This window comes from Dryobates pubescens, chromosome 3, assembly GCF_014839835.1.
Source record: "Dryobates pubescens isolate bDryPub1 chromosome 3, bDryPub1.pri, whole genome shotgun sequence".
Taxonomy (NCBI): Eukaryota; Metazoa; Chordata; class Aves; order Piciformes; family Picidae; genus Dryobates; species Dryobates pubescens.
In genome coordinates this window covers 34,732,126-34,793,073 of record NC_071614.1, presented here as the reverse complement: position 1 = coordinate 34,793,073, position 60,948 = coordinate 34,732,126, and the positions used below count along the sequence as shown (strand labels likewise).

At 38.5% G+C, this 60,948-nt stretch overlaps 1 protein-coding gene across 1 annotated transcript; it reads left to right on the top strand.

Annotated features, from left to right (window-relative positions):
• Window positions 1–326: 326 nt before the first annotated feature.
• TINAG (tubulointerstitial nephritis antigen) lies at window positions 327–34,296 on the top strand. Its single transcript, XM_054178627.1, has 11 exons — window positions 327–702; window positions 4,984–5,047; window positions 6,154–6,243; window positions 7,581–7,695; window positions 13,550–13,673; window positions 15,788–15,938; window positions 23,183–23,363; window positions 23,802–23,847; window positions 27,674–27,779; window positions 32,521–32,566; window positions 33,645–34,296. Exons 1-11 carry the CDS (start codon window positions 333–335, stop codon window positions 33,753–33,755), a joined length of 1,404 nt encoding a protein of 467 aa, XP_054034602.1. The 5' UTR covers window positions 327–332; the 3' UTR covers window positions 33,756–34,296.
• The last annotated feature ends 26,652 nt before the right edge of the window (window positions 34,297–60,948 follow it).

The following is a 60,948-nucleotide window of genomic DNA, read 5'->3' as shown; positions in this document are numbered from 1 at the left end:
ATTTAAAGAACTAAAATATTAAACCATGTATATTCTGAAGCCTTTACAATGAACTTCCTTACTTGTAAAAGAATGTACCCAGTGTTTCATAATGATAAATGAATAGTTGTGGCTCTGTCTCCAGTATCCCTGTATCTTGGCCAAACAAATCAGTTTACAACATGTCTGACTAATAATTAACACATAGAGTTTTCCTATAACACTGTAGTCTGCAACTTCTGTACAGATTTCATTCTGAATACTGACTGAAGGTATTGCATACAAAGTAAATGAACATTTACGGATAAAGTGAAACACAGAGAGCTTCAAAAAACGCTGCTAGAGGCAGAAGAATGTGGCTCAAAAGTCAGATACTGCTCTTATATTGCATTGCAGCTGAAGTTTGGATGGCAAAGCAGCTTGACTCTAGAAGAAACATCCCCCGAGGACTTTACTCTGTTGAAGATGGCAGTTCTGCAAAGGGGAGCAGGCTAAAAAGGAATCTCTATCAGGGGAGGTCCTGCAGGATAAGAGGCTGCTGCACAGGAAGAGATGATGACTGCAGCTTTAACATTGTCTCCAAAGCAGCTATATGTTACTGTGACCAGTTCTGTGCCTCAGGCTCTCCTGGCCCTGTAGACTGTTGTGGTGATTACTGGGAAGTTTGTGACCACCCTGTTGAGCCCACCAGGTCAGATGAGCCTTGGCCACCCCCAGCATCGGGTAGGTGTAGAGAAAATGCTCATTTGGCATTAATGAATCATGATAAAAACATAGTTGGAAGTAAAATTACTGATTAAACTTTAGCGTGTATACATCTTAAAAATGTGATTAAAGACATACTGGACAAAGACACTAAGTATGAAACTAGAGTATGATGTATGCTTTCTGTTATTTCTTTCTCTCTGGGCGCATGTTTTTAGTGGTGGTTAGATTATATTCCTGTGGGAGAGAATGTCTGTTTTACCTGAAATTTCTCAGAGATAACCTTGTGAGTCAAAACTAGTGTAATCTCAACAATTTAAATAGAGCTTCACAGATTAATATGAGATGAATAACATGATCTAAGTTTTTTTATCCAATCACTACAAACAAATCATCAAGAAAACTGAGGACTGTCCTGAATGATACTGCTCTGATGTGTCTTGTGATGGTTTTGATCCAGCAGAACTTTCCTGTGAGACGCTATTTTTCCTGCAACAGCTCAGGTGCATTGGTATGTGAAGGGATGCTGCTGGAACGAGGATTTCTGGCATATTTTAGTTTCTTACCAGTTATTTTGTAGTGGAAGTTCCTCCGGGACTACTCTATACACAGTCTATATGTTTTACAGCTAGAGATCGAATAAATAAAATTAATACATATTTACAAGCAGTTGGTGCTCCCTTAGTTCCCCCACATAGGCCAAGTCTCTGCTGGTGGGAAAAGTTTGGAATTGTGGCTTTTAAGACTATGTACCTTCATATTATTGGTAGACCAAATCTACCTGAAAATGTGCAGACTGTACCAAACTTTCAAAAACCTAAGAGAAGGAAAAATACTACCAAGGCATTTAAAATTGACCATTTCTTTTCAATACCCCTACTGTTGACATTCCAGCACTCCGACCACAAGCTGTTCGGGAGGCAGTGCTCTTAAAACAGGCATGCAGCCAAAATCTGATAAATGAGTGACAGAAATGCTGATTAACAGTTTTGATTTTCCAAAGTGTTTCTAATCAACTAAAGGAATGTTTTATGATTTCTGTAAGCAAAGACTTTTGTTTCCTGTTTATTTAGTGCAGTGATGTGTATTATTCCAACAGATCAGGGGGAGGTTGTTACAAGCTCTGCATAAACATTTAGCAGTGTTTCTGCTCCAGAGCTGACAGCCTGTGGGTCTAGTTTGGCGAATTGTTTCGTGGAAATGAATCACTAGATGCGTGTGTGTGTGTGTGTTCACTGTTTCGTACACCAAGCTGCCCTGGTGGCCAAGAAGGCCAAAGGGATCCTAGGGTGTATTAAGAAGAATGTGTCCAGCAGATCGAGGGAGGTTCTCCTCCCCCTCTACTCTCCCCTGGTGAGACTTCATCTTGAGTACTGCATTCAGTTTTGAGCTCCCCCATTTAGGAGGGAGAGGGATCTGCTGGAGAGGGTCCAGCAGAGGGCAATGAGGATGATTAGGGGACTGGAGCACTCCCTTATGAGGTGAGGGACCTGGGGCTTTTTAGTCTGGAGAAGAGAAGACTTAGAGGGGATTTAATAAATGTTTATACATATCTGAGGGCTGTGTGTCAGGAGGGAGGGGACAGGCTCTTCTCACTTGCTCCCTGTGATAGGACAAGGAGCGATGGATGTAAGCTGCAGCACAGGAGGTTCCACCTCAACACAAGGGGGAACTTTACTGTGGGGGTCACAGACCACTGGAACAGGCTCCCCGGAGAGGTTGTGGAGATTCCTTCTCTGGAGACTTTCAAGGCCCATCTGGATGCATTCCTCTGTGACCTGAGCTAGATTGTATGGTCCTGCTCTGGCAGGTGGAGTTGCACTTGATGATCTCTTTGGGTCCCTTCCAACCCCTGCTATCCTGTGATCCTGCAATTAGCTGACTTCTGGTAACTGAGACTATGCTCCTGTCTTTGACAAAGAATTACTTAAGCACTAGAAGACTGTATATGACAAAGTACTTTTCACTTGGAAGATTTTGACCTTTTGATTGCCTGTGGTTTTGCTCTCAGTGCTTCCTGAGTCATATTTCTTCAAATAAACTGAGAAGCTGAGGTGCTTTACATGAGCTGGAATGAGTAGCAATAAAACTGCTCAATGCTTTATTCCTGGATCCCCATTTATTGACTTAGTCTACTGCAGCAGTAAGCTATGCTGTGATTTATTCTATGAGAGTGCTCCTTGCTGAGGGCCAGTCTTCATTTAACTGTGTGGAACTGATTTGACTTTGCCTTTATGAACCCAGGCTTTTTTGTATAGTTTCAGAAGAAATTGTGCACATCACTGCCTTAGATATTGAATAGAAATGCTGGAATTTTCAAGTTATTTATTTTATAATTTGTTATTATAAAAACTGTTTGAGTTTTAGTTATTGGTTGCATTTATTTTTGATATTATCCTTTTGTTTCAGTTATTCAGATGGTACAAAAATCTCTGTCATCATGCTTGTGGTTTGCTCATTGCTCTTACACTACACATTCAGGATCTGGCCTGCAAGTCAGTAAGCCTGGAGACATTTCACTGACAGAATTGCTTGCATCACTACTAGAGGCAAATGAAGTATGATTTATAAGGGTGTAAGAACACTTCGACTTAGAGGGAAATTTTTATTTATCAAATGCTATTCCAGCTATGATTATCAAATCATATAATCTCATTCATAAGAAAACCAGCAGGCTACATCTTCAGATTAATTAATTTCCCACTTAATACACTAATATTTCAACCTAATATATTCAGAACCAGACAATCTCATGCAAACAGTGTCTTTTAGGTCTGTTCTCTGCACTGACACCTCAGGTTGCCCTTCTAGCCCTCTACATTTTAATTTGGCTGACAGAAGAAACTATATGGATTTAATCTTTGATTCCATAAGTATACATTATTAGAAAGCTGCTTCTGTCTTTATCCAGGTTGGTTTGTTTTTAGGCATGCCAGCAGGGCTCTTGTGAGGCTCTGTCCTCTCACTCGGGTACTGCATCAATACTTTCTTCCCTTGATATATTTGAAATATCTTCCTTGTTGCCTCATTGCTGCTACCATCTGATGCTGGCTTTGTGGCTGACTGTGACACTGAAGTGATTTGCTTTGGGTATTCACTGAAAAATATCTCAGCTTTTAGCAGAAACTGAATTAGAACAGACACTTTGGGCCTCAGCTTAGGCTGACGTATCTCACCTAAGTCTGTGCAAGCTAACATAGCCTGCTTTATGGCTAATGGGAAATGATAGACACTTGTAATTAATTCATCAGCTCTAGTCTACCTCTGCACTTTAGTATGAAATTAACTATGGCTTAGATGTGCATATTTCTGTTCTGTCAATAAAGGAGGTCAGGGAAATGGCATTCTTCACACTTGTGGTAGGAGAAAAAGAGTGTTATAATGCTAATGCAAAACAACACTGTATTAATATGAAGGATGGTTTAAGCTTTTTTAAAAATAGAGGAGAACTTGGGGATTCTGTGCCCAAAACCTTTCCATGGGGATCCAACATGGTCTCTAGCTGTAGGCTTACCTGTGAAAACAGGCTGGAAAAGAGAGACCATTGATAAATGTACAATGCCTTGATCCAAAGCTCTGCTTTTTGCATATTTCTTTTACTGAAGGTTTGACGTTCAAGAGCACTGAAAAAAACAGTTTATGTGGAAGATCCTAAAACACACATGAAGTCCATTATGTGCATATTAAGATCACAAAACAAAGTGAAGTGTGTCAAAGGAAAAAATAAGTGTGCAAGTATTTGTTTGCAAAAACAATCACTTAGGCTTTATACTGCGTTTTGGAGAGTGTGTGAAACATGCATTTGTAATGAAGCATGGTTGTCTGGTTTACAAAGAGGAATTAAACTTGTGGAGAAGAAGAATATATTCCAAAAGGTTTAGAATAGTTTTTAGTGTTTTTTTTAAAATTCTTTAAGTGGGAAAACTAATTTCTATTTTAATTGTAATTAGAAAATTGGTTTTATTAGAAGTGTAGTACTTTAAAGTTTATTATTAGAAAGTAAGCTTATTTGAAGAATTAATTTTATTTGCTGGTAAGATTATTTTTTTTTTAGTGCTTTGAATCTGTCACTGATTTTATTTACTGTGAATAATAAGGTACTTGGAAAAAAATAAAAATACATCAAACTGCCTTCATTACTCCTAAAAAACCAGAAATAGATGTTGCTGACTTTCAACTACCTTTTTACGCATACTGCACACAATCAGTTAATTCAATAATAGGAAGAGTTTTGAGCTCATTCACTTCAAAAATGTTGGTTGCTTTTTTTCCCCACTTATCTGTATGTTATGTTGACAGGTTGTTATAAAGATGGTCGATATTATGGAGAAGGAACAATAATTACAGACAACTGCAATTCATGGTAATGTTTCAGAAGAACAGCAAATTGAATTTTATTTAGCATATACCATAAAAGAGGAATTAAGAGAGTGAGCATTCTTAAATTCATATTAATCCTGTAATTAAATCAAAATGTTTGGAAGAGTAGTGCTGTGTTAAGGTATTGTAGAACTAGATTAGGGCCAATTTAGAACCTGAACCATAGAATGATAGAATAAACCAGGTTGGAAGATACCCTCAAGATCATCATGTCCAACCTATCATCCAACACCAGTGGCAAGAGGTCAGTGTGCTTTCTAATTGAGATATGAAAATGAAACTTCTAAAAACTCTTCCTCGCTAGTCTAATTCTATTCCTGCTCAGCCAATCTGCTGGCTCTGGCCTGAGTCAAAATGGTTTCAGCCTAGATCAGGTCATTGATCTGAATGCAGACAAAGCAAATATAATTGAACTTTAGGGGATTATGTTGGGCTGCCTTCCTCTGTTTCTTTGGCACTGGTGATGAGACCTTACATTTTTTCACAAAGGAAGAAGATATGTTCTTCTTATATATATATATTTATTTAGGAGAGGGGTGAATTCTTTGAGCATCCCTTTCTCTCCATTGGTACAGCCACAGACAGTGCAGGCAGAGGAGAGCTGCTGCCTGCTTTGGAATCCAACTCCCTGCTTTGCCTATCCAAAAACCAGCTCTACACCTCCAGTCCCAGGGCATCCTGGGGACCTCAAGCAACATCTGGGGATGGGGCTTGCACTGCTGTGACTTTAGCTCAGTGACCTTGGAACAAGGTGTCTACAGTGACAGTGACTCCTTTCTGGGTTTCCAGAGTGATACTCAAAATATCTCATTTTCAGGACATTCACTTTTCCCCCTAGTTTGGTCTCATAAAGATGGAAGCAAAAGTTTTCAAATCTAACTTTTCCTACAAGCTGTAAATCTTTCCACCTTGTTTTAGTTAGGATTCACTAAGTACTGAAGTAGCAAGAAGTAGAATTGTGTTTTCTTAAATACTATGTGATATTCACATTGTTTACATATTTTTTTCTCCCTCTCCCTCCTACTGTTAGAGTGGATATTTTCTCTTTCACAATTAATTTTCTGCTCAGTGATTTTCTTGCCCTTTCAGCAAATGCTTCCACAGTCTCTGGAAGTGTTCAAAAGAAGTATGCCTTGTTCGCCAAGACTTAATTCAACACATCAATTCTGGAGATTTTGGGTGAGAATACCTTTATTTTAAGGATTTGTTGTGAATCACTGCATTGGTCATTGTGTGTATGTGCAAATTACGAGTTAGGCACTCCTCTCTACCCCTTTCTTCCCCATAACACTATAGCAATTTGACGGTAAATGTACATCTGTGAAACTTTCCTAAATTTCTGGGAGGTTAAAGAGTTTTAAGTGGTGAGATGATGAAAATTTCATGTTATTAGGAGTTGACATTATAAACTGCTATCTACAACATTCTCCAAATTTAGATCATCTTCCTTTATTCTTGACTTTATTTCTTACTTGGAACAGTTATTTTTTCTCTTCTCTCAAAAACATTGTTCCACATAACAGGACTGTAGGTAGTATGGGAAGAGGATAGGATAAATGAGGACCAGGATATCAGAACTTGTGGGGTCAGTGCTTCCCTTGCTACCAGTTCTCACTCCTCCCACCCAGGTACTGCAGATTAGTTAGGGACACCCCAGCACTGAAGCTGTGTTTGAGGAGCCTGATGGCCCTTTATTGAGACAGATACAAGAGTTGCCTACCTAGGAGCTGAAATGCTACATTCACCAGTGAAACCTATCCAGTTTGTGACTCAGTACTGAAACATTTTGTATCTCATGGGTGACATTCCAACCAAGTAAGTTAGGATAAAGAGCTAGGCACCTGGGACCCTTCATCTCTCATCAGAGGTAAGGTTTGTCACAGGGTGAGGCTGGTCTGTAGCACCTCTCCCATTCCCTATGATCCTTCAAAGATGATGGAGAGTGGTAGGGCAAACACATCAGACAGCTTTCTCAGCACTCATGGGCACAACCCATGGGGGCTTCATGGGGACCCCTTTCTCTCAGTATGGCTATTGGTTTAAAACTCAGGCAGAGGGTATCATCTGGGATTTCTGCTGGATTCAACAGTGTCTGGTAGCGCACCAGAACTGTAAAGCAATGTAACTCACCACATGAAGCCATTAGTTCTCCATGGGCATCTGGTCTGAACTTTAATTTGAGCCTAACAACAAGATAACGATAATTGTTATGACTGAGCATCTTGTTTTCTGGTAGTTCTTTGAAACATTGCATGCTTGTCTTCTGCAGGCTGACAAAATACTTTCTTTAAATCACCACTTTTCATATACTGCTGTGTTGCTTCATCCTACACTCATTTGAGTTAAGATTCCATGCTAAATATTTTCTCATGCATATTGAATACAAGACTTTGAAATATAACTGGCAAAATTTATTTTTGCATGTTATTGTAAGTGCTGCTCTGACAAAGGAGCAAAGTATTAACATCAGTGGTATCTCTAACCTGGGTTTTGTTTGTTTTCCAACTGTGAGGAAGATGGAAAGCTGACAACTACAGTCAGTTCTGGGGAATGACATTGGAAGAAGGTTTCAAAAAGCGCCTGGGCACATTTCCTCCATCTCAGTCTTTGCTGAATATGAAAGAAGCTCCAGTAAGTATCATGCACAGTGATTAGTTTTAAAACGATCTTTTTTTAAATTGAAAAAATAAATGTGGACATTTATTATATTATGATTCAAGGATTTAACACAAAATGCTTCATGTTGAATATGAAGCTCCCAGAATAGTTAAAAGCTATCTCATATGAGATTCAAGGTCAAATGCCAGGTCCAGTACCTGGGTAACAACAACCCCATGCAATACTACAGGCTTGGGAAAGAGTGGCTGGAAAGCTGCCTGGCAGAGAAAGACCTAGAGGTGGTAAACAGCCAGGTGAAAATGAGACAGCAGCATGCTCAGGTGGTCAAGAAGCCAAGAGCATTCTGGCCTGTGTTAGGAAAAGCATGACAAGCAGGGCCAGGGAAGTGATCATGGTCCTGTACTCAGCACTGGTGAGGCCACACCTTGAGTCTTGTGTTTGATTCTGGGGCCCTCACTGTAAGAAAGACATTAAGGTTCTGGAGTAGGACCAGAGAAGGGCAGCAAAGCTGGTGAAGGCTCTGGAGAACAGGTCTTACGAGGAGCAGCTGAGGGAAACACGGTTGTTTAATTTGGAAAAAAGGAGGCTCAAGAGAGACCTTTTCATTCTCTACAACTCTCTGAAAGGAGGTTGAAGTGAGGTGAGTGTTTGTCTCTTCTTCCTAGTAAGAAGTGATAGGATGAGAGAAAATGGTTTCAAGATGTACCAAGGGTGGTTTAGATTGGATATTGGAAGAATTATTTTCACTGAAAACATTGTCAAACACTGGAATAGGCTCCCTAGAGAGGGGCTTGAATCCCCAACCCCCCTTGGAGGATGTGGTGCTAAGGAGTGTGGTTTGGCACCAGATTTTTAAGTTTGATAACGGTTGATGAATACCTTGATGATCCTAAAGGTCTTTTTCAAACGAAAGAATTCTGTGATTCCCCTCAATGTAGTCTATTTCTTTGTCCCATGCTAATCAGCTACCTACACCAGCATGGTGTTGGGATATGGCCTAAACTGGTCAGTTTGCTCAAAGTAACATTGTGGAGACTCGTTAGACCAAGAATTTGACAGAAATTAAGCTTTGGCAGTATATGCCAAAAATTTTCCTGTGAACTGCACTGAGACTTAGGAGAGCTGACGTTTACTTTTCACTGTTGGGTTTTCTTTGGGGAATAATACAGTATGATGCCAATTCAGCAGAAGTAAAAAGTGAATATCATGCACCTAGATCAAAGACTGACATCTACACTACTAAGTATCTAGCTAGGTGAAGAAAACACCTTCCAGAAAAACAAGAAAGGGAAGCTTACAAAAATGTGTTTGTGTTTCCTTTTTTCCATTCAGTTTGGGGTATCTGGTCACTCAGTGGTCCTGCATTGTGTCCAGCCTATTGAATAATTGCCATTAAATTTCCTGTATCTTCTTTAACTGGTACAGTTCTTACAGACTTTGTTTCACTGATCCATTTCTCACTTATATTTTCTCTTTCAATTCTCTTTTGCCAAAATCTGTGGGCCACTACCCAACTACATTTAGCCTTGTCAGACACCTAAGGACGTTCAACACATTCTTCTCCAGGAATCCAGCTTTGCTCAGTCATTCATTTAGCTCTCAGGGAGTCCTACATATTGCTGTAAGGAAAAGCTTTGCACAGGATTCTCAGAAATCTTGCTCTCTATTTACAAAATACAAAAATATAAAATAATGATCTCTGCATGACTTTCCCAGCTTCAGGAGAATTCTTTGAGCTTGCAGAAAATTGCTCTGCTTTACATATGAGCCCATCTTTTACCTATGGTTTCTCTTCAGAATTATTAATACTCTCTCCCTCTTACCCCAGTGGTTTCTGTCTTAGCTAGTGTTGATATAAAAATATTTTTTATCAAACTTCCCACAAAGCTCTACATGTGCCTGATTCTGTCCCCTTCTACAGTTTTCTAGAAGACCACAACTTCTTAGTGTTTTTTTTCCTGCCTTTGGAAACTTCGTATCTGCCACGTTTTACTACTTCACAAAAACATACCAAAAAACCTCAAAATTTCTTCACTCATAGTCAGCTCCATATCTACCATCACTGCATGATCCATGGATTGGTCTCACTGTGGGTAAACAGACAGATCTTTCCAACTGGCAAACCAAGAGGATCCATGGAATTAGCATCCAGGCATCTTACCAGATTTTCAGAGACACTTGCCCCTACTTCACCTCCCATGAATAATTTCCTGTCACTGATATTTTGGGAAACATGAAAGCACATTTAGAAAGTACTAAGGGGATAAAAAATCAAAAACAAACAAGAGAATTTTCATGACAGTGTTTCCATTATGCTTCACCTGTAACTAGGTGACAGCTCAGAAAAGAATAAAAACATCTGAATGATGAAATTCAGAAATAATGAGTTTTTACTGTTTTTCAGAGACATTCTCCAAACCTTAATGGCTTGGCCTGTAAGTGCCTTTGTTGAGAACTAATTCACCTGCAGGCTAAGGTACTAGTTACTTACTATGGATAAATTGGCACTAATTAAATATTAATTCATTCTTTGGGATTGCTATTGTCTTTGAATTTTGCAAGTGAGAAAACTATGAGTCATTTGCCCCAGAATAAAAATGCTACAGTTACTGTTCAGGACAGTTTGGCTCTATCTTGTGCCGACCTGATTAATACCTAGTAGCTCTGCTAATGTAGAAAGAAAAAAACAAAGCTACTCATTCATCAAATAAAACTGTAAATAAAAAGCATTTATTCAGCATGCTACTGGTCCACTATTTATGCAATAAATGAGAGTTTCTGATACCTAAAGGCCTACACTTCTGATTATTTTCTACTGCCTTTTGGGAATGCTTGGGAAAAGAACTTTTGTGTGGAAGGGTCTTCCTACCCAACTGCATGAAACAAAAGAAATTCAAGAATCTAAAACCCTTCTGTGTTAACCACTTTACATCTACAGCAGAGTCCTAGTTCTCAGTACTGTTTACAAAGCTTGGTTATGGACTATAGACTATATCTGATCAATAAGATAATGCTTATGTCTAGTTTAATAGAACATGTAAAAGACAACATTATGAAACCAAGAACTAAATCTGAACTGAGTATCTTCTCTGCAGAGTATAGTTAGATCTGAGCATAGACTAACAGCTAAATATACAATTAAAACTGTTGTGAGTCCTGAAAAAGATGAAGCTTCTAATAGTGTCATGTGTGCTGTGTGAGAAGGCACTTTGAAATACTCACTGCAGGAAATATTGTAATCATTCTTGAAGTTCTATGTAGCAAAAAAATAGCAACCTTCAAACAAAGAAACAAACCTCATTGTGATACGTGTTTGGTGGAATTCTGTCAGTACGTGTTCTGGCAAGAGGTACAGCACAGTGGTGGGGTCTGCACCTGCTGGCAACAAGATGTTCACCTAAGTTCCATCTTACAAGGAAATTGAATGCGTAGTTTAGTAATAAGGCACCAATTTGGATGAAATATCTCATTAAGTAGCTCATAAAGAAAATGTGAAGGTACACAATGGATAATGCTGTTCCTGTGACATACAGCTTTTCACAGCAAAAAAAATCTCAGCAGTTGCACATCTTCCTCTTACAAACTGGAGGCCATGAATCCCCGTTTTGTCTACACAGAGCAAATGATGTTCTTTTTCTTACAGTAAAAAAACCAAAACCTAAACCACCACCAACAAAACACAGACAGACAGACAAACAAACAAACAAAAAACCTCCAAACTTAAATTGTGTTGTTTTCCCTCAGAAACTCTGGTTCCACATTTGTAAATTCAGTAATCTTCAGCTTTTTTACTGATATGGACCATCTAGCTTTTTTGAAGAAGTCAGCTGAAATACAAGTGTTCTTTTATGTTCACTTACTTTTCTGCTTTGATCAGACTGCTAGCTGCACTGCAGAGAATACATATGAAGATTTAAAAATAGTTTCATTTTGCTGATTGTGTTGTGCTGTTTGACGCTGGTCCATGGTGCATACTTCAAAAAATAATTGTCTAGACTTACTATTTGTCACAGAACAGCAGTACTTCTTGGTATAAGATTAGCAATTACTCAGACAAAAGCTAATGTTCTGCCTACAGATCAGTCTTGCATCTCTAAATGGCAAGACTGAGAGTTAAGAAAGAATTTGTTCTGGGATTTACAACACAAGGCTATTAAATACATTGGCAATAGTTTAGGAATATGTAAAGTAACATGTTGTCTCAGACCACAGATTTGTTTAGAATGTGGCTTTTCTTAACTGCCTCATTTGTAGCATTGTAAATGGTCATTGCCTGCATAAGTGTGCTAAACAACTTTTGCCAAATGTTGGTTCTTTGCTGGTTGACAGTGAGTTGTCTTATGCTGAAGAAACACTGTTTGTCTGGGATTTCACCTGCATGATCTATCTTCATATTAAACCTTGTGGTTGTGCTTCCTTATAAATAATCATTAGTTAGCAAGTGTGATTTTCTGGGGGGAAAAAAAATCAGACTTTTGAAAGTGATTTGATCAAACTATTGAAATCAGTATTTTAGCAAGATTTGAAAGGTTACTGGCTTGTTGTGGATGGAGGTAAAACTTTCAAAAATGCTTAAGTGACAATGTTTGCAGTATAATTTAATGGTGTTTAGGACTCACTGCCTGCATCTAATGTAGGGAACATAGAAGTAGTCAAGAATTACTGGGTCTGGGCATATGAACAGAGTGGATCAATTTGTTTTTTGGGACTGTAACCCAAGCTTCTTTCCCCCCCCTCCGCTTACCCAGATACTAGCTCTGGGACATTTGGGTGTACAAGCTGGGCAGAGGCAACACTGTTTCCTAGTGTGTGCAACCCAGTGTGTGCAACCAAGTGATCTAGACACAACCAGACACCCAGAATTACAAGACTTATTAAATTCAAGTAAAATAAAGGAATTTGACCAGGATAGAAGCCATTGTGCTTAGGAGTATAAGACCACTTATAAGAGGGAAGCATCAGGGAATGTTTTGCTTAGGAGCAGATCATTGTGTTTTGCATACTGTCTTTTCCTCTGGAACAGATGCTGTTACTAATTGTTTGAGAAAAATTGATAGGATGGATGGACTAACACTGAATTTCTGTGCAATCATTTCTGTTTCCTTGTACAGCATTCCATAAAGTTCAACACTAACAAAGAAATGGGTCAATGGTTTTGATGTGTAGAACATAGAGCCGAGTGTCAGCAGTTGTACTGAGAATGTACTGTGCATATGTAGATATGCACAAAGCTTGGCAGACATAAATCAAGGCTGAGAGATGAAGATGCCAAAAATGGCTGTCCAAATAGCTTCAGTGAGCAGATCATGAATTCTCATCAGCTCAACCTCAGACTTCAAAGCAGAATGAAAATCATTCATTCTGGAATAAGTCCTGGAAATGGAAAAACCTCAGTGTAAAAGACAAATCAACGATACACTGCACTGATCCTCTTTCATGGTTGCTAAAATTTCCTACCTACAGCCATATGTCAAGGAGAATAGGGTAAACAGGGGCATAATTTCACTGCTATTTGTATCTGAAGGCTCCTTCTAAAAATGCCAAGTAGGTCATAAGTAACATGTTTCACAGGAAAATGTTGTTTGAGATAAAAATCGGAGACAAACTGGATAGATTATTCAGGCTGACAGTCATGGAACTCAACTTTCCATCTCAGCTAGTGGGGTGTCAAAACCTCCCTGCTCTCAGAGGGTCCACAGCTCCCAGCCACAAGGTAACCACCACAGGCATACTCAGGGAGCCACAAAGGCAAATGAATTAGGTTTTCTCAATTTAAAAATGAAGAAATTTTAAACCAAAATTAAGGTAAACTTTACAATAAAATTAGGAACTGAAGTATATACAGATCTCCTACATTTTGTTTTAGGGAATCTCACTTCCAGAAGAAAAGTTTCCTGCATTTTTTCTAGCCACTTATGCATGGCCTGAGTGGATTCATGATCCTCTGGATCAGCGAAACTGTGGAGCATCCTGGGCTTTTTCAACCGCAAGTAATAAATTTTTCTCCTTTAAAAAATATCACTGGTATTAGATGTCTGAGAAAACTTGTACTGATTTGTGAAGAAGTAATTGCAGCTTGTGGTGCACTTTTTATCAGCAAATAAGAACACTGAAATTGATACAGATTCCCTTTAATCTGTCCCCAAGTCTTGAAAAGTCAGTCTAAGCTGTAGAGTTTTGTTTGCTTTACAAACATAAGGAGATATTTTTGGTGACAGGAAGCAGAAAATTAATTGACTAATGCACTTTATGGTAGAGTGACATTTAAGAAATCTGTGTCCCTTGCTTGCACCACATTTAACCTTAAAGCTTAAAACATATAAGCTTTATATTTTTTTATACCTATTTGTACATTCGTGCATTTTGCCATTGTTCAACTCTTGCCTTTCAAGTAAACAAAGTATAATCTTTTCAATAATTATATGAGAAGAAAACCCTGAAACTGCTTAGATATATATAGAAGAAACTATTTTCAAATTCTCCAAAACAAGAAATGTCAGTAATGCAGTTCAACATCATGTACTACAACATCTGGTTTCATGAAAAATGGGCAGAAGTGTTGGTGTCACATTTTCCAAAGAAGCTACAGTTATGTACAGTTTTTCTTATGCTGCAATAAATCTCAGTAAATATTTGGATATCTGAAGACAGGGGGGAAAATAATGCAATCAATGCTTATGATTTGATCTGGCCAGTGGGTCCTTGTGGCTGCTGGTTTCTGCAATGGTTTCTTTAAATCACAGCAGTAAGTAAAGGAAAGGAGCATTCAGGTCAGCTAATCCTAGCTCCCTGCCGAAGCCAGACTGAACATACTCTGTTACCAGTGTTCTGTCCAGGGTAGTTTTAAAAGAGAAAACCAAGAGTGCCTCTAACAGCTCTCCTGACAGATTACTCCAGAGCTGAACAGAGTTCACTGAGGGGAAGACTTTCTAGATATTCAGTCTAAGTTTTCCCTTTCATAAATCTGTCTTTTGGTTTTAATTCACATAATTATTTCTGATGCTAGCTGTTATGAATTGCCTTATTGTTTATTCCCATAGAACATTTTCAATCTGAATTTTCAATCCTTCTGTGTAAGACTATTGCTCAATGAATAGATAGAAACTATTGTATAATTTTTGTTTAATGATGAATGCCTATAAGTATTCTAAAACTCTTCAGTAAAAAGCTTTTACACATGTGAAAATAAATGAATTATCACATGACACTTTACAAGTACATAAAGCACAATTGTTGTCAACTGCTGTCAGCATTTTCACTCTTCTGAAGTCTTCTCTAAAGTTCACTGAAGTTAGTGATGATTTTGATGGGGCTTTAGGTTTCAAAGGATGTTTAAAATTTTTTTCAGGTTCAAAAATGAAAGGCTAACAATAGTAAAAATATACTTTAAGCTCACATAATGACTAGAATTAGCGCTTAGTAATTATTTTGTTGTTGAAGAAAGGAGAAGTAGCTTAATTTAACCTACATTTTAGTTAACCTTGTCTGCCTTTAAATCACTGCTTCATATATTAGAACTTAGAATTACAACTGTCTTTGTGTGGTAAGGGGAAGAAGGCCAATGAATCCCATGCTTATGCATAATGATTAGCATTCCAAATACGTCTTTTCCAGCAAAATTAATGCTTACTTTCAGTCCTGAATTTTCTTGTCATGAGGCTGTTATTTTTTTTTCCTTGTCCCCCCGCCCCCAATAAAGGAAAGAAAAATGGGAAAGAAAGGAAATTTGGAAATTCAGCTGCAGAGAAGCAGGGCAGTATTTACACCTTCTACTGAAGTCAATCAGAGGTGAAGATGAGTTTACAAACATGGTAGAGACTATCAGACTAAATTCTGTAAATACTTTGTCTGATTTTTAGATATGGGGGACTTTATGATAACCGGTAAATCTATGGATTTATAGTATTACATCCAAGTTGCTCATGATTCCTTGCAGTTTCACAATACTCTTTTTAAAGTCTGTACAGATTGCATCTGTATTGTTTGGTAAAGATATCTGCACAGACAGAAAATATTGAGGCTGCATTTCAGTCCCTGTTTCACAATAACCAGCATGAAGTTGTAATTACTTGTTTCTGATAACAGAAAATTTATTTAAAAACAGGTGTTGCAGCAGATAGAATAACAATTCATTCCAAGGGTGAGATCACAGACAACCTTTCTGCTCAGAATTTGATCTCTTGTGATACCAGGAATCAACACGGATGTAATGGTGGAAGTATTGATGGTGCCTGGAGATACCTAAAAACACATGGGTAAATATTACATCTGTTTAGATTATTTTAACTTGAACCAGATACTTAAGTTACAATGTTGCTTCTCTTAAAATGACTATTTCTGACCTTTCATAAAAGAGGCATTTAGCTCTGTCCTAGGTCAGATTAACTTGATTTCTTCATCAAGACTATCACTCTCATTTACACCCTCTTTAAATCAACTTTGTAAAGGTCAGTCTTTCCCAAAGAACTAAGTGAAGACAAACAAGAAAGGATTTATGTGTATGTGTCAAAGGCAATACCACAAGCAGGTTCTTGGAATACAGGATCTTCATGTTAAGCAACCTTGAGTAAGCAACCAGTTGTATGAGACAATAATTTGAATATTCAAAAGAATCAAACCTTGTCTTTCTACAAAGCAAACTGTAATCATCCAAGCTTGTGCAAGAACACAATGCTGTAGCCAGGTCTGTATCAAGATCCTTCTCCCTTCAGACTGGACTAAAAAAGTTAACAGCTCTCAAACTCCACATGAACAGCTAGAAGTTTTTTTGAATGGCACACAATAATTTATAGATACACAGAATGGTCTAAATCGGAATAGACTTTTTGAGGTTGTCTAATCCAAAGTTCCATTCAAAACCTAACTGAAGTGCGGTCAGACTGCTCAGGCCATGTCTCCAGTTGCATTTTGAGTATCTCCAAGGATGGAGATTCCACAAACCTTCTTGCAGCAGGTCATTTGGTTTGATCAGTCTCATGGTCAAACATTCTATTCTTATACCTAATGAACACTTTCCTTGGTACAATTTGTGCCTGGTACCTTTCAGCTTTTCACTGTGTGTCTCTAAGAAAAGTCTTGTTCTGTCTCTTCCTTGACCTTTCCTTATGTAGTTGAAGACAGCAGCGAGATCAAATAGAATCCCTCTTAGCCTTTTCTTTTGGTTGAACAAATCCAGCTGCCTCTGTCCCTCCTTGCATATAGTTTATCCATCCTTCTTAGTGCCTTCTACTAGGCTTGCTCAGTTTGTCAGTGTCTTTACTGGCAATCCCATAACTGAACACATTACTCCAGATGTAGCCTCACAAGTGACAATTTGAAAGGAATAAGCTCTTTGCACAATGTCTTCTCTATGTTCTTGCTAACACAGCCTGGTACTGATAGTTCATGTTTGCTGAGAGAGCCCATGGCTGAGCCATGTTCAACATTCACCAGGCTCTCGAGTCCTTTTCTGTGAAACTGCTTTCTACATTATCATTGCCCTGCCAGTGTTGCTGCTTGGGCAGTTCTAGCTCAGAGCAGAATTTGGCATCTGCCTCTGTTGAACTCTATGAGGTTTCTCTCAACACTGCTCTGAATTGCAGCCCTGCATCCTAACTGCTCCCCACCAATATCACATCCCCACAGATTTACTGAGGTTGCCTTTTGTCCCACTGTCCAGATTGTTAATAGAGATGAAAAACAGGGTAGCTGCTGTGTTAACTCCAGCGGAATGGCACTAGTAAACAGACGCCAGTCACTTTGATCTGTTGACCTTTCAGCATGCCAATCCAGTTCAGTTATTGACCTTATGAGCAATTTAGCTAGTCCAATAAACTGGAAGAACACCACAGGAGACCATGCTGAAAACATTGCTAAAGTCAAGGTGAATGTTACCCACTGCTTTTCTTACTCTTCTTGGAGACAGCAATTTCATCATGGTTAGATCATCTCATCTTGTCATCTCATCACGGAGAAGCATAATTTGCCATAGTAAAACTGTGATGCCTGTTCCTGATCAAATCCTTGAACTTGATGTACCTGGAAAAGGCTTCCAGGAGAAATAGCAATAACCAGTTTTATATACTGCATGACTATGTTCTGCTGTTCCTCACATTATCAGAATTTATTTTGGATATCTTGTTCTTTAACAAAATCTATTTCCTCTTCATTTTCATGTACTCTCATAGGTTACTCTATCTTTGATATACCTGATATTGACAGAGACCTCAGGTGTGCTGTTTGTCAACTTTTAATTTTAGTTAAAAAACAACCAACCAAAGAAACCATGGAAAGAGCAAAAGAATGTCAGATGTAATGCATCAAACATCATAGTTGACATGGCAACCTGGGGATGTGAATACCCACTGTTATTTGTGTGAACACAGTGCACAAAGTGGTCATTCTGCTTACTTCGAACTTATCAAACCACTTCTGATCTGACCAGGGGTTTGTATTGTGATGGGAAGAATTTATATTGAGTGTTTCTCAGTCTTTGTGTCTCAGGGTTTAAACACTAAACTACTTTTGATCTAAGTTTTGGGTGGGAGACCTTTTGGGTAAACAATTGCAGTGTGCAGTAAAGGATTCCGCTCAGGCAATGTCCCACGACCACCTCATGGTGGTAAAAGCAAAAGTTTCATTCATGAAGACATGAATGTTATAGCTTATTATTTTAAGCAACATTTTACTGTAACTAGAAGTACAGGCCCTTTTAAATCAGTAGCTCATATTCTTAAGAGAGTAAACACAAATCTTTCTCACTGTGCTCTTTTATTGCCTACCATGCAAGGACAGAAGCACAAGAACTTGCAGTGTTGATAAGAGATCCATTTTAATGATACATTTTAATATTTAGTGGAAAATCCCTAAAGAGTGCAGCAACAGGGTAACCTCCTAGTCTTCTTCCCTTTGACTGTTATCTATATATGGGTATAGCCACCCCGAACCCATAGCAATAAGATTCTTCCTATACCAGAAAATTGTTCCTGTTCTTGGTTTGTTGTTGTTGCTGTTTGTTTGTTTGTTTGTTTTTAATTTTGCTGTTGTTTTGGTATTTTTACCTGAAGCAATGCAGTTAGTGGCATAGCATGCTTTGCAGAGGCAGTTGAACTGTATAAGAGTTAGCTTCTTTCTCTAAGGAAAGCAAAGCAGACTGGATCTGTAGGAGCACTTCATTGTCAGTCTAGCTGTATCCACACTGGCGCTCGTGTTGATGTGAATGCAATTGTGAGAAGATTGCTCCCTGACTGTACAGTACCAGTGTGAATGGGTGTGCAAAGCAGGATTTCAAACTGATGTAAGCCTAGAAGCATACAGACAGGACACCTCAGCTCACCAGAGTACACCTATGAATTGTCTTTTCACCTCCAGCGTCCCAAATACTTACATTATTGCTCAGTCACCTGAGACACCTCACAGTATCCCCCAGCCTCTTGCAGATGACTAAGTAAAGAATCATCAGGGCAGTTGTGAGAAAGTGCAGAGTTGTGGAGACAATCTAGCACTTCAACAAATCTCCACAGTCTAAGATTATTGTCCTAGTCATTGACTCAAGTTTATTGTTTCCATGGAGCCAGATACAACATGTACAACATGAGCTCTTACAGACTTTTGTTTTCTGCCCATCCTTACTCTTGATCATTGACTCATCACCAAAGTACCACGTGCAAACCCATTGTTATTTACCTATATTTCAAAACAACATTTCTAAATCCTGATTTTCTTTTTTCAAGTTCAAATAGTATTTCAGATTGTCTTCCAAAAGTTCCAGGCACAAATAAATGTCTTAAGGAAAATATCCAAATATCCATGAGGACACATGCTGGAAGAATAAAAAGCAATGATGCTGGGTCTGTGCAAGGGTCCATTTAGCCTAACATTTTCTCTCTGACTGTGGTCAAGAGGAAACAGTATTTAAAAAAAATAAGATAGTTAATATTTTTGATTCACAGGACTGATAATTGAATATTTTTTGTATCTGAAACCCATAATGCATAACTCTTTACCTCTGACAATGAAAAAAAGAAAAAAGAAGAACATTTATGGCATAAAAGCCTGAAACATCTTTTGAATGAGCCCTGTTAAATAATGCTTACTTCCATGTGCTCTCAGATGACTTTTATTTGATGAGCCAGTATATTGCAATCATTTTTTTTCATTATCTCCATACCCAGCAACAGGGAGAAAGCACATTGATTTTCTTTGTGGGCTTGTACATTTTCACAGCAGATGTTCAATGCTGTTTCAAAGCTTCTGGTTTTCTGATTTCTGAAGTGTGCTTATCACAGGTGTTTGATAGATTTTCAGGAAAATCAGGTGCTGGGCTAAAGTATCCCCAGTGAAGTTAATGGAAGACTTCCATAAAGCTCGATGAGGTTAGTCCATTGCTGAGATATGACTTTTCAGAATCACTGAGCACTCAATTAACAGTGAAATCTGCTACAAGTGGAGCTGAATTGCTATTTAACTCTTTCTCTTCCTGTCTTCCTCTTAAAGAAAAAGAAAAATCTGAAGGATTGATATAGTTTGAAAACATCTATTTTATGTGCTGAGGGAATAAAAAAATTTATAGTCTTTAAGAATGAGGAAAAAAATATTTTATTTTCAGGAAGCAGAAAGATTACACACAAGAATGCAAATACTGCTTCTAATCATGGCTTGCTCTGATTTGTATGTTGGGCTCTTAGCACTTGCAGGGTATAAGAATATTACTGCTATTAGTTTTAGCCAATTTACTAATAACATAATCTAATGTCTCAGATTATGTTCTCATCTCACAATTCAGACATATAAATAGAACAAGCCCACAAAAAATTTCAGTAAATTGAACACATAGACATGACTGCAGATGAATTCTGCCAAGACTTTATGAACACACTGCAGACTTTCTCTGCTTCTCCCTGGATGCTGCTTGCTTTTTTGTCTACGTATGTATGTATGTGCACATGAACACATTCACTATTATTTTTCTTTTTCCTTCTGTGACTCTTTTGGCAAGGTCATCTTCTTGATATGTTTTTCACATTTACTATTGTTCTGATGCTTCATCATGTACAAACTCATGTTTCAGCAAGAAGCTGTTGAATTATGTTAATCTTGACTGCAGAAACTCTAGATAGTGAAAAAAAATTGAAGTGACTCAATTCAGAATGAGTCATCAGGTCTGGATTACCACACAGCTCCAATATGTCAGTACATCATTTGGTGGCTCACTTCTAAGGCAACAGATATAAGACTCATCTGTGCAGAAGCTGTGACAATTCCACGTAGGATAATACAACTAAAAGCAGCAGGGGAAAAAAAAATAACCCCAGTAATTAATTTCTCCTCTCTTGTCTCCCTCTCAGGTGTTTCTAAGTACATGGGAGGAATAGGTGCCACACAATTGCAATTCCCTCTGGGTTGCAATGACCTACTCCTGCCTTGCCTATGGTACATTGTGCTCTATGGACTGAATTTGCTCACCTTAGCTGCCTTGCAGGCTTGACTATACTCAGCAGTAATCCTGTATTTCTTCTGGAAGTATGTGAGCAGTGGTGACTAGAATGATTATGAATATATAGACATTTTATAAGCATTATACATGCACATATATATAAAACAAAGGTCTCCCCTACTCAGCTATAGAACAAAAGCATTATAACCTTTGAAATTATTAACAACCCTTGCATGTTTGGCTGAACACTTAACATTCCCTATTAGAAATCTGAGAATCCAGAATACCTTCAGATATTCAGACAGGATTAAAAAAGATTGCCAGAGAATAGGTCAAAGACCTAAGCAATAATAACTTAACAGGCTAACAACCTTAGACAGACAATCCCTACTCATGTAGGCAGAATTATTGCTTTATGCAGCTTCTGGTTGTGTTGGTCTAGTTTGGGCAGAAAGAAGTAACCAAAAAAAGACATTCTTAGGGTCAATTTTTTGATCACCAAATACTAATGGGAAAATGCTATGTCTTATTCAGAGTAGCTGAAGCATATATGTGCTCATCTTGTAATGATCCTCACAGCTAAGTGTATGCAGGTAAACATAACTTTCCTCCATACTGCATGGAACTAATTTTCAGTTCTTAAGATTCAGAAGGTTCAATAGTGTTGATGGGCTACTTAACTACATATACTTTTTAGAGGACTGCTTATTTTAAAATATTCTGGTTTGGCAAACTTATTATGGCCTTTAAAAGAAACCTTCTCAGAGGCCTCCATGGCATTATCACTGAAATGTGTCTATTGTTTTAGAAACATCCAGCAATATAATGTAGAAAACTAGTGAAGTGGTTTAGCTAGTGAAATGGTAAGGACTAAACTACCACACTACCCTGTCACTCCCTTTCCCATCTCCTCTCTCCTCTCTGCTTATCAGGACATAAGAAAAGGAGGGGCAAAAAAGGCAGAGGAATAGTTTTGAGCTGATTTACACAGAATATTTTACTCCCCTGCTACAAAGGTATTGGGTTACACCAGTATATACAGCGAACAGGATTCAGGCAAAAACACAGCTGCCTGCTGAAGGACTGGAAAAGCCAAAGGGTGATCAGTACACCCTTCCCAAGGACATAATGCTGCACAGTCATAAATGCAGCAGTCATAAATTAATGATTTTGATAGTGGGAAATATATACATATACATATACATATACATGTACACACACATTATATGGTTTAAAACACTACATCTGGAAGGTCCCAATATTTCATACAAATGATAAAACAATAAGTGGAAGATTCTGTGTGCTTTTATTTGAGTAACTCAGACTGTTAGCAAGTGCATTTTAAGGATATGCTGTGTTCCTTTCACTTTATTGAAGTACAATGGATGTTTGGTTAGTCAAATGGTCAAAATGGCTGAACAATTCAGGATGAGCTATTGACAGGACATAAAATTCATTGCTTCTCTCTGTTCTTGGGTGGAATGAGGGCTCTTAACCTGTGCTTCGAAGCATTTTATTTACTCATATGCCAACAGGACACCAATTATTTGTCCCTAAGCCTTCAAAAAATAAACACAGAACTTTGTATCTAAACAAATGTTCCAAAAATTGTGAACAAATGTCATAAAACTAGAAAATCAGAGACTTTTTAGCTGACAGAAATAAAAATACATGTATATTTTCACAAGCATTCAATGGATCATGCTAACAATATTGATAATTTACTGAACTTATTCAGTGATCATCACCAATGAGATGAATGTACTAGGTGACGAGTGCTGAAACATTTTCTTGTGTTTGAAGAAGTGCAGTAAGAGGACTGCTGCAGGTGAAATATAATGATCATGCATATGAATGGAAATTCCTTCTAGTTGATAATATGAGACTTTCACATTTTTGAAGAATGAAGGTTTTGTAAATTTACTCAAAATATAACAGTTGTAAAATAACTAAAAGCTAGAAATAAAGCTGCAAAAATGTTTAAGCAAACTTCTTAAGTTTTTTTTTTGTTTCATTTTTGTTTGCTTTTTTGTGTGTGTCTGTTTGGTTTGTTTGATTTTTTTTTTCCCCCCACTATCTAAACAGAGTTGTATCCTATGCTTGTTATCCATCGTTTTGGAACAGTCACCTGGAGACTTCAGGCGAAAATCGTTGTTATGTGTCAAGTGAATATGGAAAAAACTATACAAATGGACCATGTCCTAATCCTCTAGAAGAATCTAATCGGTTATATCGGTGTGCCTTTCCCTACAGGGTCTCCTCAAAAGTAAGTTCATGATATTCATCCATTGTCTCATCCATTTTTCTCCTGTGGGTTTTGTAAATGATCTGGCATATGGAAATATGTTCACTTGAAGACTAGAGCTGTGAATTTTCCATTTTGCCCCCTAACATTTTTAGAAGAATTCAAATTTTTTATGGTTTCTCAGTTTTACATTATCTCTTTAAAGCTGCTGCTCTACGATTCTATAGACATTAGCAGTGGAAAAGAAAGTAGGTAGCCATAAATGTGCATTAGTGCTTCTTAAACGTGTCTGAAGGTCATGTCCATTTGATAAACCAAATATTCTCTAGAAATACAAGCACAATGATACATTTATACTATATATATATGGAATGATAAATTAGTATCAGTTTTAATTTTATTTAATGGAATGCATTATCTTCCCTTGCTTTCTCTGCTGCTCCTTTCACCTCCCCTCAGGAGACCAATATAATGAAAGAAATTATGGACAATGGACCAGTGCAAGGTATGGTAAGTTTGGAAGATTACAACATTATTATTGAAATAATTAAAATATACAGTTTTCATGTATCAAAAGAATAGAAAAATGTACAGTTCTCTTGTGTCAAAATAATAGAAAACATAAATGCATTCCACAGTGAAAAAATTTAAAAAAGAAATGCACTGCAGCTTATTCAAGAGATGCTTGGTGAGCCATTAGTGCCCCTAAAGGCAGCTATACCGTGTCAGATTCCATAATGAGTAAAATGACCTTGAGCTGGATTTGCTGAACAATTTTCACAAAACCTATGCAATGGAAACGTGCCTTTTCTTCATAGTTGTTTGCTCATTGATGAAATGACAATTTAAGGCTGTGCAGGAGGAGTTAAATGCCAACGAAGTTCTACACTCCAGGGCTGGGATCAATTTCCTCAGTGGCTGAAGAAAACTCTCAAAGCCTGCTATCCTCTGGAGGCAGCACTGCAGTAGAAGTGACATTTTCCCTCTGACGTATGTCATTGTTTTATACGGTACAGGAATTGATCAATTAGCACTTTCAAATGCTAAACATTAGTTTCTTAATTAATTTTCAAATAAACAGAAGGAAGTTTTATCAATGCTTTGAAAACATTCAAATGGACAATCCAATTGCCTTTTTTTTTTTTTTAATGGACTTGAGGAAATACTCTGATGGTTATAGAGCCAGTGTAGGAAAATAATCCTTTCTGTCATATTAGTCAGTCTCAGTCAAAAGAAAAGTTAATGTATTTTTGACAATGCATCAGCGTTTTGACCCTATAAAGCTTATGATTTCAGCTATCATGCTCTTGGAAAAAGACTTACTATTTACTTTGCTGACACACTGAAAAAATCAGAAGGAACTAGGTTGCATTAATCATACAACTATTGAATTGTTTTGGCCAGACAAGACCTCTCAGATCATCAAATCCAACCATTACCTAACTCTACCAAGTGTGATTCTAAACCATATCCCTTAAGCACCACATCTAAATGTCTTTTAAACACCCCCAGGGATGGGGATTCAAGCACCTCCCTGCAATGTACAGTTCTTTTGGTAGCAACTACATTTAGAGTTTTTGCATCTTTATATGTCTTAGAGACACAAATTCTTATTTAAGAATTTTATGCAGAAGAATCCATATTGGAATGAATCACAATCCTCTGAATTTATATGCATAGATCTTACAGCTCAGCATGACTGATGTAACTCATGCATGAGCTACAGTCAAACTTATGAAAATTGTTACCTCTTCTGATTCATTAACAATTATTAAATTAATTTTGGAAAATGCAAAGTTTCTTCTATGTGGGAGGTAACAAAGTTTTCTGGTGGACTGTGATCATCTCATCCTGTCCGAGTCCCAGTCCATATCAGGACAAAGTCACTGAATATGTACAAATATCTCACTGCTTCATTTTGAGTTAGCGTCTCTCTGTCCACTCTACACTTCATGTACCTAGCCCACTTAACTACAAAGACTGTACCATTGCTTAGCTCCTGGTTGCAGACTGTGTACATACAGATACACATCTATCTAAGTATATGCTTTGCATATGTACACAAATATATGGATACATATGAACACACACTAAATTTAGATATAATATGTAATCATGGATAAAATTCTCTCACATAAAGCTATCCTGGAATACACTTCAAAATTTTCCATTTAATTTTAGTGGAAGCAATTTAGGTATGGTGTTTCTTCACAGAGTCAAGAGCATGTGTTTGATTTAGAGTTGATAAAGAATAAATTGTTTTCTGAAATTGAACATATGGACTTTGATTTCAAAGAACAATGTAATTTAGAAATGCAGGTATCTTCTCCTGTGTCAGCCTGACAATAAATGAGATCATCTAACCTCAAACTTCTCAGGGGAGAAGTGAATTCTGCAGTCTGTGCACACACCCTTATTTCTTTCACCTGCTTTGGCCAAAGTATCAAAACAAAATCCAGGGAAACCTTTACAGTAATTTTTGAAGTGACTCATTCCCTTCAGTTCTCCCTTGACTTCCTCACATGGACTAAGGCCAGTGAGAGTGCTCTTTCCCCTTTATGTTCCTTTGTACCACTTTAAAGCTCTCCCTTCACAGCTTCTTTGCAACTCTGAAACCTCAACACCTGGTACTTTACCTGGCAGTAGAGGGACATCTACAGGACTTAAATTCCTTGCTCTATACACCGGTGAGGCTAGGGGCCACTGATGAGGAGGGGAACCTTTACAGAGAGCTCTAACAGAGTCCTGAGCTTGTGGGCAGAAATCAAGTATAAATTTGTTCTATTTTCCACTTGATATTTGTCAGTTCTGCTTCTGCAGGCAGCTTGGCAGAAGCTTTACCATTGTTTGTTAAAAGAGTTAAACTTTTTTCTGATGTTAACTGATACAGCTGTCTCCCAGACTTGCCACCTTGGGTAGCATCAAAGCTGCTTGGTCCCCATGTGTTGCTGTCATCATGCATTATTTATGTGAGTGACCTCATTAGCAAACTATCTTTTTAACCAGGCAAATAGGCTCATCTGCCATATTTTGAGCTGTTCTCTTTCACTTCCTAAAATTTGTGAATGTTTTCTGTTTTCAGTCAAGTATGGTAGAAGCCAAAATTTTGTAACGACAGCTAATTTCCTTCCAGTTTATGAAAACATTCAGGTAGGGTCAAAACATTTGAAAGCATGCCAGGCAGGAAAAAAAAGGAAGAATGAGCTCATCTTACTGGATGCCATAACCTGTACCAGACACATGTATTATAAATGCTCCAACCACATAAAAATGATCAGCAAAATTTGTACTATATGTGACTCCCAAGGAACAAGACTTTAGGAAACTGGATTTCAACAATTTTCATATTCCAAGCTCTATGGTAGTCTAAATCTGTTAAACGCTAGAAGCTGGAGTTAAGCTTGATAGTACTTCTGATGTACTGGAATATAAAGGTAATGTAGACATGGAATATATTTTCATTTCTGTGGATCTGATAGCCCACCTTATACCAAAGAAAATGGTACTAAGGTGACAGAACTAATGTGGAGAAAAAAGCACCCAAAATATTTTTCTGTTAAAAAAAAGTGGATTATATTCTTAGGAAATAACAAATAGATGTAAAGTGCAAATTGTAATCTTCATTCACAACCACAGAATCACAGAATGTTAGGGGTTGAAAGGGACCTCAAAAGATCATTTAGTCCAACCCCGCTTGCATAAAATTTCTAGTTCATCATCTCTTTGGCCTTACTTTTATGGACATAAAGTTTTCTTCCTCACACATTTAACTGGAAGTCAGGATGAACATATATACAGACAACCTGGTTTTCCATAACGAGGTTGCTGAGTACTTAATGAACTCTCCCTGAGTTTCAGAAAAAGGCACACATAGTATTCCACCATATTTCACAGGCTATACACTGCCTGTGAAATACTTTCCTTGGAAATGCAGATGTTTCCAGAACTGAGGATTTGATGTATCAGCCTTGAGAGAAAACTTGTTTTATTGAAATGGATTTCACTGGAATTTAGAAAACTTATGTAAGCCTACATCAGTCAATGTTTCATCCTCCTGTATTGGAAAAAGTGTCTGTGATAGGGAGTTTCCATGACAGGGAAACTCAGCTAACTTGACAAGAGGGCTTTGAGAGACCGCTTTTGGAGTATTTCCCTCAGTTCACTCACAGCAGGGAACTTCTGAGCAAGTAGCGAATTTAGTGCAATTACAAATTACAAAGTACATTTATGTAGTCCAACACACAACAAAACTCTCACTGGTAAAATACAAGCACAAACAAGAACAAAAGCAATATTTGTTGACTATGTTGATTTATCCTTTTGTTTTTTAGCTATAATGAAAGTGTATGATGATTTTTTCCTTTACAAAGAGGGAATCTACAGATGTCCCCAGAAAATAGGCTCTAAATGGAAAACTCATTCAGTCAAACTCCTTGGGTGAGTAAAACATATTCTTTTACTATTTTCCTCTGCCATGTCAATGGCCAGTTTGGAACCCAAGTTTCACTATCAGAAGTGGAGCATTGTTGTTTCATTTTCACATATCTGACAATTTTAGAGTATTGGAAAGTGGTACAAATCAATTGTCTTTTAATCTGCTGTAACATTTGCTCTAAAACATTAAATATACTGGTTTGTAGGGTGAAATACCTTTGTGAGTATTCACAAATATTCTGTGGGCACACCAAGTTGTGAACAAAACTGACAAAATTTCCTCCAAACATGGCAACAAGCAGAATGCAAATATAAACATTAAAATTGTCAGTGGCCTCCTAATTAATGAGCGCAGCTTACTGGCACAGCAGTCTGGGCTCTCTACACCCCAGAAAGAAATCAGCTGCTGCTGAGACGCTGCTCATTTTATTCAGGATGCACAAGGAATACACGATGAAGACTGATACTGCTGCAGAAGAATCTACATTATAAACTAGTGGATTTCCCCTAAAATGTAGTCTAGTGACACTGTATTAAGATGACAAGTGGCTAATAATGCATACTCTTGAATTACAGGACACACCAAGGGGCTTTATTTCTTGATATGGAAGGAATATGCAAAGATGAATATATTAAATTGCTGAGTGAACAATTACACACAGAAATAACTGGAGTGTTTAAAATTAAAATTGTACAGGTGTACTAGATTATCAAATGAATAACCAGTCAGGCCTGTTCTAGGAGGATTACTTGGAGTATCTTCAACACATAGTTCAAGAAAAGAAAGTTTCAAAAGGAAGTGTATTTTGTGTTTGTGATCCTAATGAAGGTATCTTTGAAAAGGTGATGAAAATGCCCATGGTTGTGGAAAGAGTGTATCTTTGCTGCTGTCTTTGGACAGCAGCAAAGAGAAGCAGAAGGCTTGTGCAAGATCAACCTTTCAAAAAACCCATTGACTTAGACTACTAGGGGAAAACCTGCTGAAGTATGCATATAGTAAATGTTCTGAAACAAAGAAAAGAGAGAAACTGGAATATAACATGGAGGACTGTATTAGGAAAAAATGTTTATGAAGAATAGATGGTGTGTTTTAGGTGTATGTATTTAAGATATGTGCACAGGGCCATGAGAAACCAAAAAATGTAGACGGCAAAATCAGTTATGAAATTTGAATACCTCTCTTCAGGGATGAAATACTGAGATGGTATGAGTGTGGATGCTGGGGCGGGATACGAAACATGCTGGGCACAAGCATGGGGTGATGACAGCTATTGCCACACACATGCTGATCCAAATATATGCTAAATAACTAGGATGAGTGACTAAGCCAGAACGTCACAGGGGGACAAAATGATGGCTGAGGAAGGGGAGAGTATGAAAGCTTTTAATGTGTGGGGTTGATGTTGATTTAAATGAGAAATGACAAGGTGTGCAAGTAAATGACAGCAGTCCTTAGCCACGGAGTCACTTGTGAACAAAACACTTAGTGACTTGCCTGATACTGGCAGCTTGATGAAGAGGATCGTGTTAAATGGTCAGAGCAAAATAGTGAGTAGGAGAAAAGCCAAATGGTCTAATATAGTGAGAAAGGACAAGAGAAGTGAAAGAACAAGAAAACTGACAATGATATGTAAGAAAATTTAGCCTGCTTCAGAGTTCAGTACATTCAAAGTACGTGCTAAATTTCATTGAATGTTGCTGAAGTACTGTGTACTGAGAAGGCCAAATGGTCTAATATAGTGAGAAAGGACAAGAGAAGTGAAAGAACAAGAAAACTGACAATGATATGTAAGAAAATTTAGCCTGCTTCAGAGTTCAGTACATTCAAAGTACGTGCTAAATTTCATTGAATGTTGCTGAAGTACTGTGTACTGAGAAGGCCAATTAAATATGGCCTTGAAGCTAGGCCTGAACATCCTCCCCTTAATTTGAAAGGTAAACAGTACTGGGAGAGGGCACAGCTGTGAGGATGGGAGTGCAGGGAGAGAAAGGTATTTTAGCTATGATATGTATTCAATAAAGAGGTTAGTGGTTGTTGACACAAAAGCTCCATTGTGTCTCTGTGTGTTCTCTCTGTGCTGGCCCGGCACCCAACACTGAAGTATCCAATGGATCCAACTATGTAAAGCATTACCCATCTTTTTATTGTGTAATACATAAGTGTTCCGACCTTTGAGATTATGGCATATCAAAATATTTGCAGAGGTGTTTAACTGTAAAAGCTGAATTCAAGTTTGACAGGTTGAAGGCTCTATGGTCCCTGGGCTAGCTGTACCTGAGTTTCTAACAACGATAAATCTAGTCATAAAATGTGATTCTGCACCATGAAGTCTAAACCACTCTTTGCATAAATTTTAATGTCTTGACTATTAAGCTATCACTTTTTAATGACATCCATTATTTTGAATTAATTTGAATATAAAATACATGGCCTGAGTATAAGTTCTTTGTCACTCATGTAGCTTCACTGTGGGGTTTTTTTGAGCAAAGCATAATGCTTAAGGTAATCCATGACCTACATAAAAAAACCTCATAGTATCACAGTTAGAGGTTGGAAGGGACCTCCAGAGATCATCAGGGCCAGCCCCTCTGCCAAAGCAGGATGACCTAGGCTAGTCCACATAGGAATGCATCCAGACAGGTTTGGGATGTATCCAGAGAAGGAGACTCCACAGCCTCTCTGGGCAGCCTGAGGTGAAATCTTCTATGTTCAAGCTTGTATGTATTGTTCCTTGTCTTATTATTGCACACCACCAAAAAGAGCTTGGCCCCCTCCACTTGGCACCCATCCCTCAGATATTTATATACATTGATCAGATCCCATCTCAGTCTTCTCAAGGCTAAACAGCCCCAGGTCTCTCAGTCTCTCTTCATAGGGGAGGTGCTCAACTTCCCTAATCATCCTCATGGCTCTTTGTTGGATTTTCTCCAGCAGGTCCCTGTCTTTCTTGAACTGGGGAGCCCATAACTGGACACAGTGTTCCAGGTGTGGTCTCACCAGGGCATAGTAGAGGGGAAGAACCTCCTTAGACCTGCTGGACATGCTTTTTTTGATGCACTCCAGGATACCATTGGCTCTCTTGGCCACAAGGGCACAGTGCTGTCCCATGGTGAACTTGCTGTCCACCAGCACTCCACAGTCTTTCTCCATGGAGCTGCTTTTTGGCAGGGCATCCCCTAACCTGCTGGTGCCTGTTATTCCTCCCCAGATGCAGGACCCTGCACTTGTCCTTATTGAACTTCATGAGATTTGCCTGCACCCAGCTCTCCAACCTGTCCAGATCTCATTGAATGGCTGCACAGCCTGAGAAGGTGTCAGCCACCACCCCCCTCCAGTTTTGTACCATCAGAGAACTTGCTGAGGATACACTCATTCTCCTCATTCAGGTCGTTGGTAAAGACATCAAACAAAATTAGACCCAGTACTGATCCCTGGGGAGCACCACTGGCCATATGCCTCCAAGTTGACTCTATGCCACTGATGACAACTCTCTGAACTCTGCTGTCAAGCCAGTTTTCGATCCACCTCATGGGCCAACCATCTATGCCATATTTCTTGAACTTTTCTATGAGGATATTATGGGAGATAGTATCAAAAGCCTTACTGAAGTCAAGGTATATCACATCCACTGCTTTTCCCTCATCTACCCATTTGGTCATGGTTTCATAGATGGCTATCAGATTAGTCAGACAGGAACCCATGAGAATCTCATTAAAGTTAAACTTCAAATAAACATATTGATGTATATTTGTGTTTTGCTTACCTGAGATTGTTCCTGGAGAGAGAAAAAAGAGCTAAGACATGCTGATGCCGATGGTAAAAAATGCAGTTTTGTGTGGGTTGATGTTTGCTGTAGTCTGATTTTTTATTTATAACCTCTTCTGTGAAAGAGATCCAATATTTGTAGAAGGCAGCTATAATAATAAATGACCATGTTGAATTGATATTTGTAATCTCTCAGAAACACTTTTGAAAATGCCTCAAAGCTCAAGATTTGCACAATATATAAAGTGATGGAGTCATCAAATGGAAATAAATTTGGATGAATCTTGCAAGAGCTATTTGTACAAAACCAGAAATGTCTGCATAAACTGCCTAATTGATCAGTGGATCATAAAAATTGTAAATGCATTCACTGTCTTTCCTTGTTATGCAATTTGAAATTGCTACTTATTTTCTATCATTTGAAGGCTTATTTATAAAATAATCTCTGACATGTCTATAAGACTAACTCCAGTGAGGCACAGTGTAACTCAAAGGCTCAGGAAGAGAACAGGAAAAGACAGAATTGCATGGAAGCAGGAGAGGAAAACATGGGATGGCCAGGTGGAAGATGTTGTGGGTTTGATCAGACCATTTGGGTTTGATCACAGTCTCTATTGATAGTGAAATGGGGCTTTCAGCAATGTGAAAGCAGGGTGGACTGATGCCATTGACATTTAGAGAGAGTAGGATCTCTCAAGATGTTTCTGTGTCTATTCCATAGACAGGATGCAAACAAAAAAATGAGTAATGGAGAGTAGGATTCATAACAACTAAGTATTTACATGAAAAATTAAGATGTGTCTGCTAGGCAGCCATGGTTCCCTTTATCTTCCGTAGATATTCATCTATTCTATCCTCTGTATATGTCTTAGGGTGAGTTAAATTGCTTGGCTGGGTCTTATTTCTCTTTGCTCACTATAAAAGAACAAACATGAACGTATGCACCAAAGGTCTCATTAGTACCATCTCTTGTAACAGGTGGGGAGAAATAACTGACAAACATAGACAGAAACAGAAGTTCTGGGTAAGTGAATCTTAAGCATTGTATTGTGAGGCAGAAGAAAAAAAATAATCTCTCCAACACAGATTATCTGAAAACTTATTTCTTTTCATTAACTCTCGCTGCCTCTATTTTTTCTTCCTTCACTTTGCTTTCCTTAAAGTCTCCTGCATAATTCTATTCCCCTTGTGGCAATTTTTATCCTTCTGACCCTTGAACTATAGCATCATCTACCTCAGTTTCAAAACTTGTTTCATTCAGTCTCCCACCTGTATTCTGTGGGTTTTCCCACAGTATGTTGGCTATCTCAAATGTTGTTCAAATTCGCAAGTATTATTTTAGTTTCCCATGAAGACTCACTTCTTTTTGGTGCCTGCAAATGAGATTTATTAAAAGTAACCAATATTATTTGGAAAAGACAAGCTATCTGTTAAAGAGAGTTGTCAAATGCTATCCAACCATCAGGGAAAAACAAACAAACAAAATCCCCCAAACAAAAAAAGCACTATAAACGCTGGCTTTCAGACATTTAGACTAAGTCAGATTTTATCACTTTTTATCACTATTTTATTACCTGCTCATGACAAGGCTTGCAGTAGATAGTTTCATGGCACCTGAGGCAAAACATCTACCGCCTTCATAAGAAACTAAATAGCTCAATATGTAACTACCTGAGTGAAACCTCATTTATTAAAAGTCAGGTTTTTCTTGAGTCTCTCTTTAACAGATTAGTAGGAACTGGAATATTGACCTCTGTTGTTTCAATGACCACCTTCTCCATCCAATAGTTGAATTAGCTCATGATTTCTGCTTCAATTTATCAAATGCCTTTTAAAAAAAGTATTCCATTTTGATTGAATTTTGGGACTGAAATTTTGATATTAAAAAAAAAAAAAAAAGAAACAACCAAATACAACAAGGAAACAAATTAGTAGAAATTAGAAAAAGTTCCATTCTGATTGTCACTGCACCAAATCTGAGAAGCTCTGTTTCTTAAAAAGGAAGCTAACACAAAAGCATCATTTTGCATTCTGCACCTAGCATTTTTGAATACTGCTTTAAAATTAATATTCATATATTTTTCTTCTTTGTTTTTCTTTAGATTGCTACAAATTCATGGGGAAAGTCTTGGGGAGAAAATGGTTATTTTAGGATTCTACGTGGGAAAAATGAGTGTGATATTGAGAAGCTGATTTTAGCTACTCTGGGATAGCCATAGTTGTACTCCAAATGTATTCTAATGTTCTCTGTTTTATGTATCTATTCTTTCCATTGCTGCACAATGAGTCATTCTAGAGAGATAAAAAAGTCTTCTCTGCCAGTTACCTTTCATTCTATTATGGTCCTTTAGGGCTTCCTGACTTGAATACACGTCAGTCTCAGAACTCACCTAGTACAAACTGTTTTAAACTAAAAGCAAATTGCATCCAGGACTACTGAAAACCTTGGTGTCTCACAGAGCAGGAAGTTCCCTCTTATGTTATTTACAACTCACCACTATCTTGTTATATTGCTAATGGTTGATTCAACGGTGCCTGAAATAAATGTAGTTAAATTATTAATATTAACCTCTTTGCAATGCACACTCTGCTTACAAATCCCTTGAGAAATATTATGTGCTCTTCCACAAGGAGTTGGCTTACACAGCTCATACTGGATAAAAAATTCCAAAGAAATGTAAGTAGTCTTCTGATCCTGTTGCAGAATAATTATTTCCTATTCTAGATTGTATCTTTGTGTCATCATCACATCCAGGAAATTAATATTTTACTAGTAAATCCCACAAAGTCAATGCATTTAGAGTAATAAAGAAGTTACTTGAGTAAAAAGGCATGTTACTGTTCCCACAATTACAATTGAAAGTGTGTAATTTCAATAATTATTTTAATTAAAGATAAATAAAGTAGAAAACATAATTTCTCCTCAACTAAGTCTACATTAATTTCTAAACTGCTTGTCTTCCATTCACTGTTTAACCTGGAAACAGGTATGTCCCAAAACCCCTTTTCCAGTGGATAAAGATGTGTCTGCAGCTCTTTTTATGAAGATATGAGTAATGACTCCCAGTATTGATTTCTCTTATTTGATGTGCTTGCCAATAAGGAGGCTCCAACTCCCCAATTACCCTGACTACTCACCTCTGCTTCGCAGTTTTGTGAATTCTCCTCTTATTTTTTCCAGAGGTGTCCCTAATTTTTCTTTCTTTCTTTTTTTTCCTTCTTTTTTATGTTTAATGTCTGGACGTTCGTGCCTTTCGCACCTTTCGTGCCTCTTCTTATGCTAGGTAGGAGAGTGCCACCAATGCTAGGATCCTAGGCTTCTAGCATAAACAGTAAAGAAATTAATCCCACAGAGATTAATCTAAAGGCTACCATTTGTGATGCCGACAAGCAGGACCACCTCTGCACTCCCATTGAAGCGAAATTAGTTGTTGTTGGTACAAGTGTATAGTTGCTCAAGGTGCACGTTCAGGGTCACCATTTGTTGTAGTATAGGGCTCTTGTCGTGGAGCAGGATTTGTTGTAGTATAGGTGTCCAATTACCCTGAGCACAACTTCCAGGACAAGATGTAAGCAGGCAAAGATGTTTATTACGTTATACAGCAAAGTTATATATGCTATCAGAAGGCACATGTGTCACATCTTAATTTGTTAGTTTTGAGTGGCATGCATGTAATTAAGGCATACAATAGGCTAAAATAACAAAACAATATTTTAACATATACAACCAAATTCTGCCCAGTTTCTTCTCCTTAGTCACATGATGTTTACATTCTTTTCTGAGTCAAAGACTAAACATAACCTTCCAAAGCTATCTGAAAACAGCCCTTCTCATATAGACATTCTGGTATTTGTCTCCACTGATGCATTCACAGCCCAGGCACAGTTTCTGGGGCTGGCTAACAGGACCATGGGTGCAGACAAGACACTTAGAGCCCCTTTCACTCTTAACACTCCTATAGCTGCTTCTGTCTAAAGAAAAAGCCTACTGTCATGCCTTTTTTTCCTATCAACATTACCACAAATCTTAACAGGTTTGAGGTTTGTTTTGCATATTTGTTAATTAAAATACACATATTGCAACTATGGATATAGGAAGACATTAACTAATTTCTACTCCTTTTAGTTTCAAATAATCTAAAGGCCAGATGCCAGCAGGAATTATCAGTAATAAAATCTTCTATGAAAGAAACAACCTGTCATCTTAAATAGTTGGGGGGGGGGGGGGGGGGGGGGGGAAAGCTTCCATGAAATTCCAGTCAGCAAAGAATTTCTAGTGATACCTTCAATGTCCTTAATATACTATGCTTCATTCTTTCTAGGAAATTAAGAACTCAATTCCTATGTCATCAGCAAAGGAGCAATAGCTTTTGCTTCAAGAAATTTTCATGGCAATCACATAAAACAGATGTCCTTGCCACTGAAATAATGTTCTGCTTCAAATAGACTATCTGGGGACAGATTTTAAATGCCTTAGCCTGGAGAAGAGGAGACTCAGGGGTGACCTTATTACTCTCTACAACTACCTGAAGGGAGGTTGTAGACAGACGGATGTTGGTCTCTTCTCCCAGGCAAGCAGTACCAGAACAAGAGGACACAGTCTCAGGCTGCGCCAGGGGAGGTTCAGGCTGGATGTTAGAAAAAAGTTCTATACAGAAAGAGTGATTGCACATTGGAATGGGCTGCCTGGGGAGGTGGTGGAGTCGCCATCACTGGAGGTTTTTAGGAGAAGACTTGACAGGGTGCTTGGTGCCATGGGTTAGTTGGGCGGTGTTGGATTGGTTGATGGGTTGGACGCGATGATCTTGAAGGTCTCTTCCAACCTGGTTTATTCTATGTATTCTATGTATTCTATGTATTCTATTCATTCAATTCTTCCAGTCCATTATTTGGTAGGAGTGTGTGGAAACTTCTCTTGATTCAGATGCCACCTCTCTAATTTCTCTCCCTCCCCTCCCTCTCCATCACTAATGTTCAGCCATGCCTGCTAGCTTGGACTACAAGCATCATCAAGGCTGAACTTTTCTCCTGTAGGAGTAGGAAGGAACAAAATGTGTCCCAGGGTAATCCGATAGAGAGCTCATCATCTTCAGATCACTAGTATAATGGTCTGCAGGAACTGCAGAAAGGAGTTGTGCCAGGAAGAGAAGCAATGCAGAATTAGCTTTTGCTTTTGTGACACAGTGTAGATTTCCTTTTCCATGAAAATGGCAAGCAAAAAACCAAACCTTCACTCAAACTATACATTATGAAACGTCTTGTTAAAGACGTGCTATATGTAATTTTGAGTAGTTAGTCTAACTGTAAAACTTTAAGAGTGGATAGAGAAATAGCTAGAAGAATATGTCTTGGGACCTCAGGGGTGACCTTATTGCTCTCTACAACTACCTGAAGGGGGGTTGTAGTCAGGCAGAGGTTGGCCTCTTCTCCCAGGCAACCAGTACCAGAACAAGAGGGCACAGTCTCAGGCTGCATCAGGGGAGGTTTAGGCTGGAGGTTAGGAGGAAGTTTTACACAGAGAGAGTGATTGCCCACTGGAATGGGCTGCCCAAGGAGGTGGTAGGGTTGCCGTCGCTGGGGGTGTTCAGGGCGAGGCTTGACAGGATGCTTGGTTCCATGGTTTAGTTGATTGGGTAGTGTTGGATGATAGGTTGGACATGATGATCTCGAAGGTCTCTTCCAACCTGGTTTATTCTATTCTATTCTATTCTATTCTATTCTATTCTATTCTATTCTATTCTATTCTATTCTATTCTATTCTATTCTATTCTATTGGATGGTATTAATAACTAGTGGAAAGCTCCCTGTCTAAATTTCCACATATTTGTAAATATTTTCAGATAGAACTCTGAATAGGAATGCCTCTGAACAGTGGGAGAGTTTGAATCTTCACAATATTAACTGAGCTGTGCAGGCTCCTTTGGAAATTTATATTGATCCTCCTTCAGGGCTTTCCCACAATCAAATCCTAAATGTTGCTGATAATATCTAGCAGATGAACACTGCTAATGCCCTTTGAGACAGCTTTCAGTGGAAATTAATTCTAATTAAAACAGATAACAAGCCAATAAAGGCATGCAGCTATTTTCACACTATTGTTACCCTTTTTTCTATTCTGTTCATATAATAAACATTGCCCATTTGCTAAACAATAGCAAATCACACCCTGGAGATTGGTTCCGTGGAAAGTGCAGGGTAGTCTTCTGTAAGTGAACCATTTTGTTTATAGAGGGGTGCCCTACAAACACTGAATTCCTGAAGGCAATTGCTCTTCTGAGGGATCAGTAGCAGGAAGGTGCCTCTACAGCTGTTTTCAGTTAGTGATTTTGGTGGGTTTGAGAGACATGGAAAGCTCCTTTGCTGTCTCACTAACACTGTGTTGTTGCTTCCCTGCCTATAGCTGGGAGATGTAATATATGGCTTTGATTGTGGCTGTCTGCTGTTAACTGCCTTAGAAAGCTGTAGTTAGGCAAAAAAATAAAAAACAAGGTGGTTTATTTTTTTTTTCTCAGGATGATTGCTTTGTTCTGGATGTGCAGAGTGAGGTCATTCTATGGGAACTTCCTCTGGGCATGCTGGACCTAAGGAGTCTTTTGGGCTTCAAACTGGCAGCTAGCACTTGGGCTCAATGCTGTACAGCTTTAATGTGTAGCTTAGTACAGCAAATTGTGAATGGCAAGGGCATTATTTACCTACAGTTCCAGAGATCAAGGAAAGGTGCTAGACTGACAGCAAACCTGAAGAAGGGATCTACACTTCCAGGAACCAGAGATAGAGGGAGATTTGTCTGTAAATCTTTGCAGCTTAATGTTTTACCAGAGAGATTACAGAAGCTTGCATCTGGGCACCTAATGCTGCATATAAAATTTGTTAACTATTTCCTATATGAACATATGGCTTACATCTTTGCACTCAGTCCTCACTGCAAGGATTAAACCTTTAGCATGAAGGAGAATGCGTCTTTGAGCCAGTTAACAGCAAACTGAGTAATGTTGCTTTATTCTGAAGCATTCCTACATCCCTTCAGCCAAGATATACCCACATCCAGATACTGTGTTTATTTTCAGAAGGATTCAATGTGTAGATTCCTTGCTGCTGAAATTTTCTTGGTCTTTAATTCTTGGTCTCATGTGTCGTGCAGCAGTCACTCAGAGCTGAGAAGGCTGACAGAGGTCAGTGAGTGAGGGCTGTAAAGTGGGAATCTCTACTTCATACAGCAACAGTGTGTTGTTAAGGCAGAATGAATGCAATGAAGTTTTCTTTATAACAGTGTCTGTCAATACACACACCATATAGCTTATACCTGTGTTATTATTTCATCTGTAACACTTTGTCACATTGCCTGGAAATGCACCACACACAGTTGTTCCCAGAGAAGGTAGTGGAAGGAGAAGCCTGAGGCTGGAAATCAGACTCTGCTCACTGCTGAAATCCTCACTGCTTTAAAGTTTCTGGGGACATTTCAAGCCATGGACTGCCTCAGGCTGTGTATGAAACATTTTAGGGTTAGCTGGAAGTTTCACTCATCTGTGCCTGCAGTGACAGCCAGATAAACACACAGACAGGAACTCATGAATTTAAACTAGTGTCTTAATCTATGCATAACTGCATTTCCATTGTAAAACTCTGAAGAATGCCCTGCTTTCCTTTGAGTCAAGATAACCTAACCCTGGCTGGAATGTCCATTTGAGGTGTAAGTGCTATCAAAACTCATTTCATGTGTTTGGCACTGATCTAGGTTCCAAATCTGCTGTGTTAAAGCACCTTTTGAAGTTTGAGGGCTGGTGCATTTGGTAGTGTAGACAGAGCTAACAGATCCAGAGGCATCTCAAACCATGTATCACATTGGTCAGAAGTTCTTTCTTTATTCAAATACACTTTTGAACTATATGATTTTGACACAGAGAAAAATTCTGTTTGAGTTATTGATTGTCTTTTTGTCACTATACTGTTTCTTGGTCATCATTGATACACTCAATATAAGACATGCGGGTAAGGTGTTTAGAAAGTGCTTAAGAAAGCTGTGAGTCAGGTTCTATTGATGCACAGGGCAGCTGGGTGAATTATTTCTGGATGCTTACAAAAAGCCCACTTAGTGGATATGAGAAAACTGAGTTATGTTCATAAAACTCCACTCTTTGCAAGCACAATGTAGAGCATTTTAATGGAGTCTAGCTAGAACCTAAAATCAATATTTTATTTCTCTTAAAGAGAGCCTTTGCTTTCTAAAAGGCACAAAGAGTAGTGCCTAGATTAAAGAAATAAAAGATTGTGCCTGGTAAGGTCATGCAGTCACTCATGTACCAGAATCACAATGTGATACCATTCATTTGCTTTGCTTTCTACTTTGCACAGGATTTTCTTTCAGTATGAACAAACCGATGGATGATTTCCAGCCCATAATTAAGCACTTGTTTTAAACTTAAAGATACACAATTTTATGTATGAATTTACATAGAAGTTCGTGTATTAACAAGGGAAGCTTAAACAGAATTGTTTCAAGGGCATCTAGGTGAGTTCACTTCTCAGATCTCATATGGTCCACCAGAACAAGGGTGGCCGTCTTCTGCAGAAGATGGCAGTTAACTGTATATTTTGTATTCATGTGCAGAGGTGGATGTAGGTTTAGTTAAAATAAGGGATTTTAAAGAAAATGTGACAGATGCTTTGAATAGTATTGTGCACTGAAATACATGGAGGTATTTATACAACTCCGTGGATGATGTATCTCTGTTTGCCAGCTGCACACAGAGCACACTTTCTCTTTTTTGCTATTTTGACTTTGCTAGGCATAGTAAATCTATATGTCTTAGAGTCTTCCACCTCATTACTAGTTTTCTTTACTTACCAGATAACATTTTTCTTGAAATTATGATTGTGTCTACTTTTAAAATCCCTGTCATCAGAAGGACTCAGGTTGATTCCAACACACATGCGGTTTTGAGGCTGAGAGAGAAGGTGAACATGTGTTCAGAATCCACAATGATTTATAAAGTCCTGATTGAAATCTAAGAGATTGGAATCATTCATTATATGAGCCTGAAGCAAAATAAAATTGTTTAAGATTATAAATATTAAGAAAAACCCATATTTTTTTCACACAGGATATCCATTTCTACTCCTGTCCCAAAAATTAATTGTATGGTATAAGTTGAAAAAATAAGTGTAATGTTCTCTGAATCTAGTGGAGCACTTTCTTTGACTGACTGGACAGATGGGAAGAGTCCAATATGATGGCATTCAACAAATCCAAGTGCTGGGTGCTGCACTTTGGCCACAATAATCCTATGCAGATCTACAGGCTGGGGTCAGAGTGACTGGAGAGCTGCCAAAAAGAAACGGAGCTGGGGGTGCTGATTGACATCTGGCTGAACACGAGCCAGCAGTGTGGCCAAGAAGGCCAATGGCATCCTGGCGTGCATCAAGAAGAGTGTGGCCAGCAGGAGCAGGGAAGTCATTGTGCCCCTGTACTCAGCACTGGTTAGGCCACACCTTGAGTACTGTGTCCAGTTCTGGGTCCCTCAGTTTAAGAAGGATGTTGAGACACTTGAATGTGTCCAGAGAAGGGCAATGAGGCTGGTGAGAGGCCTGGAGCACAAGACCTACAAGGAGAGGCTGAGGGAGCTGTGATTGTTTAGCCTGGAGAAAAGGAGGCTCAGGGGAGACCTTATTGCTGTCTACAACTACCTGAAAGGTGGTTGTAGCCAGGAAGGGGTTGGTCTCTTCTTCCAGGCAACCAGCACCAGAACAAGAGGGGAAATTTAGGCTTGAGGTGAGGAGAAAGTTCTTCACTGAGAGAGCTGTTAGCCATTGGAATGTGCTGCCCAGGGAGGTGGTGGAGTCTCCATCCCTGGAGGTGTTCAAGAGGGGATGTACTTGGTGCCATGGTTTAGTCATGAGGTCTGTGGTGATAGGATGGACTTGATGATCTTTGAGGTCTCTTCCAACCTTGGTGATTCTGTGATTCTGTTGTCTTTGCAGTATCTTATGTTAAATTCCACACATGCAAAACAATGGTAACAGAAAACAGGGATTTAAATTCCTTTTTTTTTTGTTTTTCCCAACAGATGAATGTCATAGATTTTATCATAGACAGATGTAGACAATCCTTCAAAAGGGTTAATATAGGCTTGTTGAATATCAGTAAACATTGGAATGCACAGATATCTTTCCAAAAATCACTTATACCTCCATTTCCATTCTCTTTAGACTCTACAGAGACACAGACACTAGATTTCAAGCTGGGATATCTATTTTTAGAAATGCAGTAAGTTTCATTATCAGTTTCTCCAGACTGGCTGTAATTCTGTCCAAGCTGAATGGAACTGAAAGAATGGAAACCTCTCTCTTCTGCTCTCTCTGTTCTTACACTAGGGAATACAACTTTGATATGGATGATAGTCCTCCCCTTTCAAATAATGAGGAATATAAAAGAGAAATATTTTAATGGACATCTTTCCCCCACTCCTTCTGGCTATATAGTAAGAATATTTCTTTAGAAAGCATGTATTTTACAACCAAATTTTAAAATAAGTATTTCTAAATATAACTATAGCTTATAAAATTAGTAAGAGAAGAAAGTACACTGAAGAAAGATAATGTATTCTGCACATATTCTGCTTCTTAATGCATCTTTCTAATGCACTTGTACCAGTTCCCTGCTCATGGCAGAAAGGTTGGAACTAGATGATCTTTGAGGTTCCTTCCACCCAAAGTATTCTATGACTCTTACTCCTGCCAGAGACAAGATGCTACACTAGGCAATTTGCTGTGTCCATTAAGAACATTAAAAAAATAGCATGTGGGATAGTTAAGTGATCTTCCATTATGCATTTCCTGTGGCTAAGAGAAACATTCACCCTCAGCACTGTTTTTATACCTATTAAAGTTGCATTATTCTTTTGAATAAAATGTGAGTGGGAAAAATTCATTGCCTTGGATTATGTAATTTTATGCAGAGTGAAACGTAAGTCAAATTATGCCAGTGAAAAACTGTCTAAAGATTTTAAACAAATGTGGACCATCATTCTTCCTAATTTAAAGAAATGTGTGAAGTTTTTTGTTTCTGTAATGAAATTGCCATCAGGACAAACACATTAGAGGCAGAGAAAAAGAATTAATATTCAAAAAGCAGTAGCTGCCTGAATGCTATTAAGATAAGGAAAGAATAAGTTTCCAGCTCAGTGACCATACTCCCTTGTGATCCATTAAGCAAGTAGAACTTACAGCTCATTGCAGTCTACATGTAATTCCAGCAGAAAAACAAAATATGATGTCAAAACTGGGGAGTCACAGATGACCTTAGCCTAGCACAGAACAAATTCAAATGGGACTGACAGTAATAGAGAATATTGCTTTAGACCTCAAGAATATTTAATTGAAGTAAAAGTCTTTCTGAGAACATTGGGGATGACAGTGTGATTCATTAGTTACACTGTACAAGCACTGTGCTGTACTGCATGACAAGTGTTATCAAGCTTTCAGAACCAAAAAAATGGTCTGAGTTTAAAAGACATATCTGAGCATCTGGGAATATGTGCTGAAGACCCAGGAATAAATGCTGGATTTGAAACTATACATAAGATACCTATAAAGTGCACAAAACCTAGTGAAAAAGCAAAGCAGGAAATAAGTATTTCCTGTAATGACACTAGTTATCCAATGTAGTCTGCTGGTATTAACCTGTGTGCCTTTTTTTTTTTTTTTTTAATAGAATTTTTTTCAGAATCACACAAAATAAGCTGGGCATCAGAAAGTCCATCTCATTTTTTCCTCCCTATTTGAGGCAAGACTGGCTGCATCTAAACTGTTATCCCTGGTCAGTTTCTTAAAACCTGTGGAGGAAGATGTGCACATCCCTAAGCAATCTATTCCAGCCATTAGAGGCTTTTCCACCTGCCTGAAGTATACCTCCATTGCTACAATTATAGTCCAAACTACTTGTCTTACTCACAGTAGGCATGAAAAATTTTATTCCCTTCCTTTTAATTTTTTTTTTTAACATTTTATTTTAATACAACAGCTTTCCAAATGCTTGTCACATTTTAATGTTCCATATATAGCTGCACAAGTCTCTGACAATTCCTCATCTTTTTGATATGTAACATTCACAATTGGAAACAGTAGCCATGGGGAGGGCATATCAGTGCTGAATAGAGCAGTGTGATTATTTCCTGTGTTTCACTTTAAACAATTCTGTTTTTATCTTTCAGAATTTCAGTTAAACTATTTATGATTGGTTTGTAAACAATCGGTAGAACAAGAGGACACAGTCTCAAGCTGCACCAGGGGAGGTTCAGACTGGATGTTAGGAAGAAATTCTTCACAGAGAGAGTGATTGCCCATTGGAATGTGCTGCCCAGGGAGGTGGTGGAGTCACCATCACTGGAGGTGTTTAGGAGGAGACTTGATAGGGTACTTGTTTGCATGGTTTAGTTGATTAGGTGGTGTTGGGTGATGGGTTGGACGTGACAATCTTGAAGGTCTCTTCCAACCTGGTTTATTCTATTCTATTCTATTACAAAGATTCATATTTGCACTGATACTATATGCTGTTGATTGCTGTGTGTAAATGACTTTTGATTCTATTTCCTGCCTAGAACTAGTATTTCTTCCTTTTTTTTATTTTTCTGAAAGTTTCTCCCATTTATGAAGATGCTTCACTCTCACCTTCTTTTGACAAGATTACAGAGTCTTACTACTTCTTGCCCATTTAACGCACAGTCTTTTGTTCTAAGATTATGAAACTCACAAAATATTTAATTAATCCTTTAACTTTTGATGTCTTGAATTTTTTTTTTCCCCCGCTAGCTTGTTCATTTTGTGGAAAGTTACTCATGAGTGTACTTCTGGAGGGAGTCCAGGGAATATCCTGTTGGACAGGGTCAAAAGTCTATTCAATTCAAAATGCTTGCTTTCACCTAACTACAAGACTTGTTGTCAAGTCACAGAAATTGAATTTCTTCAGCAAGATGTCTTCTTTGGCAAAACCCTACTGATGATTACTTATCTTTTTTGTATCTTTTAGGTGATAAGTAGGCTTTTTCAGGATTTCTGCTTTAATATTTCTTTGAGAATTGAAGCTTTATTGATTTGAGTAACTTTAAGGTATATCTTATTGATTCATCTGGTTTTGGTTTTGTTTTGTTATTTTTTTTTCTCTGGGAATGAAACATTACATGATGTTATAATTACTCTCTCTCATACAGCCAGTTTTTGAAAGCTGTTCAGGACTGAAGAAACCACTATTCTTCAGGTGCAGTCCTAAATTCCTGAATCTAAAGCTGTTTGGACTTGTCTTTCTTCAGTGAGTTGAGAGTTAGAAACCTGCTACTATCATCAAAGCCTATCTGTCAGATGTGCTAACACCTTTTACTTTTATTTTTTCTTCTCTCTAAAGGCTTCTTCCATGCCATCTTTCTATTTTAGTGGCCAGCAATAGACCATATCTGACAGCAATGTTACTGGGTTTTTTCTTTTGCTCACTGTGCAGAGATCTAATGAGTCTAAGTATGATTGTAGTTTAGACTCAGAGAAAGCTTGTATGCTCTTGGAATACACAGTTCTACCCCTTTCTTAATAGGGGATGTCATTCCTCGTCAGTATTCATGTTACAGAAACGATTAAATGAGTGATAGCTTTGGTGCAGCAAATAATGTTGATTACATGGACACATTTTGTTTCTTGTTTCCTTGCCATAGTTCTTTTTTTCAGTGTAGATGCATCTAAAACATTCAGTGGACGGATGACCTGTTTGCTTCCCTTACTCTTACTTCATCAGTTTTTCAGGATTTTAGATAAAACCCTAGATAGGCTACCTACCTCTAAATTTAACATAACTTATCATCAGTCCTTGTTCTATCTCTCCTCATCTGATGAGAAAATCTAGGTCTGAGATCTTTTTGTCTCCCTTCTGTGTATGAAAGACTTAATTCCTACTGAATAGTTTTCTTTGTGGGACACTGGTGTATGATGAAGGCAAGGAAAGGAAACATATCAGTACAGAGGCTGTCTGAACACTGCAGGTAGTTGGGAAACATTGATTTGTTTTAAGCTCAAAAGGCAACATCTCAATTTTACAAGCAGTGTTAAACAGGAAATCATTAGGGGAAAGGCCTGAATTGTTATTAAAAATCACTGAAAAATAAGCAATTGAATTTGGTTTACTTAAATCAATAAAAAGACTTCTAAGTAACATAAGCCCTTACAATGGTTACAAGCTGTGGTAAATACTGTGTGTCTTCCAAAACACAGAGGCATGCAAGGACTTTTCTCAGCTATCATGAAGAAGAGCAAAGGAAGAAAGCTGTAACATACACAAGGGACCAAGAACAATACAGGATTTCAGTTGAATATGGAATTTGTTTTCAAAACTGAATATTTCTTTTTCAGCTACTACTGGACACTGTAGTTACCTAGATAAGATGGACATTTTGACTTCAGTGGTCAAACCAGACTGGCAAACTCTTTAAACAAACACCAGCAGGTCTATTTCTGGTCACTTGTGGTAACACCTTTGCTGACAGTCCTGGGGTTCAGGTGCCCAGATCTCATGCCTCATCCTGCTCTGGACCTGGAGAGAGAGGGCTCTCCATCATGGCCCACTAGGTTGTCACTATCGGAGCTGCTGCCAGGGCCTACTCTGTTGCATACATGGATGGACATGCACATGTAATTGAGTGATACTGCCTTCTGGGGAGGGGAAGCTGTACTGGTTTTAAGAGAAAGGTATGAATTTCTATCCTTACAGTTTGGACATTCATTCAAGAAATAAACAGCCCCAAAATTCAGTCCCCACTCACGCAGTATTACATATCTTACCCAGTGACTTTTTCAGTTCTCTCAGTTGGAAGAAGGGTAGAGGAATATAGCATCCATCTTCTGCTAAAACCTGATGACAAAAGAGATGGACAATAGTGTCTAGTTTCCTTTTTAGTGCATAGATTATTATCTTCATAAGTTCTAAGTTCTCAATGATAATGATTCCAACTAAACAATCTGCTAATTCTATGAACAGAGAGCTTATGTCCCAGTTTAGCATTCCATACCAAACACTGAAAGAGTAATTCAGGAACATTTGTCAGAAAATACTTCTAAATCTCTAAGAGGATTTCTGACTGATGTTTTTGTTGCCCAAACTCAGCTCTTTCTGATAAACACTTCAGTATTTTTTGTTGCATCCTTAATGGTATTTTATTGTCTAAGAAGTCTGGGGAGATTCTGTTGCACTAACAAATAATTCTTTGATATTCTGTCCTAAGATGTGTCTCTCTTGTTGGTAGAAGCAATAAAGCAGTAAATAATAGCAAAACCCAGGCATTATCTGATAACCTATTGCCAGAAGCACAAGAGTCTGGAAATCTGGATGATATTCAGTAGGCTGCCATGTGACCTTCAAAAGATGTTGGAAGTCTTGCATGTATAACTTTTCTTGTGTAAAACAGGAACAACTCTGTTTTGACATGATTTCAGAAAGCTGGAGGACTGTCATTTTCAAGGGCTTTTCTTTCCGTATTGTCATCTCTTGAAGGCAGAGTCCTGACAAACCTTTGCTAGCACCAGATCTGAGAGAGGAGAATCTTGCTGCCTCTCCAGGGTTTCCTGGGTTCTGGAAGACACAATGAGATGATGCCTTGTGAAGCACATTACTGACCAGTCTGTCAAGTGAAATTTGTTTGATATCTGTGAACTTCCATTCCTTTCTCTAATATAAGGAACCTTCATATTTCAGAGACATATTATGTAGGTAAGTTTAATAAAGCTAGTGAGGTTTTTATGTATGTATGTCTTTGGCTTGAGAGACTATAACTGTCAAAATTAATGAATGGAATGGCATAGAGTGGAGTGAGAGCATGAGATGAGTGACAGAGCTACAGAGAAATGTAATTTAACAAAACAGATAGAGGTACAGACCAGCCTGCTCAGCTCAGAGAGCTGCTGCCAGCTTGCTTACCTCATGCTGAACACTGTTTATTGCTTAATCAGTCAAGATATAACTCCACAGACTGTGTTTGCAGAACTGAGGGAAGAAATATTGAAAAAATATTTCTCTGGCTTCATTCCAAAACTCATTTCTGACTCCTTTTTCATACTGTCATGTGTGACTTTTATGTGTCAGATCAACAATAGACCTTCAACAGGCTGACAAACTGATGAGAGGAATTGCAAAAGAGAGTAGAACAGGCAATCAGTCATAGGAGTGGCCAAGCATCAATTTTCATCAGCAAATAGGCAATGCAACACTGATAGTCCCCTTTAGCACATTCCATCAGGACATTTTAGAGTGTGATTCCAGGGGCAGCATCATTTTTAGGAGTATGGTTGTACCAGCCAAATCTCGTGCCCTGAGCAGACAGCCAACACTGCTGTTTTCCATTAGGCTTGCCCTTCTTACATTTGAGGTATAAAGCTGTACACTTTGTTCCATCTCTGAAACCCTATATAACATTTCACTGCCACAGCAGTGAAGTCCAAGGCACAATAGTTAACAGGAGAAATATCAGAAAGCTCTCTAACAGCAACCTAGCATAGAAGAGTCTCCTTATGTTCTTTCTCACTGGGAGGGAAGAAAGTCATGGATATAAAGAAGCATCAATAACTTTCTGCAATGTCAATTTTAAACTGAAATCAACTACAGGGTTTATTTTTTAAATTATTTTAACAGATATATTAAAGTTGTGAATTCACTAACAAAGAGGAAAGAACAAACTTCAAGTGCTTAAGATGAATAGATAACCCCCAAATTTTCTCTTCACCATTTTAACAAGGCCTTCATCTGGAATCACATGCAAAAGATCTTTTGCATTCACAAGTTACCTGTTTTAAATAGGCACACAAATTCCAATAGTCTTAAGTTTCATAAGGCATGTTTCTTTTTGGAGAGAAAGGATGCCTTGAAATTATTTCCTTAATCTGATGTCTTCCAGATCATTTATCATGGTGTTATCTACAGATATTAATATCCTTACTGACAAGACAGTGAGCAGTTTTTAACCAAGATATTAAAAGGTCTTTGATATTCATGCAACAGTAGTTTTGCAAAACCAAGAAACTGATCTATTCAAAACCATATTGCTTGAGGGGAAGCTGTGCAGTGCCCTTCCTTGCTCCAAGCCCTTCAGCACTCCCTTCTGTTGCAGCCATTATTTGACATTGAAAGAAGCTAATTGTACATGACGATCTCTTAATTTCAGTCTGAGAGCTTTGTCACATATGAGAAAACAGACACACATGATTCAGTCAATGGTTCTATTAATTTTTCTTTCCTTCTACGATAATCACCTTTTTTCTACCAATCCTTTCTAATAGGAAACAGAAAGGACCTTAACATAGCAGTAAATCAGTATAAGTTGGATGGTGGCTGTACTCTCTTTTATTCAGCAGCCAGTTTGTAAATTTTAATGAATTTTCATCTACATACACCACAGTTATTTTACTCACAAAGTTACCTTTTAAAATTGTCTTTGAATTTTGATAGCATCTACAACATCACTTTGTAAGGTAGAGTCATATTATATGTGTTTCTATGGAATTTCATATGCTCTGCTTAAACCCAACAAAAATAAATTATTTGCTCTAAATCCTTTTTCTGTGTATAAGTTCCACTGAAAGATGTTAAATTCTGTCTTACTTTGATGAATTTTTATTGCTTTTGATAAGTTTCTTTTTAATTTTGCAGAGCTAAACAAGATAAGATACTGTCACCAGCTAGATCTTTGGCCATTAAACACATTTCTGGTATAACTGCATTCATTCACTATATACTTTAAAAAAAATTTCTGCTGCTGTTTATTGAATAAGTAGGTATAAAGATCAAATTTTATAGGATTTGATTGTAGCATTACAGAGCCTCGAGTTAAGGGAAAACTGTGTAGACTTCATGGAGCTTTGAATGAAGTAATTAATATTAATTTTTATTGAATAATTTTTTGGTTTTTGCTTAATAACCTATTCTTTTATCCTGTTCTGCAAAGAACAAAAGTTTGTCCTTTAAATGACTGTACCCTTTGAACTGGTGCAAAACCATTTTGATGTTATTCTGGGTTGTTGTGAGAGGTTTTTGGTTGTTTTTTTGTTTGGTTTGGTCGTTTGTTGGTTTGTTTTTTTTCCTATTTGAGCCATTTTCAGCGGAAAATATGACCCACAGTTTGGGTAAATGTTAGGGGTTCATTTTGTTTTCATGTAAATGTAATACGAAAGGATGGAGATAATTGTCACTCACTACTCAGGGGCTTGAGCAGAGTATTTGTTACCTTTTGTTCTTTCTAGTTTAAATTACTGTTCACACAGTCTTTTTTTAATATTTATGACATGCTGGTAATCATATTGCAATTGATACTATTAAATGCATAATACTGTCAGCTTTGGTGGTTTTTTTTCTCTGATATAATCATTGGATGAATTTTTCATGGAAGTCACTGTTTTTTCATTTGAAGTGAAAAGTTATTAATATCAAAGTCCTTGTAAGCTCTCTGAATGTGCCTGAAATTATAGATACCATCTTCAACTATTGAACAGTAGAATTGAATCAAGTATTCCTTCAGGCTCTGGAAATAGCTGGAAGCTTTGTTTGCAGATGTCCCAGGTTGAGGCAGATCCTCCTTTGCCTCCCACCAGGACAGAAAAACATGAGACTCAGACAAATGGATTGCAGAAGTGATGGAAAGTTTAAATGGAAAAGCAGTGAGTGTTTTACAGAAGCTACAATCACAGTGACAAAAGAGATCCCAAAGCATACAGAGACCCTTATAGCATACCCAGAAACCTCCAAGCACTCCCCTTCTCCCTGCCTGAGGGTAAAACCAAAACCCCCAGGGCTCTTTCTTCCCCCGCTCCACTTTTAGGCTAATCTCAGCTGGCCAGATCTGAGATTGCCCTTTCCCCTTCTCCTCTTGGCATTAGGCCTAGCCAGGTCTAAGAGGCCATGAGATAACTCCCCTTCCATTACCAGATAGGGACCATCTCCCATGGGAGAAACAAAGGAAGAAAGAGGAAGTCTGAGACCTTGCTGATAGATTTATAGGGAGCAGGACATTATGGGTATGAAATATGCAGCTTCTTGTGTGCACCCACTGGGCTGGACACCTGGGGCACCAGGTATGCACCCCGTATGGAAGCAGCAGAAGGCACCCAGCCCAAACTGCCACAGCAGACTCCTGTTTTTCTGTATCTTTCTGACAGCTAGGAGCTTGAGGTAGACTATATTTTCTATTACAAATTTGATCTTCTACTCTTATAAAACAATTCATGCAAGAATGGAAATTGCTCTCTAAATAACCCGTGTCAAATATTTGTAAACTACATTGCACACAGAATCTGATCAGGTTCACACCAAGTGTCCAAAGTTTGAATCAATATCCCAAATGTAAATATTTGCCTCATCAGAAACCTGATTTTTTGAGGTTGGCTACTACTAATCCAACTTTTCTCCTTTCATTATTATATCCCCATTTTTAAAGACTCTCTTTTATTGTATCTCTTTGATTCACTTATCTCTAGAAAACAAATCCAGTTCTAAGGAAATCCTTTTTCTTAAGTGAACTTTCAGGCCTCCCCATCATTGTCAGTGAGTACAGTCAAGTATAATCTAGTACTGATTTAAACAATGCAACGAGCATAGGTAAACTCACAATTTCTAGGGATCTACCAGTCATTGCTGCCTTAACAGAAATAATCTGTTCTCTGTTTTCCTTACACTGGCCCTTTTTCTTATGTGTATTGTTTTTCAGATCTTTATACATTTAAAGGCCAAAATTATGCCTTGACAAAACTTATGCAGCCCTGGGCTGTGAGATCATACAGCATGACGCATTTACTGTATGCCTGACTTGCTAAAGAATTATGCCAAAAAGATTCACTATTTAAAGTTGAAATATGGGGGTTTTGATTTGTTCTCATTTGGTTTTGTTTTTTTATCATTGCAGTGTGCACACAGCTTGTCAAACTAAAATTAATTATAACATTGTTTGCCTTTTGTCTTCAGAACAATCAATTAACCACCAGACTTTACTATGATTCATTTACACATATTAAAGATGATCATCAGAATAAAGATCACAATCTTTTAGCAAAACCCACTACACTTATTTGTAGTGTTGCATTGAAAACAGACCCTTTCTGTGATAAAATTTCAGTCATTATTTGAATATACTGATGACACGAGCATTGCTTAATTTATTTTGTTTTTGTAAGATTGATGTTCCTACTGAGACAATATCACCTTAATATGGCACAATTTTATTTCCTTGATAGAAACTTCAGAGTTTGATAATGGTATTGGAAACATCTTTTAGGGCAAGTACATCCAGCCATTAAAAGGCTTTCACAGCTGATCATCTCACCATGGTAATGTTTATCCCTATTACATTCCTTTCAGACAGAGAAGCCACATCCCCTTTTACCAACAAAGCTCAGTACTTTAAACAAGCAAAGGGCCAAATCCAAAGGAAGACTTTCAGTGATTAAAGTAGACTTAAAAATACTATAGTAATTCATGTATAAAATTATGCTTCAGAATAATTAACTCATGAGCTTCTAAATTAGAACTTTTTTTACACCAAAATCAATGAAATTAAGCACTCACAGCTGTATACATATCCAGACCAAGTCTGGCTTAAGAAATCTGGCTCATTAGACTCTATGCACTTAGTAGTACTGCATGTAAATTCCCAAGGGACAAATTAGTCCAACATTCCCACAGAGCCACCAGTCTTCCACTACAAACAGTCTTGTTCTCTGCACAGCCTAACACTGCAGCTTTGACAAAAGAAGGCCAGCCAAGGAGTGACTGTCTCTTGCACCTGTGGGGCATTTGCTGAAGAAGGAGAAGGTGGAATATCAGTAAATCAGGACAAATGTAGGACTTGTGCTTCCTCTTCCCTCCAGCTAATTACACAGATTAATCTGAAAATTAGCACCTCCCATTAGTTCTTTCAAAGAGCTGTTGCTAATAGGGATAGTTTTGACTATCTTAGGGATTGTGGAGCTCAAATTCATGTGGGTTTTATTCAGAGAACACTTCAGTCCTTGGCCAAGCTCTGTAACTGGGTGACAGTTCAGGTAGATCACAGATGAGCATTTCCTAGGGCTAGATACAGTAGTGGCAGTATAATCAAAGAAAGAACTCAACATGATATCACAGAGGATTATATCACAGAATTAACCAGGTTGGGAAAGACCTTCAAGGTCATCAGGTCCAACCTATCACCCAACACCATCTAATCAACTAAACCATGGCACCAAGTGCCTCATCCAGGCTCTTCTTGAACACCTCCAGTGATGCTGACTCCACCACCTCCCTGAGCAGCACATTCCAGTGGCCAATCTCTCTTTCTGGGATGAATTTCTTCCTAACATCCAGCCCAAACTGCAAAATCGTTTTAGAATCACAGAATTGTCAGGGTTGGAAGGGACCTCAAGGATCAACCAGTTCCAACCCCCCTGCCTTGGGCAGGGACACCTCACACCACAGCAGGCTGCCCATAGCCACATCCATCCCAGCTGCAAAAACCTCCAGGGATGAGGCCTCCCCGACCTCCCTGGACAACCCGTACCAGTGTCTCACCACCCCCATGGGGAAGAACTTCCTCCCAACATCCAATCACAATCCACCCACCTTCATTTTTTTTTTCCACTCCCCCCAGTCCCGTCATTACCTGACACCCTAGAAGTCATTCAACTGCCCAATTTCCCCCCTTTTTCCCCTCAAACCCAGAGCACCTGGGCTCTGTTCGAGTCTCCTCCCACCCCAGGTGTGGCCACTTTGCCCTCCCCACCCACTCCCCTATTTAATCCCCACCAGGAAGGGCAGAAGCCCTAAGCTGAGCCCATCTGGGCTGGAGGATCCTCCTCTCATCACTGGTGAGTGCCCATGGTGCACACTGGGTGATGGTGGTGGTGACAACAAAGGCCGGGGGGCCTGGTGGCCCCCCGGTTGTTAGGGCAATGATTGATGATCGCTCCAATATCCCTCATGGGTGCTGGCTGGGGCTCCTCACAGGGGCTGAGCTCTTCTGGGTGGTATCTTGGCTGATGAGGGTCTTGCCCCTGGCTCTGGGATGGGTGCAGGAATGGTGGTGGTGGAGCAGGAGCTTCAGTCAGATGATATTATGCTAATTTAGAATAGAATAAACCAGGTTGGAAGAGACCTTCAAGATCATCACGTCCAACCCCTCAACCAATCCAATACCACCTAAACAACTAACCCATGGCACCAAGCACCCCATCAAGCCTCCTCCTGAACACCTCCAGTGATGGTGATTTCACCACCTCCCCAGGCAGCCCATTCCAATGGGCAATCACTCTCTCTGTATAAAACTTCTTCCTAACAGCCAACCTAAACCTCTCCTGGTGCAGCCTGAGACTGTGTCCTCTTGTTCTGGTACTGGCTGCCTGGGAGAAGAGAGGTTGCCTGTCCACAACCTCCCTTCAGGTAGTTGTAGAGAGCAATAAGGTCACCCCTGAGTCTTCTCCTCTCCAGGCTAAGCAACCCCAGCTCCCTCAGCCTCTCCTCGTAGGGCTTGTGTTCCAAACCCCTCACCAACTTTGTTGCCCTTCTCTGGACTCGTTCCAGCAAGTCAACATCCTTCCTAAACTGAGAAGCCCAGAACTGGAAACAGTACTTGAGGTGCGGCCTAACCAGTACAGTGTACAGGGGCAGAATGACCTCCCTGCTCCTGCTGGCCACACTGTTCTTGATGCAGGCCCTCATGGCTGCCTGGGCACACTGCAGGCTCATGTTCAGCCTACCATCAACCAGCACCCCCAGGTCCCTCTCCACCTGGCCACTCTCCAGCCACTCTGACCCCAGCCTGTAGCACTGCATGGGGTTGCTGTGGCCAATGTGCAGAACCCGGCACTTGGATGTGTTAAATCTCATGCCGTTGGACTCTGCCCATCTGTCCAGCCTGTCGAGGTCCCTCTGCAGAGCCTCTCTACCCTCCAGCAGATCAACTCCTGCCCCCAGCTTGGTGTCGTCAGCAAATTTACTGATGATGGACTCAATGCCCTCATCCAGATCATCAATAAAGATGTTAAAGAGCACGGGGCCCAGCACTGATCCCTGGGGCACACCACTACTGACTGGCCGCCAGCTGGATGTGGCACTCATATTATCAGCAAGGGATCTTGCACCTGGTATGTTTGAGCAAGAGTGAAGCTTTTCCAGTTAAAATGCCAGTGGAGTACTTTTTAAAAAACAACAAAAACCAAACCAAAAAAGAAAACTAACAAATTGTTACTCAAAACTTAACTAGAAGTGAATAAAATAAGTGTGAACCAGTGGGCTTCCAAATAGAACTATTTAAAACCACAGCAGTGGTACAGCATCTTTTCTTCCTTCTTTGTCCCAGAGAAATGAGGTCTTACAGTCATGCAAACACTTTGCAGTTAAGTTCATAATTACTATCTTTTGCATGGACTCATGCCATATTATTCAAAGAGCTATCCACTAACATTGACTTAAAATTTGGACAAGCAGGATACATGCTCCATTGTGATTTATATACTGCTGTCAGCATGTATTGGACAGTCCTGCTGAAGCTAATGCTGAAGATACACATACATTTCACTGATGACAAATGTTTTTAAATCCCTGTAGCTGATGTAACTTCTAGTTTTGCAAGATTTGACTTAACAATTTTTCATGACAGAATGATTTAACTCAACTGTTAGGGACAGATCCACTTAGTGAAAACAGCACAGCCTCATGAGTTACAGATCCTGTTTCTCAGGTTAAGAAGCTGGATCACTGACAAGTCCCCACCATTAAATTGCAACTGCAATGGGTCAGATTAAATGAACAAGCTTACAAAGAGCAAAACAAAGCAAAAACTTATTTCATACCAGAGTTAGTGTTAATATGTCATTGGAAGTGTATGCTGAACATCTAGTTATTTAGATGCAAGATAAGAAACTCAATCTGTGTAAATTAACATGAAATGTCATGGATTTTCTTGATTTTTGCAGTGTAGAAAAATGCCTCTGTCTCTAGATTTTTCACCTCTCTCATTCACTCAGCAGTTTTCAGAGAACATACTGTCCTGCAGAAAATTATCTTAGAGATGACCTTACAAGTACATTAAATCAAAAGCTAAAATCCATCTGACATAAATTGAAATGTTTTTTTTGAAGGCAAAGAGCAGCACTTCCTTATTTCTCTCTCCAAAACAAGGTAAAAGGTGATCTTGACAACTGCAGCCCACAGAAAACACTTCTGAAATAAAGAGTAGTGGGAATCAATGCAATACAAAGATATGAAATGTAGAAAGACATGCCTTTCTCCACACTACTATTTGCATCATACTATTCTTTAGTTCCGCCAAATCAGGCATGACCTGCAGTTCAGCAAGTGGATAGAACTACTGACACTGTCTCTTCACCTTGTAGTAATGTCTGTGAAAAGAAGTAAAAAAAAAACCAACAGCAGATGCAGAGGCAGGTTTGCAAGTCCTGATAGCTGAAAATTGAACAGTCATAGCTGATTAATTAACCTTTATAAAATGGATTTGGGGAATTAAAAGAAAGGCCTTATAAAAGAGAAGAGAAATCATTCTATTCCATTTCTGGGTTTAGATTTATTTTTATTATTCTGTCCTTTTAGGGTGACAGACATTTGTACTTGATAAAGATATTAAAGAGGACAAGCCCCAGCACTGAACCCTGGGGGATGCCACTAGTAACTGGGTGCCAGCCAGATTTAACTCCATTCACCACCATTCTTTGGGCCAGGCCATACAGCCAGATTTTTATCCAGTGTAGAGTGCACTTATCCAAGCCATGTGCTGTGAGTTTTCTGTGGGAGACAGTGTCAAATGTTCATGATTCTCATGAACTCAGCTGCAGGGCTCAAACACAGTCAAGTCTCCATGCTGTTTTTACTGTATAAGCAACCCTGTGAAATACCTGAATCTTCATGTAATTGTTTCTCTTTCATTGACTTCTATCACTTTTCTTTAGAAATAATTTACTTATAACCAAATCACTTTGGAAATTCTCATGAAAGAACTAGCATTACCACTCAGTTATTAATTTCCATTATGTGTAATATAAAGAGAGAGCAAAAAACCAATGAGACTGTTCAAAACCAGTAGGTTAGAAGCTAGAGCATATATGGTAAACTAAATAAATCTCAGTAGAATATATGAATCTTAATATATGCATCTCATGTAATATCAGCTACTAGCAGCAACTGAAGTATGACAATATTGCACAAAGTCATCAGACAGGTGTGTAACAAGGGAAAGTGGTTCTGAGAATAATTTCACATAATCAAATCCTACCAACTGACTGTGATCCTTAGAACAGATTTGTGGGTATTACTGTTCACAAAACAAAATCTAAGGGGAGGTATTTTGAAAGCCTGTGCAGCTGCAAATAACTGTTCAAGCATTTATGTCAGGATTCCGAGAGAAGCTGGTAAGTGTGAGACTTCTGATCACCTAGTGTAGACTGTATTTTCTACTGTGAAAGAAGACTGAGATGGAAAAAAACAGAACATCAACACAAAGTATTCACATTATCAGGCCAAGCTTTATGCTCATGTTCACATCTCCCTTCAGTGTAGCGGTGAAAATTCACCTTTTGATCTCCCCAGGACACCTGTCTGAACTGAGGTTTAATATAAGTATACATATATGCACACAAACTCATATACATACTTAGTGCATATTAAAGGGCTTTAAGGAAGGGGCAGTGAGAGCAGCTCTTCCTGTATTTTCAGAATACAAAACATTCTTCTGCTATGACCATTGGTCCATGCTATGGTTTCCTAAGTATCACGCTGGGATATGAGGACATATATTTGTGCAAAAAATACAAGTGAGGAAGCTAGCAGAGAGACAGTGCTCAACTGTCTAGCTTTGTTTTTAACACTCAAAGCAAAATTTACCCTTTTTTTTTTCTTTTTTTTTCTCTTCATGTGAAAAAGCATAGGGAATAAACACTTCTGTGCTTAACTATCTGCAAACAAACCTGCAGTGCCTCGTGCTTTGCCAAAAACAATTGTGGCAATTTCTTTACTGAGCTCTCGATTGTCACGTTTCGCTTCCCAAACCCCCATCGTGCACATAACTGAAACAAAAAGGCGGTTATGCACACATACAGTTAGGTGGTTTCTATCATTCTTTCTTGGGTGAAAAGTTTTGAAAATAAGTTGTACAGGCTTGACTCATTTCTCCTTGATGCTTGCATTACTCCAGCAGCATGGGTGTGTGTATAAATAACAGTTTGTATCCCTTGACAACTCCTGAAATAAAGCAGCACTTGTGGTCAATCACAGCAGAAAGAGCAGCAGGGAAATACTTTATCCCAGTGGGCACAATCATGCCATTTGTTGACTAGTAAAATTGGGTGCTTGTGTCACAAGAGATGTTTGTCAGTGATGTCCCTTTGCTTGCTATAATCACTATCAGCTTTTCTGCTGTGCTTTAGAAAGATGGTCTGTCTGCTGCATTATCTCTTCACAGGTTTAATATCTTGAAAGGAGAAAATGCAGATAAGAAAAAGTGTTAGGTGTCTTAGCTAATTCTGATATTGGATTCAGGTAAACCTTTGACAGATAGTGTCATGGTAGGGCCAAGTGGCCCCAGCACAAACCCAGACAGACACTAAGGTGTCTAGACATGGTCCCACTCTCCCTTTGTTCCTTTTCCTGCATTACCTGGCTTTCTGTAGGAAGGAGGGGGGAGAGTGGGACTGTGTATCTACGTTAAGTGCATGTGTTCTGGCCACAGCCCGGCAGAACTCCTTCCCATTGGGTAACTATGTGCTGGTTTCATATCCTATTAGTCCAATCAATCTTGGGCAAGATTTCTATGCAGGCTGATTTCTAGTCACCTGTGCCTTGCTTTTGCCTTGCCTTTGCCTTGGTTTTGCCTTGTTCAGCCTTGCTGAAGCCTTGTGTGCTTGAACCTGCTTGGACCTTGTCTGGCTTGAAGTTGCCTTGAGTTGCCCAGTCCAGTGCCTGGGATAAAGCGTGAGCATACACACCTCATGCCATGAGAGAGGCCATGAGCTTAGGAGTTGGAGCCAAGCCTGCTTTCCCTTGCGACCAGGATTTTGCCGTGCCTCAATTCACCCAGGACAAAGCAAGTGCCCATCACGATAGCGTCATTAACAGCCTGCCATCTGCTGAAGCCAGACCAGCCATCAATGACCATGTGGCATTCCTGCTGGCAACCAGTCATGCCTGGTGCATGAGCGCCCCAAAGCTTCTAATACACAGCAGCAGCATTCCCTACTTGGGTACAATTGGTTGTGAGTAATTAATTAACTGCCTTTCAGCATAACAGTTCTTGCTGAGTCTCCCCCCTGTGTGGTCAAGCACCATTTTGTTCCAGGGGTATTCTCTTTCTGTTATTTTCCTCCTGGTTTGCATAAAATTGTTTAAATTGTTACAGCTGCCCAATTACTGTACATCCTATTGTAAATATATTCTAACCATACATCAAACCTTTTGATACATTTGGCAATTTTCATAGTAATAAAGGTAATTAATATGTTGGTTAATATTGGTTAATCCTTTTAACAGATAGGTTTTCCTTTTCCTTGTTCTTCTTTTCCTTCACTGACTTTGACTTCTTAGGGCTTCAGAAAGAGGACATATCTGTAGTTATTCCTGATTTCCTATCTCTAAATGGCTAGCTCTCCACCAACAGTACCTGGAAACTTGTTTGTTTATTCCTACAGGAATCAACAAGATTTTTCCACAATACTGCAGCAATGAGCCTGAAATTAATTTTCTCTTTTAGGCATAAGGAATTGATAAATGTTCCTATGATATTCAACTAGAAAGAATTGTTTCCATATTTTGCATCTGCTCTAGCACTCCACCACATTTGTTGAATAAACCATATGCCGTGGATATGGTCTCAAGACAAATGTTAAAATTTTCTGTAGACACAAGAAAGCACATGGGCATATAGTAAAGGTTTTATGAATAAACCTAATTATGAGCAACTCTAGTAAAATATAAACTAACAGATTAGCTGGCTATCTTTTGCTTTTTTTCTCCAGAAAGTGCATAGAGGAACTTAGAAATTTTCCATTAATTTTCCCAATAAATTTTTCTGTTTGACAGGAGCAGTGTGGCTGAAAGGGTGGGGGAGATGTTTGTGTGTGTGAACTTCCATGAGATACAAGAATTCTGGAAGATCCAAAACAATGCTGGGCTTTAAAAACAAGAGAAACTTTTTATAGTTTAGCTGTCTAACTCCTTCATATATAGTTCGCAAGGTTGTAATTTGCATACTACTATGTTTGCCAACTATGCTATGATAAAATTCCTTGCTTCCTTTTGTTTTATTTAATTAAACTAGTGTCCATTTCTCTTACCTCAATCAGGGATACCTTTAAGTATACCAGCAACATTGGCTCTCGAGGCAATTGAGAAACTGAGATTCAAAAAAGATTCATTCCTAACACTTGAAATAGTCAATAGTGAGAAACCAGGTAGGTAACCTTTTGAAGAAAATGTCACTTAGATTTACATGTGTTTTACCAAATGTTATCGAAGAAGATAAAGCTACAAACAATCAAAAGATTTTCGTAACAGAGAAGAAAAAAAGAAGCCATAAAATTCTTAGTCAAATACTACTGACTAGATTTTAATAGTTTGAATTAGTATATTTAATCACAACTCAATCTGAAATTTACTGATGTCTTTTAGTTACTAACCTCAGATGGACAAGAAAGTCTTTGCTGTTGCTAAGTAATGAGAATCTAGATATTATAATTCATCTTTTGCTCAATAAATATTTGGCAGAGGTCTGGAAAGGAGCATGAAAAAATTAAATGAAGAAATAGAACAGGAAGAGAGAGAAAAAGAGGGGGGAAACATCAGTCTGAGGAACAGGTAATGACAGAGCATTCCCTCATGTCTAGCTTACTCTTTGCTTTTCTGTGTCAAATACAGAGTACATTCCTGTTGCAATAAAGTCCTACAGGAGTCACTCTAGGAAAAAAAATCATTAATTGAGCTACAAGGTAAGTATGGGTTGTGGAAATAATAAAAAGAATTATCTTAATCAAAAACATGAAACTGGTCTCTCTCTTCCAGCACTCATGCATTTTAAATGGCACATAAACGTATATGAATATATATATACTGTTGTGAAGCTTAAACTCTCCAGTATTTCTGTGCTTCCTCTCAATATCTGCAACCTCTTAGTCATGTTTTGGGGTGAAGATGTTAAGCACATTCTTGCACAGCTGTACAGGAAAGGAAAATAGTGTATCTTCATTCAGACACCATATTTTCTATTTAATAAACAGGTTTTAGTATCTCAGTATCTGCTCTCTGATCTAAATGTTTTGTCACACTTTCTTTGGGCTGTTAAATCTTTGTAATTTGCAGAGTCTTACTTTATTGAAAGCTGCTGACATTCACAATGACAATTCAAATTAGCTTGT

Excerpts from the sequence above, each read along its gene's own strand:
- TINAG (XM_054178627.1), top strand. The coding sequence starts at position 333 with ATGTGGCTCAAAAGTCAGATACTGCTCTTATATTGCATTGCAGCTGAA. Across the intron at positions 23,364-23,801 it reads CCTACAGGGTCTCCTCAAAA|GAGACCAATATAATGAAAGA; the intron begins GTAAGTTCATGA and ends ACCTCCCCTCAG. Across the intron at positions 23,848-27,673 it reads GGACAATGGACCAGTGCAAG|CTATAATGAAAGTGTATGAT; the intron begins GTATGGTAAGTT and ends TTTGTTTTTTAG.